Source organism: Amblyomma maculatum, chromosome 8 (genome assembly GCF_055883805.1).
Source record: "Amblyomma maculatum isolate TAMU_Amacu chromosome 8, ASM5588380v1, whole genome shotgun sequence".
Classification (NCBI taxonomy): Eukaryota; Metazoa; Arthropoda; class Arachnida; order Ixodida; family Ixodidae; genus Amblyomma; species Amblyomma maculatum.
Window position 1 is genome coordinate 129,404,969 of NC_139351.1, and position 71,915 is coordinate 129,476,883.

General features: G+C 46.4%; 1 protein-coding gene, 1 long non-coding RNA gene and 2 pseudogenes across 4 annotated transcripts; 1 reads left to right on the plus strand and 3 right to left on the minus strand.

Annotated features, from left to right (window-relative positions):
* Positions 1–9,943: 9,943 nt before the first annotated feature.
* LOC146182562 (uncharacterized) lies at positions 9,944–59,740 on the plus strand. Of its 3 annotated transcripts, none has more exons than XR_014700066.1 (5): positions 9,944–10,338; positions 10,987–11,099; positions 12,560–12,781; positions 43,391–43,479; positions 58,388–59,740. It is a non-coding gene; the product is annotated as an uncharacterized LOC146182562 (long non-coding RNA). The 3 variants fall into 3 exon arrangements; XR_014700068.1 differs by having other exon boundaries at positions 9,944–10,243; XR_014700067.1 differs by lacking the exons at positions 9,944–10,338; positions 10,987–11,099; positions 12,560–12,781 and adding an exon at positions 29,999–30,201.
* LOC146182563 (uncharacterized) lies at positions 35,377–36,084 on the minus strand (annotated as a pseudogene).
* On the minus strand, positions 36,106–36,944 carry LOC146182564 (uncharacterized). The gene has a single exon (XM_084576014.1). The coding sequence runs from the start codon at positions 36,942–36,944 to the stop codon at positions 36,234–36,236; it is 711 nt and encodes a 236-aa protein (XP_084432140.1). The 3' UTR covers positions 36,106–36,233.
* On the minus strand, positions 47,024–48,849 carry LOC146182565 (uncharacterized; annotated as a pseudogene).
* Positions 59,741–71,915: the final 12,175 nt, after the last annotated feature.

Below are 71,915 nucleotides of genomic sequence, written 5' to 3' on the forward strand. Positions count from 1 at the left end.
GGCAATCTGCGCGCTTGCCGACTTTATATACTACATATCGAGCTAAGCAGTATACAACACTGTCATCTACACAACCTCTGTAGTAGCTGTGTTCATCACTCATTTGTTCAGGAAGGAACAATGGAAATGAAGTAATTTCTAACAACCTAGCCTCAATTTCACTTTGCAGTTGCAAAGCCTGTTCGAGCGATATGCCTTTCCAGAGGTCTTCAATATTTCTTCCCCTTAGTTCCCCTTGAACCCTTTCACGCAGTGCTGTTTTTGCAGGTGTGTACAAGCTCAGCAGGCGAAATATCTGCGATAAATTCACGACAGTAGGATGGGATTCATCACCTCAAGTGAACGTGCCAGGCCAAAATGCTGCTGAAAATGAAAACAAGCATTACTATATAAACGTGCGCATATGTAACTTTAAAGGCAAACTGAAACAAAGCCATTCTGTTACCCCAACGGGCCCTGGTTAAGCTTGACGGTCAATATGTAAATTTCGCCCTTATCAAATAGGTAACTGATAATGTCTAGCGTCGATGACAATGTGACACGTATGGACTCCGTTCTCATTTGTGACGCAAACACTGCAGCTTCGTGCCCTTTTCGACTGCGTTTTTCTCAGTCGTGTTCGAAAGGTTTCGAAAGGTACTTCGGACAATTTGGGAAGAGGTTAGGTATGGCATCGTTTTTTATTGCCCATTTTTCACGTGGTATTGTCACCAAATTCCCACAAATGTTGTGCTTGAACACTTTCGAAATATCCTCATCGTGGAAATGGAGGTCGCAAATTGAACACGAGCTCGGAAGCTTTGTGTCCTGCCTTGGTACTGCGCGCTCCCATAGCTGCAGGTGTCCAGCGTTGCAGGGCGGCCTGAAAAAAAATTCTCCTCTCTCCAACAGATTGCACAGAACCGTAGCCGTTTTTACAACCCGGCACGAAACAGCGCGGCATGATTCACTGTCACACACTGCGCGACAACCGCGCATACAAAAGCAAACGTTCCCAGACGTGCACACTGCCGCAGGACAAGCCCAGCACCCACCACAACGTGCTGTTCGCTACGTTCGCTGCACCTAGTATCACGTTTGTGTCAAAAACAACGTTATGCTACTATTTGCCGGGCCACGGCCCATCTGGGCGTACGCACACGCGCTTTGAAAAGAGCGCGCGCCGCTGCGTTCAGTCCGGCCGTGTCCGGGCAAACTGCATCGTGCGAGCCCCCGCACGGAGCGCAACGAAGAAGCGTCGGGCGGCGCGCCGAGTTTGAGAACTGGAAAAGTATCTAGTAACGTTGATCGTAACATGCTGTACAGGAATGCCACTGTACTAAACATATTTAGAACTTTAGTAATAAATCCATAGATTTTCCAGAGTTTCACTGGAGGCTCTAGGGAAAAAGCGCTTATCTCCACTCTTAATCCATTATCTATGATTCCATGTCGTGTGCTGTCTCTGTAATACTTTGGCACTGTGATGCATTCTTTTTTTTTTTTTGTATATTTTTGTTTCTGATTGCACCTGCCACTTTCTGATAAGTCTCTCATCAGAAAGAAGTCACTTTGTCTCCTTACTTTTTGATCTGTAATGGTTGCCTGCTATTGAATGAATGCTTTATGTGGTGTGCATTTCTTTGCCATTGATATATAATGGTGGAGGTAGAGTGAAATGGAATATCCTCGCCCGTGCCGATGTCGCTTGACCATGTGCTTCTGCCGGCCTTAAAAATTTGAAGCATGCCCAGTTAGGCATGGTAAGATGTACCTTCTATTGCAGAAGTTTGCAGCCCAACGCGCCGGGCGGAGGAGCAGTATCGCTCCCGAGAGGCGGTGCTGCGCCCGCCGGCCCTGCCTGGTGACGCAGCTATAAAGAGTAAGGAGGCTTGTTCTCTTCCCCTCATCCTGCGGCTGAGAGCAAAGATGTGCGATATCAAGGCAGACATTCGTCTCGCTGATGGCGCTGTAAACTGCGGCCGAGTGGCGGCGGTTCGCACAGATGACAGCCGCTGCTGCAGCGAAGCTTTGTCGCTGCTGCCCTTTGGGGGTCGTCATAGCTGCATCATGCTTACACTGTCAGACGTCCTCTCGCGTGGCATTTGTAGGAATAGCCTAAATGGACCGTTTCTAAGAAAAGCCGAAGACGCAAAGATGGCTCATCGCAAACAACTCAAAGCTGTGCTACTTAATTGACAGCTCTAGATCGAAGGTTGTACGCACCATACGTGCTCATCTCTTTATTCGTTGCAACGACAAGCCACCTTCTTCGTCATGTTTTAGCAACACATCTTTAATGAACCAATACTAAGGACTCATTCACAAGAAAAGCCTTCCTATCATGAGACATCTCGACTAGTCCAGAGATTGATGGCATCACAAGGTCGTGACATGGCTAATTAATGTCTAATTAATTATCTAATTAACTTTGCCTAATTATTTTAGCACACATTACATCACCCTCTATCGATTGCCAGTGCTCATTACCTCTACCACTTCTCAATTACAAGTGCTGCGGACACAATTTTGCGGACGCGGTCTGCGGACAGAAATCTGTGAACTTCGCTTTCGCATTAAAAAGAGGACCGTCGGCGAAACGGTCGATCACAGCGTGACCGGTCGTTGTAACGAATAAAGGGATGAGCATGTATGTTGCGTGCGACCTTCGATCTAGAGCTGTCAGTTAGGTAGCGCAGTTTTGAGTTGTTTGCGGTGAGCCATCTTAGGAACGGTCCATTTAGGCTATTCCTACAAATGCCACGCGAGAGGACGTCTGACAGTGGATGCTGCTGTGACGGCCCCCAAAGGGCAGCGGTGACGAAGCTTCGCTGCAGCCGCGGCTGTCATCTGTGCGAACTGCCTCCACTCGGCTGCAGTTTACTGCGCCATCAGCGAGACGAACGTCTGACTTGATATCGCAAATCTTTGCTCTCAGCCGCGAGATGAGGGGAAGAGAACAAGCCTCCTCGCTCTCTGTAGCTTTGTCACCAGGCAGCGCCGGCGGGCGCAGCGCCGCCTCTCGGGAGTGAGACTGCTCCTTCGCCTGGCGTGTTGGGCTGCAAACTTCTGCAACAGACGGTACCTTGAAGTTTGGAATGGTGAAATTTTTGTAGTGAGAGCTACATTGGCCACAGTCTCGCCATTTCGCCTTGCCTGTCCGTGAGAAGAACAGAGAAAAAAAAAAAAAGAGGAAGAAAAAATCACATTCTCATGATTTTGCTGTGCCTGTTTGTGCCTAACCATTCCTGTCCGAAAAGCATGTGCCTGTCTGAAGAAGGAAAAGAACAAGGCAGATAACTTTTTTTAAATTTTTTTTTTCTGTCAAAATTAATATGATTGTTTTTTATGTTCATTGTTCCAATAGCTGCATTCTTATAATTCTTTACAATCTGGATTTGCGACAAGCTTGTGCTTGTAATGGAGCTTGTGAACAACACCACGCCTTGGCCAATCCCCCATGGTGGGTACGTGCCATTTTATAAGAGGCCAACAACTCTGTAGTTGGTAGCGGTGAACGACAATAGGACAGAAGGTGTGTTTGAGTGTAGTGACAGCGGTGTGGTCCAGGATTCGACGTTGAGACGATGTCATATCACTAGAAGTCTTCTACACCCGAACAAGAATGGATCGGTTTGATTTGGTAAGTTTAACGTCCCAAAGCAACTCAAGCTATGAGAGAGGCCGTAGTGGAGGACTCTGGAACCACTTGGTGTTTTTTAATATGCACTGACATTGCAGAGCACACGGGCACCTTGCTTTTTGCCTCCATCGAAAAGCTGTTGCCGAGGCCGGGACTTGATCCCGCATCCTTGGGAACAGTAGTCTAGCGCAGTAACCACTGTGCCACCCCGGCGGGCGAATGAGAATGGTCAAAGTTGCTGACTCTGTCAAGCTCTTAATTTGTGGCATTGTGCATTAAAGGTACTTGCACCTTTAATTATTACATTCCCTTTTCAGGCAATGGTTCATGGCTGGAGACGTTTTGCTGCATGAAATGTGGTAGCACTGATTTGAGTGTTTCTTTTTAAGCACCTGTCAGCAACACTGAAAGCTGTCGTGTATATTAGAAATATATCTTTAATGGAGCCAAGGAGAGCAATGCAGATTGAGTGATTTTTGAGTACAAATGTTTATATTCCTTGTGAAACTGTCTAAAAGAGTAGTTTTTCCAAGTTTTTGTAGATATTCATCCATAAAATACCTAGCTGCCACTAATTATTTAAGTCTGCATAAACTTGAGTCGCCATCAAAGAGCCAGTAATCATGCATATACACATGTCGAGGGTGTAGCTCTACTAAGCACTAACAGGTGCAGTAAGTTTTTGTTTATAATCATGACCTATCCTCAAGCCCAACCAACAAAACCTAGAGATTGAAATGTGATGCAGACCATTAAAATGTGAATGATTTTCTATTTGGCTCACATAATATATTGTGCAGTTCAAGTAATAGTTCTAGCAATATCTCGAAATTAAAGCAAGCTACTGGCAATGCAAGAGCCCTAAAAAGATAAATTTATTTAAAAGTTAGCCCTTTGCCCCCCCTTCCCCTTCTAAAGCAGGATGAAAATTATCTGGCCATAATGCAGCATCCACAGATAGAGTATGTAAACTTTTGATCTGTGTCTGCTGCATGTCACATCACTTACAAGAGCCAAAAAAACATGGACACAGAAAAATATAAATGGACATCTTAAATCTACATTCACTCATCAAGTGTGTGCACAGTTCTAAATTAGAGTATTTTGCTTCTGTCAGTTCTTTTAATAACCTATTGAATTTGAATTTTTTGCAGCAGAACTGATTTGTGGGTAATTGACTCGCATTTCTAGTAAACATTGGGCAGAAAAAAGTACAAGTCCAATAGAGTTCTGTGCCTGTACGCCTTGCAAGAATTTAAAAAAAAAAAAAAAAAAAGCAAAAAAATTTCACTTCAATCTAGCCGCCACAAGTGTTGAAATGAATTTTCACGTGCATTACCTTTTCTCCCCAACACCAAACGGAATGTTGCAGTGTTCTCTCCTCTTATAATTTGGGCATTTTGGGTTTTAAATGCAGATCCAGTTACCGCAGCCTACAAGTATAACCCGCTTCCCGATGACTCACCTGACCAAAGGCATCTGATGAGCCATTGCATGGATACTTCCTCTACCAGCTCTCGTCAGGAGAGACCCTCGGGCAACAAGCTGCACAAATGTAGCCAATGCAGCAAGAGCTTCAGCTGTAACTACTTTTTGGATGTGCACCTCCGTACCCACACGGGCGAGCGTCCATTCCATTGTGACTACTGCGATAGCAAGTTTATACGAAAGGGCGAACTGAAGACCCACATCAAGATTCACACGGGAGAGCGTCCGTTCCAATGTGACCACTGTAGCCGTAAATTTGCTGCAAAACAAACTCTACTTAACCACATCAAGACTCACACAGGTGAGCGTCCGTATTGTTGCACCTACTGTCAAAGGAGATTTGCTCACAAATGTAATCTGGTGGTGCACGTGCGCACCCATACAGGTGAAAAGCCGTATCAGTGCCAGCTGTGCCCAATGACCTTTGTGGAGAATACGGCTCTCCTTAAACATGAGAGATCCCACAAGGGTGAAAAACCATTTCATTGTGACTTGTGCCCAAAGGCATTCTCAAGAATGCCCAGTTTAAAAAAGCACAAAGGGAAAGAACATTAGGGGAAGAGCAGTCGTCTGTGCCGCTCTCAAATGGTTTGCTAGTTATCCTGTTCTTTGCAAACTAGCTACATACAAACTACTATACAAGTTCAGCAACAACCTACATCAAAGGTTTTCAATTTGTAGAATTTTTTTCATTTGCACTAACATATTTAAAAGGTATTTTGATGATATGAGACAACACGGCACAGACTGCCTTCTAAATGTTTTCTCAAAATGTAGGAGACTATTGAGCTCTCAAACTTCCATTTTAAATTACTATATCATGACATTCTTATTTGGAGTGTCCTATGATACACTACTCTTAACAATGACCTATTATTTATTGCTGATGCAACTTGTATTTCAGTGGATGCTTCCCTTGAGAGCTTAAAAGAAGCTAATGAGGTTGTAGTATTTTTTTTTTTTTTTTGCATTTTGGTTTCACATTTTAGATCCGGAAATCTGACAATGGCATGACAATGGAAGAGACCTGCTCCTTAGATGTTGTATGTGTTAACTGTAGTGAAAAAATCACGCTATGAAAATATTTGTTTAATTTTAACCCTTTGCAGGAAACCTGTTGATTTAAATGGAGTTAACAAAAAATCTTGAATGTTCTGTTCTCTATATTACCACTCCTCAAAGAATTGCCACTGTGTTTGATTTAAATTTAGTATTTTCTGTGGTATTATGATGTTTCAATGAACTCTGGTTAACCCATCTCATTCACACCAGTTGCTGTGTAGATAATGGATTGTTAGGCTTGCGGAGACTGCATAAATTATACTTGCATTGCAGTGGGTGATGAAACATTGCATTCTTTTAAGCTTCTTGGTGATGCATTCATTTCAATGCAGTTCCAAATATATTTTGTCCATTTTTATCCTTCATTCATTGTCTGTTTTCTATGTCATATTGCTTCATTCATTTTAGTTTATTTTGTGTATTTTGTAGTTTATTGCAACATGTTGGTTTTGTGATTCTCATTTTCATCACTTGTTCTGTGTGTAATACAAAACCAACTCTGTCTTCTCTAAGTAACTCCTGTAGAAGGCTAAGCTCCCTACCTCCCTCACAGCAAAACATTTTGCACATAAAAAAATGGCTGCCTCTGCCAATGAGAGATTTTCTACCATATGTTTTATCGTTTCTCGGTGCTGCATTCTACAATAAAGCTATTTTTTGCAGTGGAATTATCCTACTAATGGCACAACAGTTTGGAGGAAATTTTGTACATTTGTTTTTCAGTATCACCATATGTCTACTAAGGCATGCCATTTCATTTTTCAGTTTTTTGAAGAGGAGGAAAAATCCTAGTAAAGTAAGCAATATGATGCCGACTTTTATATTTTTGCATCATGCTGGCTTGTGCACAATTAGCCCTAATATAAGATGCACAGATATTTCCGCTGCACATGCTTGCACCTTTGTGGCCACGTTTTTGTTGGCGTCCTACCGAGGTGGTGCAGTGGTTACAATGCTTGATTCATATGCCCAAGGATGTGGTTTTGAATCCAGGTCGCATCATCCGCTTTTCCATGGGGCGCCCGTGCACTGTGCAGTGTCAGTTCACGTTAAAGAACTGCAGGTGGTCGAAATTTCCGCAGTCTTCCACTAGAGCATCTCTCATAGCCTAAGTCGCCTTTAGATGTTAAACCCCATAAACTAAACTTTTCCTCTGGCCACACTATTTCAAGTGGATGCTTTGCTTTGGCTGACCTCTTTGAAAAACGGGCACAGACCCATCTCACTTTATCTTGAGATGGAAGCCTGTTGAGCCGTTACAAAGGGTACATTTTTTCACAATTTCAAACTTCGTGGCCTCAGGTGAAATCTAGTTTTGAGCAGTCTGCTAATAAAAAGGCATTATAATCGTAGCAGATTGTTTATGTGACCTGCTGGCAACTTCATGTGGTGGCCAAGCATCTAGCTGCACTAGAAGGATGGTGCAGGGACATTGCAGTGGAACCACTTATCGGATTATGTGATATCACAACCAGCTGTGGCGTTTGTGGCAGTTTGGCTGGCAGAATGGAGATTACATAGTCACTCTTGTACATTAGGCATGGGCATCTGGAAGTCATCGCAACTTCAAAAGGTGCATTGTAGTGTTGCAGAACAACTGTGCGCAGTGTGTGACACTCTTTTGTGTGAGCTGGGCTGCAGGCATTGCAGCTCCTCATGCAATAATCAACAGTGGCAGGAACTATGCAACTCTTGACTAGACGGACAACTTGTAAGAAGCTGCCAAAATAGTAGACAGTTCAGTACAAGTTATCATCGGAATGGTTGTTTGTTTCTTTTTTCTTGACATACACTGATGGTGCCCTTAGTGATGATTCGTCTGGATGTAGGACATAAGCATTCTTCCGATGGGCCTACATTAGAGAAAGCAGCTTCTGCACACTTTGAAAAACTCATGGAAGAAATGTACTAAATCAGGTGCAATACATCAGTGGCTGTTTTTTAAACTTGTTATTGAGTTATGCTGAATTATTTAGGTGTTACATGCTTATAGCTATCCGAGTTTCTGCACGCCACCTTGACATTTGAGTATACACCAAAGGTGGAATAATGCTGATGTGAGCGGCCGCATAGGCGAGCGCGATCATACAACGGACCCCATTTCCGTAACACGTGCGGTAATATCGAGGGCAGTCACGCGCTGCGTGGCCTGCAGATCTCGAGACACGCTGCCTGACGCGGCGAAGAATTAAGCCGATCGTCGTAGAGTGCACACTTACGCGCATTTGATGACGTTCTTAGCAGGGCTAGCTTAAAAAGCGCTATGATCAAGCTGTCACAAACTAGGATTATATACGTGCGCCGATTGAATTTTGTACGTGACGCGAGAAGTCGAGCTACGTACGTATTGTTGTTCACTCGTACTTGTCCTTAGGTGATCCGTTCCTTGTGAAGGTTAGTAGAAGGCAGTTTATACCAGGAAAGCAATCGTACGACAAAAACTGACACTATATATGTTGACGGCACTTTCAATGCGTTCCGCGGAGATTGAAAATGCATCGATTCTCTGGCGTCGATCACTGGGTCACGAAGTGAATACATGAAACAATGTGCCACTGTGCTGCGGAACGGCTGCAGATTCGGTTTGCCGTTGGTGCTACGAGCGCTTTGCTAGTGGGTTTCCATAGCGCGAGCAAGGGGCGTCTGCTACTGGACCTGTTTGGCGCGTTTGCATAGGTTTGCCGCCAGGTGCCGCATGACTTGCTGGAATCGTGAATAGTAATATTTAAAACTAAACCCTACAACGTTTACATTGACTGTTATACGAATAATTTATATCATGAAAACATTTTGCAATTTACATCACATTTTTATGAAATTATTTTCATCTTCGGTGCGACATGGATGATTTCGCATCTAGCGCTGAAAGTCGGTTTTGCTGTTGCAGACGAGATGCTGTCATGTTAGCCTTGCAGAAGCTACAATGTGATCACTGCTCATTTAGTTTTTTTTTTAATTCCTATTCTTGTAGGTCTGGGAAAAAATCATACTAAAATGGACAAAAATGGCTACCATGCCACGATGTATGTCATACGCTTGTCGAACGTTTGCTGAGCGACAGTGTTTTTTATATATAGACTCCGTTCACATGTGTAGTACGCTGACGACATGCCGCTGCAGCATCTAACTTCTGTGTTCTTTCATTTCGGGGCTGCACTCACCACGGAATCCGCGAACGACAGTGCAAATCAGGCAAAACCCACCCGCCACCGCTGAAGCAGACGCGGCGCGATGATGATGATGCTTAGGGCCATACCCTTTGAAACGGGTCGGCACCAAAACTGGTGCGCAGGCCAAAAGTGAAAGAGAGAAAGAAGAAAGTAAAAAATTGAAAAGAAAAGGAAGAACAAACATACAAAAGACAGAGGACTGGGAGAAGAGGACTGGTATTCTGTACACACGCTCAGACACCCTCCGCCAAGGGTCAAATCCACGTTACCCTCACTTTCACCCGCAAATTGCACCACGGCCGACTTTTTGGCGCTGAACCTGAGACCAAGGCTGGTGATCTCATCGTAGCAAATGTCCAGCAAAGCCTGCAAGTCCCTCCGACACTCCGCCATCAGCACGAGATCATCTGCGAATGCTAGACTTCGGTACCTGCGAGATCATCGAACTCTTCTGCAACACCCCCCTCCCACCCTCCCTTTTTAGCTTTTAACAAGTCCATAAAATTTTATAAATTGCTATATTCGCTGGTAATATAACTAATCTTTTGAATTATTTTAAATATTGATCGCCAAGAGCTCTGCTGATCGCCATGTGGTTGGCGCGAAAAACTGACTACAGCCGAAGCCAACCGTCAGCCAGTCCCATGCTTTCAAATGTTGAAACGGTTGAAACCGTTGAAACGGTGTGTGCGTGCGGCGTGTGTAGCGCGTTTGGTCGTACATTCTATGAATACAGGACAATTTGTGTTTTCTGTGGCTTCATTACTATGTCGTGTACGTGATTTTAGTAACTTTGGCTGTAATGGATCGGCATTCGCGTGACTGCCACTGCGCAGTCTTCGCCGATTTCGCACGCTCTGCAGCAAGAGTCGTCGAGTTCGTTTGTTTCAGCACAGTCATTGTGAGTAAAAGTCCTGCATCCGTACTGCATTTTGTTGGAGAGTGGAGGCGAGTGTGGGTGCTGTTCCTAGCTCCTGCGGCACATTATTTCTAAGTGTGAGTAAAAGTGCTTCCATATTTTCAGTTTGACCTGCGTTCACTCTCATGTGAGGAACTTTGTAAGCTGCGCTTTTTCCTCAGTCGCTGCCGTTGTGTACGCAGCTGACAACACAAGTCTCGTTCGCAGTCGGCGCAAAAGCTTTAGTGGCCTACAACTCCCTTTTGATTAAGGCGAAACTACTCAGCGACAGAAAGAAAACAAAAGCCTATTTAATCGCTTCTACGCATTTTTTTTTTTTTTTTCACAAACATGTTTCGTCACTAGGCATGCAAGACTGAAGCTAGTATTGCTTTTGTCAGTCACTTGTTAAGTGAAGGTGAATAGTGGGCTTAACATACATGTGGAAGAGCACTGGAGAGTTGAGAAAGGCAGACTGAGCAATTCATGATAACTGCATGCAGTTTATATTTTGCATGATGAAAGCTGCTAGTCAAAGGGAGAGGTTAGAGCTGTTAAGCCATTCTGAATTTTGATTTTATTTTACGAGAGTATCTTGCTTGTCACATAAAGGAAAGGTCTATGCACCAACTAGCCCAGCAATCAGTTTTAATTCACTGTATCTTGCTTGGTTTCTCATGTATTTTTGTTGTCTGTCATAAGCAAATATCAAGGTATGTTACAGCTTTATATTGTGTCCTTTGTAGATGCTGTCTGGAAAAATGCCGACATGTATTCGGCATCAAACATGGACCTAAATTCTACAGTTATGGCTTGGCTTAAAAGCTGCCCCGACACGTTTGACCACCACCATAAATAGGTACTTTTTTCTGTGGGTCATAATTTATTTCTCACTTGTTTATTTTATAGTGATTTGTAAGCCCAGCCTTCATGTTCAGGGTAAGCCTGTTCACAGTGTTATAGTGTTTATCAAAGTCAGGAATGCCCCTATAAATAATTTATAATTTATTTAAGAATGCTGCACACAGGGTTTTTCAACATAGGTGCGAGAATATGAGAAGAAATAGAAGTACGCGAGATGAAATGTCAGGGCGGAAATCGGAAGTAAATGTAATAAACTCCTCTTTGGCAGTAAACAGAGGGAATAATAATTGAAAGAAACACAAACTAGGGCTATAACAGTCAGTCAGTGACAAATGTTGAACAAAATGAAAAGTACAACCCAATAATACAACAATGCAGTTCTTGACAAAAACTTCACTTCTTGTAAAGGAATCCTAATATTGCTGTAAGGTTTCATTGTTAAGTTTATTCCATTCTGTTACTAGTTCTTAGAAAATGACTGGTCAAACAAGAGTAATGAATAAAGCATAGCGTTTGTGCTTAATCATTGGCAAAATAGGCTTTTAGATTCTGATGAGCATTTAACTTTCTAAGTCATAAAAAGTGAGAAGGCAGTATACTACAGAGCTAATTGAAGTGCCATTTGGTAACTGCATAAGTATGATGAACTGAGTTAATGCTCCTCTCTAGAATTGAAGTGATTGCGAAAAATTTTGGAATAGTTATTAACTTCAGATCGCTCTGCTCCACTCCAGTTTTATGTGTTGTACTACGGCCGATGAATAGAACAAAAGTCAGGTTTGCTTCAGAAAATATTTCTTTTTTGTTGTATGGTGGGAGTTCATTAAAAAGGTGTTCTGGCTTTATTCACCTTAAGCATAGCAGACTTAAAAAGGATATGTAAAAAATTGCTGAATATAAAATTAAAATAAAATAAAGAATACTGCATCCAGTGGAGACGTGTCAGCCAGTTAAACAGGGTGTCAGCAAAGAAAGATGCTGGTGTCATATTCCAGTTATGAGCAGAAGGCAGTTGGTGTGTTTATGGCTAGTAATAGTTGATACCTGGCTACCTGCGAGGCCGAATGCTTTAATGCTTTCTATTATCTGCTTGTGGAATTGTCAATGAAACATCACTTTGTTGAAATGCATGCTAGTTGCTCAGTCTTTCACGGTCTGCAAAAGGGCTCGACAGCCTAGTTTGGTATTTATTAAGTGTCGTATTCATTTTGACTTTTTCACAGTTATTTTAATTTTAATTGGGGCTTCCAGCTTCCAAGAAGATGGATAGATGTCCGACAATGACATACTGCAAGGCAGCAGGGTCGCCGTGTGCGCAATTCGCACAATTCATGCTGAAACATATATATTGCACGATTGCAGCAGCAAGCCTTCATTTTTGTTTACAATAGCTAAGTAGGCTCATGCATTAATTAACTTTTCGTTATAACCTCATATTCTTTTTCATGTGTGCAGACATCTTCCTGGTTAGAGATGGAGCAGAGATGGGCAATTCATGCAGAAACCCTCGTCCAGTCAAGGAGCGGGTTTCCAGATGCGATGACACCGGCACTAAGCAGCGACGCCGTCGACGCTCGAGAGCACGGTCCCTGCCTCGCACTGTTTGGCGACGTTAGCGGTGCTCAAATTCGTATATGACACCTTGGCTGAAGCGGCGCTGCGTGTCGGAGAGTAAAGGTATGTTGCATTGACTGCGTTTCGTGCCAACGTTATTTGCATCGGGCTCCTGCCTACTCTTCGCTCTTCTGTGCAGTGCATTTTAACGGCAACACTGCTGCACGTGACATAAAGTTCAGCGTCTAGTTGAGCAGTTGGTCTGCGCTGCTTATGACTAAAGCGCAGGTGGCCGCCGCAGCGAAAGCGCGATTTGTTCAGGCACTGGTGTGTACACAGTGAAGACCACTCAGTGTAGGTGGCATTAAAACATTAAAACTTCCTGCTGGGCGAGTTGGTAGTTCATCTTGATGCAGGGGTTTTTTAGCGCAAACAAAGACAGACAAGAAAGGTGAGACGTACACATATGCGCTAACTATCAACTGAGTTTATTCGTGGAAGGCAGCATCATATATAGGCCGAAGGGTGGAAGATAATGAATCCAAAGCTAATATTAATGAAAAAGAAATTAATAAAAAATCACAAGGTAAAGGCCAGGAAATCAAGACGCATGCGCGGGTAGGCGTGTGTTACGCTTGAAAAGACACTTTTGCCAAAGTCAACAGGTAGTGGCGTTGAAAAGGTCAATCTCAGCCGTGAACAGAGATAATGAGGGTTCGCTGATGCATTCGTTCCCAAGTTTCTTAATGTGATAGGCTTCTAGGCTAATCCGTGCCGTCCTGTCTTTACTTTTGCCAAGAACCTTCGTCTCCTCAAGCCGGGCTACACATGCATGACATTTACTGACGTGAGCAACAAGATGCTTATAATTGTCGTCATTATTTTTAAATTTTCGGCCATGTTCCCCCAGGCGGTCATTGACACAACGTCCAGTTTGGCCAACGTAATACTTTCCACATGACATGGGTATTGAATAAACCACTCCAGTGGAACATTTAACAACAGCTTATCATGCTTCTTCAGGCACTCACGTTTGTTGGCATTACAAATGCATGGGCAAAGCTTTCCTAGCTTTTTGGGTGCCGAGAACAATACACATACACCCTGCCTAACAGCGACTTTTTTGAGGTTGTGCGACATTTTGTGAATGTATGGTATAACCTCAGGCCTGGGGGCCTTATGTTGAGCGCCAGCCGTTGTCTGTTCCGGTCCACGTTTGCACTTCTGAAGCATGGCCTCGGCGACGGCTGTCAGAATTGACCAGGGGAACCCTGCAGCCAGAAGTCGGCTTATCTGATGGTCAAAACTCTGAGACATCTGATGTGAGCACGACTTTCAGAGAGCAGATTCCAAGCACATTAACACTATTCCTCTCTTGATGGTCTTGGAGTGCGCCGAGTCAGATGGCAACAACTCCTTTTTTGCTCGTGGGTAATAGCCCCAGCAGATGTGCCCTTCATCGAAAGGAAATTTAAGATCTAAAAACAGTAAAACCAAAACTTTGGGCAGTTCATGGGTAAAATTCAATCAAAGGCCATGTGTTTTAAAAGTATTTAAAACTTCACCTACTGTAGAGGGGTAGGTGAAGGAGTCCTGCTTTCTTAAAAAAACTAAAAAATCATCTACATACCTAAAAACCTTTAAAGGAGTATAGACACATACATTTTCTGTTCCGGTATTTTTGCTTTAATCGATCCACAGTGGTCCAAAACAGAGGGACTGCGACTCAAAAAGCCCTAGCACAAACCAAGTAATTTGTTATCAGTGCATTTATCAGGGCCAGTTTCGGTTTCGATCTCTCCGGACACGAGCGCGCGATGACGTCAAAGATACGAGAACGCCACACGAGCGCCCCCTACTGGCAAGGTTGGTGATCGCGTAAACACAAAATCTGATGACGCATTCGGGTCGCGTTTTTCGTCTGCTTGCACGTGCACGAAAATATCATCGTCGAGCAGCGCTTCAGCGTAGCATAATTAGTACTGCGACGTTGTTTCGCCCAATAGCGAGGATGTTGCTAACATTGCCAGGCACTTTAATCCTGACGTGCTCGCCTGCGACTCAAGCGACGAAGCTGGAATCAGCAGCAGCCACGAAAGCTTGGTGGGTTGACGCGCAGGAAATGTCAACTGGTAGGAATGTTGAACAAAGGAACCGTAAATATGCTGCTTTATCAGTCCGGTTGGCCAACGCTGTGAGCCAAGCTGTTCTAAAAAAATGTTTTAGTAATGACGCGATCAGCCACCGTAACCCGTAAGCTCTTCCGATGGCTCCCGTGCTCACGCATGTTCACGCGCTGATTGGTCCCGACGCGGCAGGCCTGCGTGCCGCCGTCCAAGCATGTGGCGCCATCTGGCGCAGTCAAGGCACTCTGGATGCGTAAAGCCGTGGCCGCCGCGATCGGCTCCCAAGTCATAGCTGCCTCAGCACCCGCTATCGGTACTCTAGCTATCGCAAATCGCTGTTCATTCGCTTACATAACTATTTGTACAAAAGACTATCAGTCACGAATAAATTGCGAGGATTATTCGGCCAATACGGATGTCCTGGTAGAAATAATTACAGTGATACAAGCGAACTTTTTTTCCCCGACATCTGCTGCCCGATGCGACGCACCTGATGTCGACAGCTAGCTCCGCTGCTGAAGGCGTCGCTCAAAGCAAGAAATTATTTTACGAGATGGGCTTGCCAGTAAAGCGGCGCTAAACTCCGACGTTTATTACAGCGTTAGCCCGTTCCGAAGCGCCTTTCGCTGGCACTTCGATGTGAAACCAGCTAGGGCTAGCGACGTCTAGGGTAGGCGGGGAGCGGTGCAGTATATTCCCGGCGTGCCATCGAGAGACACCGTTGCCGTAAGCCCTGCACTTGCGCAGGCATGCTGTTGGGGCCTGAGTTTAGCAGGCAGTCTCGATACGTACACCGGTGAGGTAATTGTAACATGCACCAACGAAGAAGCCATCGAGTAAAGTGAGCAGAAGCGGAGTTCTTTCTCAGGGCACGGCCGGAAGCGGCGGCGGCGCTGTTCGAGTCCGGCCATGTGTCGTCACTGCTCTTCGCTTTGCCGACTCCACGTCAGAGTTGTTTGATGACGTCATGTTGTTTACCTATGTACACGTTTTCGTCACAGAGATGTCGATGCCAATGGGTCTTGAAAAACGGAGTACTTGCCTGGCTTGTTTTTAAAATCAAATTAAAATATCTTCGCGGAAACGTGCGAGGTTGGGATTGCTTGGGGAGCATCTCTGTATAACCAGGAAAGCAATCGTATTCCTTCCGACGCTTCAAAAAATGGTGTCTATACTCCTTTAAAACTGGCCTCCCCGCATTAAAACTCTGCTCCAAGCGCTTATCTACCTTTGCTAAAAAGATGTCTCAAAGAATGGGAGCCACACCTGATCCTATGCAGATTCCATTTCGCTGCAAAAAAGGCTGGTCGTTAAAAAGAATAAAACTTGAATTCAAATAAAACTGCAATAAAGCAAAAAAATTATCCGCGTAGCCGCGTAGCGGTGGCCATTGGAACCCGAGGCGGGTCTCATGCGACAAGCACGGCCGTGGTGCGCACGTGATCTGCCGCTTCTGCGTGTCTTGCGGGCATTTCCGCGTTGACAGTGTGCGCAAGGGGATCGTACTGTATAATAGTGGACATGTGTTGGTTATCACGGCCGTCTGGCACTACATCGGCTCCATATACATCAAGTGTTTGCTGCAGACGAGCGTCAACAAGGTTGCGTACGAAGTGGAGTTCATTCCTTGACCTATGAACCAATGTTCTTTCTTTGCTTAATGGTACACGCTTGCTTCGTTTACATGCAATATATTGCTACAGTAAACTAGGCAGCATTGTCGAAACTGCGAGCGGTTTCGTACCAGTGTGATCGCAGGAAAATCCAGCGAGCTTGCAAACCAGCATTCTGAGCATCAGAAAAATAGCGCATATTGGGCTCCTGTAGCAAGAGTTCAGATTTTTCATGCTTGCGCTTTACCACTGCCTGTACAGCATGGATTTCACGTATTCCGTCGTCAAAAAGGCAGAGCGGGTAGATAATTTCATGGAAGAGTGAGATATCAGCACAGGCGATATCTGAAAAGCTGCATTACAGGTTAGCAATATTAGATTTAAATTTTATATCCTATGTTGTTATTGTAGTATCATCTTCATTTCATTTGTATCACCATCGCGCCAAACTGCAGAACTACAGCGCGCTTTATAACCAGCTCTAGAGCCCTAGTCTGAATAGCAAGTGCAGCGACATGTTATGTTTTCGTAATCTTGCCAGACAACAGAAACACTGGCTCTGGTCTTCAAATTAATTGCATTGCAAATTTCAAAACGCATATTGGCAAATGTCTGCTCAATAACCCGCTGCAGTGGCTGAGGCTACTGAGGAGGATCGAGTTATCGGGACTGAAGTCGACCGCACCCCCCGCGTTTAGGTGGAGGTGAAACGCTAAATGCCACCGTGTGCTGTGCGATGTCAATGCATGCTAAATATCATCTGGCTAAGCGTTTCACAAATCTAATGCATATTGTATCTTCACCGCTAGCGGAGGCGACCAAGTTTAAACAAAAAGTGTTCACCGAAGGTGCAATGACAAGCGGAAAACACATAAAACATAGTTATCACTCAGCCCCGCCACACGGCACATTTAATGCCAATTCCATCAAATGACATTCGTTCAAAATCATATTTGTTTGCTGCTACACGAGAAAATATAATGACATTCGATGAAAACGAAGTTAGGAATCTATTTAGTTTGAGGTACTCTACCAAATGCGATCAACGAGGAAATGTGTTAGGCTACGCCGCACGTACAGCACAACGATAAGAAAGGATGACTCTCGCAAAAAGAAAAAAAAGAAAAAACGAAAAAAAAAACAGAGAGCTGTCGCTTCTTAACATCCGCAGGCGCCATAGCCACGTCCGCCGCCGCACGCAGAGGGTTCGCAACATACGCTGGAGAAAGCGTCCGACGTCTGTCTGAAAACGAGCTGAGCTGGCTTGGCGCATGCGTTGCGCGTGCTGAAGGAGAGAGATAGCTCGGCAAAAGAATGGGCACACCCACGCACATGGCTTGCAAACGTCTTGTGTTGGCGCGTGGGAAACGACAACTGCAGATGCGCGCGCCTTTGGGGAATGGGCGCGGCGCTGCCCATACCAGCCGTCGCCGAACTGTCCCCTCTCATTCCTTCCGCGCGTGGCTTGAAAACGTCACGCGGCAAAGGCCAAGGGTGATGCGATCGTCTTTCGGGAAGGCACACTTTCCAGTGCGTGGTGCGGAGTTCGATATATCGAACGACCGGTGAAATTGAGTTCGGTATATGACGCGGCTCTCCTATACTTTTACATGGGATTTTCAAGGGGATATTTCGTGAGTTCGATATAACCAAAATTCGATATATCCGGGTTCGATATAACTGGGTTCGACTGTAGTTAATTAAATACGAACTAGGCGCATAGCACCGCTTATCCCCGCTATACCTTTCATGCATACACTTCAGCGATTTACACTCTCTCCAAAATCTTCCCTCAGCTCACGCAAGAGGTGACCAGCAGTCACAAAGACAAACAGCACCGGCGGTTGTGCTTTCAAAACACACAACACACAAACCTAAGGCCCAAACATTCCGATCGCTGCCCTTGGTCGGTTGCACCCGGGCAGCGGTTTCAAAGGGACGTATGTCCAGGCATCTTCCCGAGAACCTCTCAGCGGCGTGTACCTTTCTGGCAGCAGCCTTCGCTTGCAGTCGAGCATCCCGTTGCCCTGGAGTTTCTACTGCACGTTTCTTCCTCTTCGCTTTAGCATCCATTTCACGCTGACGCTCAGTGTCTTGAGCCGTTTCGTGAGCACGCTTGGCATGTTTCCTCGTTCTTTGTGCTTCTAAATTATTGCACCGTTTAGCTGCAACACCAGATTCAGTAGACTCACGTTCCCGCTGCCTTCGTAATCGTTGTGCTTCAGCACGTCGAGCCCGGCGAACCTGCGCCGGGCTGCAAACTTAAGCCGATGCAATCCAATCCGATTTTCGTGCTTTGTTATGGTGGTTGACGGCATTGTCTTTTTACGTTGGTTCTGCACCCGACTTGTTGCGGCTGAAGCATCCGACTGCAAAGAAAATGCCTTGGAAATGGAAATTTCAAGGCGCATGGCTTCACAACAATGCTTACAAAGGCTGGATTGCACCAGATACGATGAGTGAACACCGCGCAGGATGCAAGCCTTGCAGCAAGACCTTCGATATCGCCGCCATTGGTGAGTCTGCGCTAAAGAGCCATATGAAGAGTGCCAAGCATGCTGGTGTCATGAAGAATGCAGCCAACAGCTCGGTGCGAAATTATTTAGTTCCAAGTGCGAGCCAACAGTCAGCAGTCCCGCCTCCTTCGCAATCGGGAAAGCTAGATGCTTGCAAGGTACACGAGTTGGTGACGAACGCAGAGATTCTGTGGACTTTGAAGGTTGTCACATCGCATTTCTCTTATCGGTCATCATCGGAAGCAGGCCAGCTATTCCAGCGTCTGTTCCCGGACAGTGACGTGGCCAAAGCGTGTTCTTGCGGAGAGAAAAAATGTGCCTACGTGACGTGCCATGGTCTGAGGCCCTTCTTTTTATCTGCTTTGCAGCGGGAGATAAAAGATTGTGATTACTACGTGGTGCTCTTCGACGAGTCCACAAACGACTATCTCCAGCGGAAACAAATGGATGTCCACATCCGGTTTTGGAATTCGTACTATACCTCGTTGTTTATGGGGCACTCGACATCCGAGGACATCCAAGGAAACCTGCTGAGTGCGCTCGAGCCTTTCCCTCCTGAGAAAATTCTTTAGATTTCAATGGATGGTCCCAATGTTAACCTTAAGTTACTCAAGAATTTCCAAGAGCACCTGCATCAAGCATACCAAGTTCAATGTCTGGACATTGGGACCTGTGGCCTCCACACCATTCACATCGCCTACAGGGCAGGTGTTACAGCAAGTAAGTGGGGAGTTGACTGTCTGCTCTCCAGTCTGAGCGCGCTTTTCTATGGTTCTTCTGCAAGGGGGGAAGACTTCTCAGCAGTTACCGGTCAGGAGACTTTCCCCTGAACTTTGTTGCACACCGGTTTCACTGGCTTGCTGTTGCACCGGTTTGATACTGGCTTCAGCAGATACGTATGCTGAAAAGGCAGATGCAGCTAATGATCTGAAGTAAATTGTCAGATCCAATAGCCTGAGGAAGGCTGCACGAGGCAAGACTGAGGAACAGTGTAGCCTCAACGAGAAGATTCAGGAAAAGCGGCAAGAGCTCCCCTGAAGTTGCCATTATCAGTTTTGCAGAATGGATTGCTCTTCGACATTGGTGCAATGCATTGCAGGGTGTTTTTCAAGACTGAACATTTTTTTATTATTTTGGCTTCGTGCAATACTGGTTTTATTATGTTGGCTTAGTGCAATACAAGCTGTTCCTTGAAATGTTTCTTTTTCGATTTTGTTCAGTAAAATCGGTACCTGATACTGAAAACTGCTGCATGTAGCATTGTGTTGAGTCCTTGAAAATACTCCAACTGGGCCTTGAAATTCCTTGAATATCCTTGAATTTGCCTGTTCTGAATCTGTACGAACCCTGTAGCATTTTTCTATTACCTGATTGATGGTATGGACATGGACATGACATTTTCGAAAACCTGCTTGATCTTTTGCTTGATTAAAGTCTAAGGTTGCCATAATTCTGTTAGCGATTTTGCGATTACGCTAGTAAACACCTTATATGTAACAGATAGTAAGCTGATTGGTCTAATTTTGAGGAGGAAGAGGTAAACTTTATTAAAGAAGAGGTCGTAGGCGCGGGGTGGGTTGACGTGCCCGTCCCCGCGGTGGGCTCCTCTTCTAGGCCGGACGCCGACCTAGGCCGCCAGGTGGCCGACCGACGATGTCGTTCGGCGACCTCTTCGGCCCGCTCCGTGACTCGGAGTTGAACCTCCTGGTCGGAGCTGAGCAGCGCGGTCTCCCACTGAAATTGGGTAGAGAGCTGCAGACTCTGTGATGGCTTGTCTTGATTACATGAGTATAGGATGTGTGGTGTGTCTGCCTTTTGATGTCCACAGAGAGAACACACAGGGCTGAACTGCTCTGGGAACCATATGGAGTACATGTACGGATTAAAAAAAGTGTCTGTTTGAAGCTGCCGCCAGGTGACTTGTTGTGTTTTACTTAGAGATCTATGTGGTTCTGGGAAGATTTGTCTTTCTTTCTTGAAGTGGGTAGTAATTCCCTTGTAGGTTGTCATCCGCTCCTTTTGCCGACCTGAGCTCAGGGCAGCGCACCTCCCGGTTAACTACGAATCCTCAGGCAAATTGGTGCGCTACCTCTTTCCCAGGATGGTCCGAATGGGCAGGGACCCAGATCAATGTGATAAGGCGTGTATGGGAGATTTTTTGTTAAGATTTTGATGGCTGCGGAGTGGGCCCTTCCTTTTGCAAAATTTCGAATTGCGGTATTAGAGTCGCTAAGGATGTATTTGGCAGTGGTGGAGGTAATGGCTAAAGCTATAGCAGCCTCTTCGGCCTCCTCCGGAAATTTTGTTTTATTGATTGTCGCCGATGCGAGGGGAGAACCTCGATGATCGACAACTGCCAGGGAAAAGGCATCTCTGTCCGCATGTTCTGCCACGTCCACATGCGCCGTGTCTTTCTGTACTGAAAATCTTTCGTGTAATTTTTGTGCCCTAGCCCTTCTTCTGTCCGTATCTTAATCTGGGTGCATGTTTTTAGGCAGAGGATGGACTATTAATTGCTCGGGCACGTGTCTTGGAATCGGCAAAGTGTGAGCACGGGTCCCTTCATATTGTATTCCTGCTTTTTTTAGGACGAAACGTCCCGTTTCAGTGCTTGATAGTCGTTCATATTGTGCGGTGAGGTGTGCTTCCATCATTTCCGCTAAGGTGTTATGAATTCCTAACTTTAGTAGTGTTTCATTTGGGGTATGACGAGGGAGGTTAAGCGCAATTTTATAGGACTGCCTAATTAGAGAATCCAGGTCATCTCTTTCTCTAACTGTGAGGGTGACGTATGGTGTAGAAATTCCTAACTTTAGTAGTGTTTCATTTGGGGTATGACGAGGGAGGTTAAGCGCAATTTTATAGGACTGCCTAATTAGAGAATCCAGGTCATCTCTTTCTCTAACTGTGAGGGTGACGTATGGTGTAGAGTAGATAACTCTGCAAAGACGAAGGCTTCTACTAGTTTCCTGGTCTCAGCTTCTTTCACGCCTATTCGCGATTCGTCTGAGGAGGAGGGAAATTTGGTTGACGGTGTTTTTCAGTTTTTTAATTAGTGTGTCGTTTTTTTTGTTTGACTGTATGAACATTCCCAAGATTCTTAGTGTTTCCACTTCTTGGATGCCTGCACCTTCCGCGTATATTTTGATCGCAGGCGCTTTATTCTTTCTTTGACGCTTTGAGTGTAGAATGAGTAATTCAAATTTCTGTGGGGAACACGCGAGTCCTGCGGCTTGCGCCTCCTCTACGACTACGTCTACCACTTGTTGTAGCGTATCTTGTATCGTGCCAATATTCCCCTTGGTGGTCCAAAGGGTGATATCGTCTGTGTACAAAGTGTTCTAGGTCTGGGATTCTTGTGAGTTCGTGCCAATTTGATTAGGGTTATATTGAATAAAAAGGGGGAGAGGACCGATCCTTGCGGAGTTCCTCCATCTCCTAAAGTGAAGGTGTCGGATTTGATAGTGCCAATTTGAATTTTAGCCGTCCTATCGGAGAGAAAGTCCTTGATGTAGTTAAACGTTCTTGCGCCTACATTCAGCAGTGAAAGAGATTCTAGGATGTCGGCTGTCAACCGTATTTACGTCTAAGTCATGTACTAGTTCCTTAGTGGCCTTTCCCACGTCCGATAGGAGGGTCTGTGTCCAGTGTTCTAAGTCTATGATTGGTTGGTTATTTTGGTCGCAGATAGTCCTAAGTTTGTCCCAGTCGGTGATTTTGTTTTTTCTGGGTTGGGGTTTGAGATTGGCAATGGTGATTTTAGACATTATGATATAATGGTCACTTCCCAGATTTTGTCTGGTGTTGCTCAAGCTTAAGTCTGGGAGATTTTTGCCTATCGTGAGGTCCGGGCACATGTCCCTGGTCACGCTGTTGCCTATCCTAGTAGGTTGCATAGGGTCCGTGTATTGGGTTAGCCCTCTTTGCTGGATAAAATCCATTAGGGCCGTTCCTTTCCTGGATATGGTTGCGTGTCCCCATTGCACGTGTTGAGCGTTGAAGTCGCCCACAATTAGGGTTGGGTTTTGGCCTGCGATTTGGAGGGTTTTGAGTATAGCGGCTTTTGCTGGTCCAGCCGGTGCCCTGGGGTGGCTGTATGCGTTTAGTAGGAACAGAGAAGAGGAGTTTCTTCTGCTAGGCAGAATTTCAATTAATATACAATCGAGCTCTACGTTTTCAATCTCGTGGTTAACCACGGTAAGATTTCTATGTACCAACGTAGTGGTTAAAAGCTGTTCTTTGATGTGACATGGCAGAACCGCCCGGTACCCTGGCAGTTTTAGTCGAGACATTCTGGGTTCTTGAATCGCTATAACGCCAGGTTTTTCGGATTGCGATTGAATGTGTAACTGCAGATTTGTTTTTTTGTTGCGCATAGACCTGCAGTTCCACTGCCAAATTGTTACGGTTTTAGGATTGGCCATTTTGCTTGGGATAGATCGATTGGCGCCCCTTGAGCTGAAGGGGGAAGCCGGTGTAAACTTTCCTGTAAAACGGCGTCAATTACTCCGAACTTGTGATTTACATCCTGTATGTGTTGTTCGAGTCTTTGTGTTAAATTATCAACTCTTTGGGTTAGACTATCGGGTTTCTGGCTGTGCTCCTCCACTTTTTGTTCGAGTTTTGGGACTCTATCCTCTACTGAGGTATTTCTTACGTCAGCTGCTACTGCTCGTTTTTTGCGAGGTGTTTCTTCCTTGCTAACTACGCTTACTGGGGTTTCGACTGAGGCGGTCACAGTAGTTTCCATTTCTGTGACTTCCGGCAATGGGAGTGGTTTCGGAGGTGGGTCCTCAGATATGGCGGGTGCTTTTAGTTGACTATTTTCCTCCTCCAAGTGTTTGATTCGATCCGTGAGAATTTGAATGTGGTGAAGTGCCTGATCTAGTTTAGACTGTAATGTCTGCAGTTCCATCCCCTTTCCATGAGAGGCCACTCCTGCCCAGCTCACCTGTTTCGGCCCGGGGCTCTGAGTCCGGCTGCTAGTGCTAGCGCCTCCTCCATTGCTGCTTCTTCCGTAGCGTCCGCCGCTGCTGTTCCGTCCGCTGTCCAAGGACGGGAAGGAGCTCGAGCGGTCCTTCCTTTCGGTAGATGTTGGGTCGTCACATGTCCGTGATTTGGGTCTTGATTGGTGCTCCGACATTTTCATTTGGTGTCGTTGAAATCGCTTCTTGCAGCTGTTAACGCTTGTGCGGTGCCCTCCTCCGCAGATAATGCAGACCGGGTCGCAGACTTCTTCTTTCAGGTGCTGGTTGCCGCAGTACGGGCACCGTTGTTGCGGTGACTCCGGACATATGTCTCTTCTGTGGCCGACTCTTCTGCAGTTTGTGCACGCCTCTACTTTAGGAATGAAGGGGTAAACTGGGTACAGGACTCCGAAGTAGACGATGCTATCTGGGAGTTCGTCCGCGTCGAAGTGAAGCAGGAGGGACTTTGATGTTCTTCCCACGATGCGTGCTTGAACTATGTCAGGGTTTCTTTTTCGGAATTCGGTCATCATTTTTTGGTGCGTTTCGCCATTGTAAGCCCTATAGATAATGCCCTGCAGGGCCCTGTCCGGAGGGGTGATGTACGACGTCATAACAATGTCTTTGCCTTCTATTTTGATTTGCTTGACTGCGACGTAGTGTAGTGCGTTTGCCTGCACCGGCGTCGATATGGCGATCACATTTTTTGCAGAGTTGGTTCTAGATTGGTCGTTTTCGGCCGCGGACGCGGTGACGCCGCTCGCTGTTGCGATCGCTTGTCTGATAGATTTCTCGGTGTAGCGCGTGATGTCTACGCCACCCGTTGGTCTGTAGATGATTTTATAGTCCTTCTCCGGGAGTCGGGGTAGCGGTTTCTTGGGATGTAGCGGAGGGAGAGGTTTCGCCTTCGGTTTCTCGGACTGCTCATTTTCTTCTGAGGTGTTAATGACTCAGCTTTGGGGTTCTTGGTACGGTAAGAAACAATTGTCTTCCAATCTGGTGTTTCGAATTCGGCTGGGGAAGCGTTCGTCTCAACTACGGCGTATTCCATGACTGCCGCCGTGGCGTTCGCGCCGCACTAGGCCTGGCGTTCGGGTAAGCAAGGGCGCCGGAGCGACGCTGGATTTAGACAGTCGGAGCTCGGTCTCCCGAGCTCCGATTTGCGTAAATAAGGTCTTGAAAGGTGCCTTGTACACTCACGGTTCTTGAACGTGTGTCGGAGTCGACGTATCCGGGTGTTGTCCCTTGTAGCAGGTGCTCGAAACGCGGAGCCCACACGAAGCACATGCGCCTCCGTTGACCCCCTAGCGGACATCCAGTCTAATTTTGAGGAGGAGGAGGAGGTAAACTTTATTAAAGAAGAGGTCGTAGGCGCGGGGTGGGTTGGCGTTCCCGTCCCCGCGGTGGGCTCCTCTTCTAGGCCGGACGCCAGGTGGCCGACCGACGATGTCGTTCGGCGACCTCTTCGGCTCGCTCCGTGACTCGGAGTTGAACCTCCGGGTCGGAGCTGAGCAGCGCGGCCCCCCACTGAGATTGGGTAGAGAGCTGCAGACTCTGTGATGGCTTGTCTTGATTACATGAGTATAGGATGTGTGGTGTGTCTGCCTTTTGATGTCCACAGAGAGAACAGACAGGGCTGAACTGCTCTGGGAACCATATGGAGTACATGTACGGATTAAAGAAAGTGTCTGTTTGAAGCTGGCGCCAGGTGACTTGTTGTGTTTTACTTAGAGATCGATGTGGTTCTGGGAAGATTTGTCTTTCTTTCTTGAAGTGGGTAGTAATTTCTTTGTAGGTTGTCATCCGCTCCCTAGCCGACCTGAGCTCAGGGCAGCGCACCTCCCGGTTAACTACGAATCCTCGGGCAAATTGGTGCGCTGCCTCGTTCCCAGGATGGTCCGAATGGGCAGGGACCCAGATCAATGTGATAAGGCGGGTATGGGAGATTTTTTGTAAGATTTTGATGGCTGCGGAGTGGGCCCTTCCTTTTGCAAAATTTCGAATTGCGGTTTTAGAGTCGCTAAGGATGTATTTGGCAGTGGTGGAGGTAATGGCTAAAGCTATGGCAGCCTCTTCGGCCTCCTCCGGAAATTTTGTTTTATTGATTGTCGCCGATGCGAGGGGAGAACCTCGATGATCGACAACTGCCAGGGAAAAGGCATCTCTGTCCGCATGTTCTGCCACGTCCACGTGCGCCGTGTCTTTCTGTACTGAAAATCTTTCGTGTAATTTTTGTGCTCTAGCCCTTCTGTCCGTATCATATTCTGGATGCATGTTTTTAGGCAGAGGACGGACTATTAATTGCTCGTGCACGTGTCTTGGAATCGGCAAAGTGTGGGCCCGGGTCCCTTCATATTGTATTCCTGCTTTTTTTAGGATGAAACGTCCCGTTTCAGTGCTTGACAGTCGTTCATACTGTGCGGTGAGGTGTGCTTCCACCATTTCCGCTAAGGTGTTATGAACTCCTAACTTTAGTAGTGTTTCATTTGGGGTATGACGAGGGAGGTTTAGCGCAATTTTATAGGACTGCCTAATTAGTGAATCCAGGTCGTCTCTTTCTCTAACTGTGAGGGTGACGTATGGTGTAGAGTAGATAACTCTGCTAAGAACGAAGGCTTCTACTAGTTTCCTGGTCTCAGCTTCTTTAACTCCTCCACGCCTATTCGCGATTCGTCTGAGGAGGAGGGAAATTTGGTTGACGGTGTTTTTCAGTTTCTTAATTAGTGTGTCGTTTTTTTGGTTTGACTGTATGAGCATTCCCAAGATTCTTAGTGTTTCCACTTCTTGGATGGCTGCACCTTCCGCGTAGATTTTTATCGCAGGCGCTTTATTCTTTCTTTGACGCTTTGGGTGTAGAATGAGTAACTCAGATTTCTGGGGGGAACACGCGAGTCCCGCGGCTTGTGCCTCCTCTACGACTACGTCTACCGCTTGTTGTAGCGTATCTTGTATCGTGCCAATACTCCCCTTGGTGGTCCAAAGGGTGATATCGTCCGCGTACAAAGAGTGTTCTAGGTCTCGGATTCTTGCGAGTTCGTGTGCCATTTTGATTAGGGTTATGTTGAATAAAAAGGGGGAGAGGACCGATCCTTGCGGAGTTCCTCTATCTCCTAAAGTGAAGGTGTCGGATTTGATAGTGCCAATTTGAATTTTAGCCGTCCTATCGGAGAGAAAGTCTTTGATGTAGTTAAACGTTCTTGCGCCTACATTCAGCAGTGAAAGAGATTCTAGGATTGCTTTGTGTTTAACGTTATCAAAGGCTTTGGTTAAATCTAGGGCTAGGATTGCCCTGGTACTCCTTTCTTGTTCATGAGATAGGACTTCGTTTGCTAGTCTTAGCATCGTATCCTGTGTTGATAAATGTGGTCTAAAGCCGACCATAGTGTTTGGATATAAATTTTCTTTTTGCATGTGGGACTGGAGTCTGTCTAGTATGACGTGCTCTATCAGTTTTCCTATGCAAGAAGTAAGCGAAATAGGTCTGAGGTTTTCGAGCGCGAGCTTTTTGCCAGGTTTTTGGATGAATTTAACGATGGCATGTTTCCAAGACGCTGGGAGTTTTCCCTCCCTCCAACACTCGTTCGCAAAGTCCGCGAGGGCTGTGATAGAAGCGTCGTCTAGATTTCTGAGTGTCTTATTGTTAATGCCGTCCTCTCCTGGGGCGGATGTTGTACGTACCTTAAAGAGGGCTGCTCTTATTTCTGCCATTGTTATGTCAGCATCCAGGATGGAGTTAGGCTCTCCTTTATAATTGGGCAGGGACTTCGTCTCACGGGTTGTGCAGAAGTATTTCTGCTGTAGCGTGTCTATAATATCTTGATCCGCGCCTGGGTCTATGTTTAAAATTTTGGTGATTTCCTTTTGAGTGGTAGCTTTGTTGGATTCCGGATCAAGGAGATGCCGCAGAAGATTCCACGTCTGCCTCGTGCCTAGATTGCCATTCACATTTTCACAAATATGGCTCCACTGCTGTCTCGCTAGTTCTGCGGTGTGGTGTTGAATTTCTTTCGTGAGCGTGACGATCCTGTTTCTAAGCTTTTTGTTATATTTTTGCTTAAGCCATCTTTTTTCTAGGCTCTGCCTTGCCTCCCACATGTGCGTAAGTCGGCTGTCAACCGTATTTACGCCTAAGTCATGTACTAGTTCCTTAGTGGCCTTTCCCACATCCGATAGGAGCGTCTGTGTCCAGTGTTCTAAGTCTATGATTGGTTCGTTGTTTTGGTCGCGGATAGTCCTAAGTTTGTCCCAGTCGGTGATTTTGTTTTTTCTGGGTTGGGGTTTGAGATTGGCAATGGTGATTTTAGACATTATGATATAATGGTCACTTCCCAGATTTTGTCTGGTGTTGCTCCAGCTTAAGTCTGGGAGATTTTTGCCTATCGTTAGGTCCGGGCACGTGTCCCTGGTCACGCTGTTTCCTATCCTAGTAGGTTGCATGGGGTCCGTGTATTGGGTGAGCCCTCTTTGCTGGATAAAATCCATTAGGGCCGTTCCTTTCCTGGACATGGTTGCGTGTCCCCATTGGACGTGTTGAGCGTTGAAGTCGCCCACAATTAGGGTTGGGTTTTGGCCTGCGATTTGGAGGGTTTTGAGTATAGCGGCTTTCGCTGGTCCAGCCGGTGCCCTGGGGTGGCTGTATGCGTTTAGTACGAACAGAGAAGAGGAGTTTCTCCTGCTAGGCAGAATTTCAATTAATATACAATCGAACTCTACGTTTTCAATCTCGTGGTTAACCACGGTAAGATTTCTATGTACCAACGTAGTGGTTAAAGGCTTTTCTTTGATGTGACATGGCAGAACCGCCCGGTACCCTGGCAGTTTTAGTCGAGACATTCTGGGTTCTTGAATCGCTATAACGTCAGGTTTTTCGGATTGCGATTGAATGTGTAACTGCAGATCTGTTTTTTTGTTGCGCATAGACCTGCAGTTCCACTGCCAAATTGTTACGGTTTTAGGATTGGCCATTTTGCTGGGATAGATCGATTGGCGCCCCTTGAGCTAAAGGGGGAAGCCGGTGTAAAATTTCCTGTAAAACGGTGTCAATTACTCCGAATTTGTGATTTACATCCTGTATGTGTTGTTCGAGTCTTTGTGTTAAATTATCAACTCTTTGGGTTAGACTATCGAGTTTCTGGCTGTGCTCCTCCACTTTTTGTTCGAGTTTTGGGACTCTATCCTCCACTGAGGTATTTCTTACGTCAGCTGCTACTGCTCGTTTTTTGCGAGGTGTTTCTTCCTTGCTCACTACGCTTACTGGGGTTTCGACTGAGGCGGTCACAGTAGTTTCCATTTCTGTGACTTCCGGCAATGGGAGTGGTTTCGGAGGTGGGTCCTTAGATATGGCGGGTGCTTTTAGTTTACTATTTTCCTCCTCCAAGTGGTTGATTCTATCCGTGAGAATTTGAATGTGATGGAGTGCCTGATCTAGTTTAGACTGTAATGTCTGCAGCTCCATCCCCTTCCCATGAGAGGCCACTCCTGCCCAGCTCACCTGTTTCGGCCCGGGGCTCTGAGTCCGGCTGCTAGTGCTGGCGCCTCCTCCATTGCTGCTGCTTCCGTTTCGTCCGCCGCTGCTGCTCCGTCCGCTACGGCTGCTGCTGCGTCCGCTGTCCAAGGACGGGAAGGAGCTCGAGCGGTCCTTCCTTTCGGTAGATGTTGGGTCGTCACATGTCCGTGATTTGGGTCTTGATTGGTGCTCCGACATTTTCTTTTGGTGTCGTTGAAATCGCTTCTTGCAGCTGTTATCGCCTGTGCGGTACCCTCCTCCGCAGATAATGCAGACCGGGTCGCAGACTTCTTCTTTCAGGTGTTGGTTTCCGCAGTACGGGCACCGTTGTTGCGGTGGCTCCGGACATACGTCTCTTCTGTGACCGAACGCCGGTACAATCCACAATTTCAAACTTCCCGCGGTTCGGCTGCGAATGGTCCTCCTGGTTCCCATTGGTTGAATGTAAAAGAAAACTTAAGCTCCATTTTTGGCTTTCAAAACCATTCAAAAACAGACTCACTTTTTGTTATATTATTGATAAAAGTTTCGGGAATTATTGGTGCATTTTTGTACATATATACACTACTACTCTACTACTCACAGGTAACTGGGTAACTGCTTCGCAGTTCACATGTGTGTGCATGGCCCATGGAGGAAGGCGTGGGAACTGTTTTGTGAGATTGTTCACACTTTGTGTTATCTGCCGTATTTTACTTCTGCCTGCGTGTCATGGTGGCATCAACTGCTCCCTGACTATAGCGCGCGTCGTTAGCGGTGGATCCGTCGTCGTCTCGGTATGCAGCCGAAGGCAGCGGGAAGTAGTACGTCGAGTGGTAAGCCTTTCTCCACTTCTGTATGTTCTCAAGCAGTGCTTAGGAGCAATAGGAGGGTAAGCAGAACAGTATATTGTTTTTCATTTCCGAAATTTTCATCGAGATACTGCTTGATTAAAGCGAGAAAAGAAATCATTTGAGCTCTTTCGACGCAAGTTGCTTTGTCTCTTAACGTCTCTTCACCGCTGTGCAAGGCGCCGTCGACGCTGTTACCACTCCTACCAGACGTTATTGTTCTTAAGTAGGGTCTCCATTTCAGGCAAGCATCAGAAATATTAGTAGTCGAACAGGTGTTCGTGAGATTCCCCCACCGCCCTCATGCGAAGGAGGCACCATCCGCGCTAACCGTCAGCCCGCCAGCGCGGGGCCCGGCGTAAAGATGGCTCCTGTTTCATTATTTCGAGCGTCGGCGCGTCGACCCACAATGCATCGCGCAGAGAAAGATGGCTGACGGCCGCATAAACCAGAGCTTTTGGTAGTATTGAGCAAGACCGACTGAAATACAGACCTGCACAGATAGCACTGCTCCAGCACGCACCTTCTAGTTCATAGCCTTTGCCGCTAGGAAACGAACGCTACGGGTAACCTGGCGCTCCTGTAAACCTGTTAATAAGAAGGGTCTATTAGTTCTGTCATTTTTCTTCGTCGTTATACTTTATTTATCTGTCCACGCTGTAATGCACAAGCACCTGTTCTGCGCATGTGCAGCGAGTAACTGCAGTACCGCCGCACAAAGCGGAATCGCGGTATGTCTTCTAGCGAGAGAAAAACAATATAAAGAGAAACACTCTCCACTAAAATACAAAAAGGCAAAATTTTAGAAGTATAACTTGGGCAAAGATCTTTTTTTTTTTAATTTGGGTACAGTTTGTTTATATTAAATTGTGATTTGATGATGGTGAAAATGATAGACGAACAGGTCAACTGAGCGCCCTCAACGACGAGAAAGGTAACGAAAGTTGGCGCACGAGGTCCCATAGGACCCTGTTTTTTGTGCAGGTCTGTATTTCAGTCGGTCTTGGTATTGAGGAGCTCTGGCATAAACAACGTGAGTGGCGCGAGTGGCACAAACAATGAACTCGCTTCGGACAGCTTGGTGGAGAGGTTTATCGAAGCCAGCGGCTGACTTATTGCGCCGAGAATTGCCGCCTGGGCGGAGGCTGTGTGAACCTTGAACCACATGTGAGCGTCCCGTGAGTGCTATGTAAACTGGCAACCCCCACCAGCAGCGTGCCTCTGATGAGTCGGTGCCGCGGTGGCTCGCCGTGCTGTCCGTCCGTGTTTACCTTGTTTTGGTTGCGTTTTCGTTTGGAATGGGCCTAGTGCGCAGCGAATACAGCGTCCATGTTTTGGTGCGAGAGAGTGCAATCACGGGGACGGGGTACCGAGGAGCAGTGCGTGGTGCGTTTGACAATGAGAGCGGGCGCGTGAAGAAATGTGCGAAGCAGTGAGCGGTGCGGTGCGCGTCAGCACGGAGAATGGACGTTTGAAAACTGTGCGAAGTGCGTGTGCGAAACTAAATGTATTTGTAATAGAGTGGTTAATTGTTAGGAAGCGCCTATTATGCCGGCAGCCGGCAGAATAGCCCGCCCGAAAAATTGCCGGCAGGTTAGCCCCATTGGTTGGCTACGACCACGTGACTATAGTGCCGGTATATTCTTTTGAAGTCTATTTTGGCGGCAGTATTGATAGTGGGGTTATAGTGCCTAGAATATACTGGCTAGTGTGCCGTGGCCGCCGCGGTGATGCCTTCCCGCCGCCGCTACCAATAGCTAAGGTGCTATCGCTCCGCATTCGCGGCCTTGGCAGCATAGGCGGCATATAGGTCCGGATAGCGCGCTGCGCTTTTCACTGCGAAACCTGTCTCTTGACTGTTTGAGCGCACTTTTTGTCTAATAGAAACAGTCTTGGTGGAAGACAATCGTACCGTCCTAGAACTGTGCGGAGAAAATCATACGCTGAAATAGCGCTCGAGGAAGCGTTTAACAAATACTGTCTGGTCCATCTCTGCTATATCTAACTGTTTTATTTATTCAGCTGAACCGGATAAGGTCTTAAGCAGAACACATATTGACTTCCTGATATCCAGCGAGAGAAGAAATTTGAAACAACCACCTAAAGTTGACACGTTGGTTACAATAGTTTGTTTTGATTAAACGATGGAGTCCCGGCTCGGATCAATATATTGCTATGAAATATTCCGATGACGATTTGATTTGATATGGAGCCACTCGATTGCGATCCACGCATCGCGATCGCGGATGTAGGGTATCGTATGAATCTTCCCTCTGAGTGAGCGCTCAGTCAGCTCATATCCCAGGTGGTTGTCCCGAATTATGGCAACTATATTTTCAATCGCGATCTAACCCGGAACGGATCGACGACGACTGTTATTGTCCATGTGACACAGGTATCAGAAAATACCCTTATATTTTGCACTGTTCAAAAATCCAACTTTGAATTTTATTTACTCTTCGGTCTTTTCTTATGGTCCATGGTATATTGCGATGCCGCAGTCAAGTGCTACGAACGTCAATACGGGCCTCATGCTTTCGGATAGGTTACGTTGACGTTTCTGCAATTCAGTCACGCTTATTGCTAAGGTGATATATATCAGATTAGTGACGTTTCATAGCGTCGCATATATGCTACAGAAAAGAAGGGCGATCTTGCTTTTTCGTACCATATGTACCGCGCGCATGTTTTCAAAATCACATGTGACAATAAGCACAAGCAGTCTGAATCTGACTTCAGTTTTTGTTCTTACTCTTCATTCATTTGTTTTATTAGGAAGTCACTTATTTGTTGCTTCATCATAAAGGATTATTATGCTGTGTGCTTTCTTTTGTAACTGAAGGAAAGGCAAGAAACAAAAGTGGTGATTGTATCATTGATTCTTTTTTTTTACAAAGTCTACAATACAGTAAAATTTGAGCAAAAAGGCGTAGCAACAATAAACAAGTAGAAATATAGAAATGCATCGCTAAAGGTTTTGGAGAAAGGCCGCACATATGACACCGCAATAATTTTAAAGCAGTATGATACCAATTTTTGGTGGTATTTTTTTTTTTTTTCACTTGCTAATGATGCGCTAGATATTCCTGTATAATTCTCCACATGGTTTTTCGCTTACCACCGCTAAGTAATTTATAATTAATTACACTTCACCAGTTTCGGCTTCGCGGTTTCAGCAGCCGAGCTTTTGTTGTACGGTCACAATTGTCTAGGTCACGCGCGGGATTAAAAAAAAAGCTTCAACCGCAGACTCACTTATTAGCGCCTCATTTTGCGCTTTCAATTGAGCCATTTGCTTCTGCGCTTCATGCTAGTTTTCTCTTAGCTCTTCTCAGAGCGCGAGAAATGTTGCAGCATTCCTTCTTTCTCCGCATCTTGTGTAAGCCTCCGCTGGTATTTGCATTAAGCTGCAGCTAACCACTTCAGAATTGACGGTCAAGTGACACTTTTTCTGCAAAATACATTCCCATGAATGATATGTGCTTCCTGAATCAGCTGGTTGCAGGCCACATCCGGAACAAAGACGTACCCTCCAGTGCACTCTGCCTATATAGCTCTTCAGCTTTAGATATTGTTGTATTGTACGTGCTTGTTTTTTTTTTCTTTTCCGAGAATATACACTTGGGGGGGGGGGGGGGCAGCGTCCACAGAACTGCGTTCAGGCTTCAAGCTTCCAAAAGTTATTATTTTTTCTATGTACAAAGTGGCAAAGTTCTTTTTTTTTTTTTTTTTTTTTTTCTGCTCGATAACGCGCGTAGGCTACAGAGCCAGCAGATGCTTCGTTAATTTGGTCCAAGTTGCAGGGATGTAAATTGAGTCAAACGGATCCTGAGGTTCAAAGCTGCACATCTGCTGCTGCGGGCATGAGTTCTTGCTCGGCTCTTCTGCTGCCGGCTCCTTGGAAGCATTGTCAAACATCCTTGACGGCCCGTGGCTGTCGTCTGCACCACTGGCATTACTGGCACTGCGCTTTTGTCGTTTAGCGGCCGGTTGGTCACAGAGGTTCCTCAACTTCCTTTTCGATGTCTTCTTAGGCAGATGATGGTTCGGATGGTCGAATAGCGTTGGCACGGTTTCGGGCTTAAAGCGGGGTCTATCTCTAGCGAGCTCGTTGACGATGCCGTTCACCGTCACTTTGAACGTTCTCTCGATGTAGCTCTCCTCAAAATATTTTTTGCAGACAACACATGTTGAAGTCAACTTGTGGTCCTGTCTTTTAATCAGCCGCTTCCACTACGCAAGCTGCACAGGGACTGATGACACACCGAACATAGAAACCTAGTCCTGATTCGAATGGTAGCCGCTCCGACAGAGCGACACGAAACATATGTCTTTTCCCTGCTCTTATGCTTTATTTTAAACATCATTAGTCGTTGAAAATTTAATTCTCTCACATGAATGCAAGGAACAGAACGACTAAAACAAAAGAACAGCGTAGACGTGTCCAAAGCGCTCGAACCACTGATGGCTCGGCCAGCGCGACTGCGACAAATCAAGGGCACGCCGGCGGCCGACGGCGTCGACGGCACCTTTACGATGAGCAGCGCCCCTGGCAGCCAAAGTTGGAAGGCATCGCCGGCGCGGCCACCTCCTCCCATTGAAAGACCCCTCCGCACAGCACACTAGCAAGTATATTTTGGGCACTAGTGGGGTAAAGATGCCGGCAACCGGTATCGCACTGAACGCCTTGAAAATGCCAGCAGAATTGCCATCGGGAAAGTACGCCGGCAGCTTCGCTGGGCATTCACTGCTAGGCTTACCAGTCGGGACAAGCCATGGAGGAAGGAAAGCTTCTTACGACAGTTAGCCCCCATTTGTTGCCAAATAAAATTCCTCGCATTTTGGAAGCGGACAGTGTTTTGAAGCCATCCTGTACAATTGTTTGTTTTCTCTGCTGCAGAGGTTCAGCTGATGCCCTATAAAAGAGCTCTTAAAAACAGTGAGGTTAAACCCTATAACCACAATCTTGTAGCTTTGTTGTGGCTGCATATGTTTGCAGAAATGAAATAGCTTTAAATGTGTCCAGAAGGCTGTGGTGAAGGGGAAAAAAAAAAACTTCCTAGTGTAAGGAAGTGCGACATCCTTCATTCTTGCTGTAGAGACAAGGCACAAATACATTTTTTTACTCTTTATTTTGCATGGGAAAAATACAAAATAGCGCTATTCACAACTGGAGCATTGCCAGACCTTTGCTTTTGGCTGCCTCTTAAGGCGCACGCAAGGCAAATGGTACCATAAGCACCAGTCACACGATGGAGTCTATCAAGATTGGTCTTGCATGCTTCACATTCCTATTGCGTCAGCCTTTGTTTACATTGTACCGTATCAGTCACGGCTAGCCAGGTATCATCTGAAAAATGAGCTCTAACAGCATTTATGTCGACAATTTCATCTAGAACACCACAGTGCACTAACTCTGGCCGGTGCTCAATGTCTGTTCTTTGCCTTGCATTGCAGCTTTTGCAGCACATTCGCCAACTAACCATGTCAGAATTATTTTTCTTTTTTCTCTTAGAGCTTAAAGGGCATGCGTTCACCAGCAACATGTTTCCGTTTCTTAATAATCCCAACTACGGTCAATGTGTGTCCCTTTGGCCGTCCACACTTCCGCATTGCTGGCGCAACTTTGATTTGAGTTAGCACATCACTTGGTACATCGATAGCCTCATTTGCTGTTGGAAGGCTTTCATTTCTCATGTTGAAAGCAGCTTCGTGTTCCATGTTGAAAGCAGCTTCGTGTTCCAGATTGTCATTGTGATTAAGGTCATGTGCAGTAGAATCTTCGGCAGTTGTGGAAATCACCTGATTTCCCACTGGTACAGTGTCAGAGGTGCTCGCATCAGAGTTTAGCAGGTCATCAGAGGGCATTTTCTGATCAGTTGTCCCTTTTACGGTAGATTGAACATTCTCTGCAGAACTATCATTATCTGCACAGATGTCTTTAAAGGCACTTCCTTTGTTCCTGCTGCTTCTGAACACTTGTCTTTTCTTTGCAAGTGCACCTCATGGTCATACATCTAATGGCAAAGCAGATCTTGCAGCAGTTCCATTCGCTCTGCAAATTTTGGCATCGAACCTTCAGCTACTATGCTAGCAAGCTTTCCTGTTATCACAGCTGCTTTTATAAATTTTTGGTGACTTGAAAGAACTCCTGCATCTTTCTGTTTTTCAACACGCAATGGGTCTGTTTCATTCTGCTCACAGTCCAGGAGCACTGTTACGGTTTGCGCATACAGTTTTGCCGACCACCTATCACTGCAAAGGCTTCCACCAAACTTATTCAGTCCAAAGTGATGCCTTACTGCAAGAATGTGGCAACATGGAAGCAACATTGCATTTATGAATGCACAGGAGCAGTCATTTGCAGAAGCAGAGTTTAGCACACCATTGATAACCACCTCTGCCATTTTTCCATCATATGAATTCACGCACACTCTAGATAAGAGGTGCAGTTGCCGCTCCACATGCCTGAATGCATATGGGGTCAGAAGCTCACAGTAAAGCATGTGAGCTTCATCAGTGCTTGAAGTCACATGTCTTTTTTGGAGCATCGTGGCTGCTTTGTGCATCACCTCTTTTCGTCTTGTGTGCACAAATGTGAAAAATCTGCACTCAAAATTTTCGAGCAAGCTATACCGGTCAACAGTGCTCTTAATCTTTGCATTAATCGTCTCTGCAAGATTATTTGTTGCATTCATAAAATTTCCGCATGACCACTTGATGCCCATGATTCGTTCCTCGTGAATGGGATGTCAATTTGAGTTGAAGTAGTCAGTTACAGGTGAGGGCGAAGACAATATAAGCGTCTGATACAAGCGGGCATATTCCTCTTCACTCTCAGCGTAGACCATGTGCTGAAGTAGATCGAGGGCTGTCTCCTGAACCGGCCTTGAAATTTTAAGTTTTTGTGTGCTTACCTTCCTTCTAAAGGTCTGAAGAGTATGTAAGGCACATATGTGGAGTGAAGATTGGGGAAATACTTTCATAACAACCTGCCGCTCTTTAAGGTCCTTATCTGACATAGTTACTGATAGATTCCCAGTTCTTGTTCAGCTCTTTAAATGCCTTGAAAAACCATTCAAGTGTGTCACCATCTTCTGTGGCAAAAAGGCCAACGGCCACAACCTCACTTTGACCATTTCCATCTTCAATAATCACTAGAAAGCAGGCCATCCTGGTCTCCAGTAATTTGTATGTGGCATCAATGAATATGATCTCGGGGTAGGTTTCAAAAGACTTCTTCATCCTGAAAATAAATTGCCCTCAGTTCATCTCTCTCATCAGTCAGGAGACGGACAGAGGCATGGTTCTCATTTTGCAACATTGTGACTGGCTTGGAGGTTGTTTCAGGGAGCTTGGTTGTTACATTTTGCAGCTAGGTTTGAAAGGTCCTTTAGTGTCACCACCTTGTTGCTCTCTTCTTCAAGACCTTCTCTCACAAGCTTCTTGTTCGCTTTAAGTTGGAGCATTTCCTTTGCCTTTTCTTCAAGCTCAGGTGCTAGCTTTCGCTGTTGGGGCAAATGTCTAAATAGTGCCTCTGACAAGGCATGGTTGTGCGCCAGGACGAGGCTCCTGATCTTTAAGTCCGCACTATCCTTGCTCGCAACCAAGTAGATGTGGAATGGGCAGTCTTTCTTGAAGGTCCTGCATGAAACAATTTTTTTTCCACCAAAACGCTGCAAAATAACATGCAAGAGGTTGACTCTGTTAAAATACTATCAGTAGAAAGCTGGACAAGTGTCGCAATTCTGTAATTAGTCATGTTATAGCAGGCAAGCTTTAGATTGCAACGCGACTGACGTCCATCGCGGATTCTGTTAGTGCGCATCTCTGTGTGATGGAAGTTGCATAAAAGCTACACGAATACACGCCATGACTTGATAGCAAGCGTTATAGGCTAGAAAAGTTGTATTTCAAGCGTATTCATGAAACCTATTATGCAACACCAAGCAGACTGAGCGCCATGCGCTGCCGGCATCCACGGCGGGTGGATAGTCATATTCGAGTCGAAAGCACCAACCACACCACCCCCCAGAGCTTGGCAGTCAGTGTTACCTCCTACAAGGGGTGTGTTCCAAGCCTAAGAAGCCATATCAAGAGACCACGTGGACCCATATTAACGTGGGTACGTGCCGCTGCCATTTCAACTAGAAAGCTCTGGCAATATTACCGGTTACTGATTATGCGACAGAAAACGGATTTGGTTCAATTCTTGTACTAGATGTTACAGGGTCGAGATATAATACATAAAAGCACATGTATTAAAGCCGTTGACCTGCGTCAATTAAACACAGCGAACCTGAACCATTCTAAGGAGCACACTGCTATGAAATACGTGCCTAAGGAAGAATTGAAGGAAGCGCACAAATCTTATTTCAATAATGTAATAGATCTGCACAGCATAATCATTCACTTACGAGGAGCTTCGTTCTGATGCCTTGGTTGCAAACTTCTTTCCACCGTGGATGCAACAAAACTTCACCGACTAGTATTTGAGCGCGTCAGGCATGCTTCCCGCAATCTTGCCGACTCGCTTTTTGGCCGCCTCGATGGTGCGTGCATCCCTTTTCCACAGCTGGATGTAATTCTGATTGCTGTACCGTGAAATCTTCTCCTCAAGCTCCAAAAAGCTTGCAAACGTGTCGCCAATGTTGAAACTGATGTGGTTGTCTCCCGCATCGGCGATACTGTCCAGCGCAGCCATTGACGGAGACTCTTTAACATTATCAGCCGCCATAGTTGGATGGTCAGCTGGCCATTGGAAAGAATGTTCAACGCGGCACAGCTCTAGTAATGTCCAAAATAAGCGCACATACGGATGAATACTGCCACCCGCGAGGACCACGGATTGGTTGGCATCACGTGACTGTAGCCTGCCAATGAGACTACACTGCCGGCTGTTTTGCCGGCTGCCAGCAATAGGCTTCCAAAGCACCGTCGAGCGGCGCTGCTGCTCCTGACCGGGAGCGCCATCTTTGACAGAAAAATCGAAACTGGGGATACAAGCGGCAGCACCACATAGGCATCCCGTGCAAGTTTTCTCCTTTCGCTCGCTCGCTCCCGCGCACGTGCAGACGTCTCGCGCTTCTTTGTCGCGCGGACAGAGAAGCACACACTGGACGCCGCCGGCTCATCTCGCTGCCTTCACGGCGTGCGCCGTGCGCTTTCTCTCGCAGGAGCACGCGCCTTGACGCGCCCCTGCAGGAGCACTGCGACATGCCACCTGCATTCCATTTTGATTGGGCAACCTGACGCGTATTTTCATGAAGGATACTTAATTATAGGCGGGAAACTTTTTATTCACGTCTGCATTGTAGAGCAGACGGGGTTGAATAAATATTGATTGTGAATGCTTCCCACGTTAGCAAAAACATAGGAAGTGCATCTCGAGGTAAGTCCGCTATGTAAATATATTGTCGTATATATGTTTAAAAACTGCTAAAGTATAATCAGTACTGTGAAATAAAATGGCCTGCTCGTTGACCATCGTTTTGGCCTGTAGCATGCGATCTATATACGGACTTGTTTTTTATTATTACGACGTTACCAAAGGAAATCTTGCAGTAGAAGAATAAGTATATAGTCCGGCCGAAGGAGGCAATCTCATAAGCACAAGCGTGCTCCGTGCGCTGCACGCGACATAACCGGCTCGCTGGCTCGGAAGGCAGGTGAAATCCAAGCTTGTACTACATAGTGTTTTATTTCGATTCTTATTAAATGGTTGTGCTTCATTTATGATATTTGGTTTGCACTCACGAACCCTGTGACGCGAGTGGGGTGCTTCGTGCGAGTAGTGTCAGTCGAGCCATCGCTAGGATCACTTTTGTACTGCACTTCCGACATACCTTCGTTAATAAATAATAATAATAATAGTAATTGGTTCACTTATTGGCCAATTTGCAAAAATTTGTGAAAGCGTTTCAGCAAGGCATGTTTTCCAACGCCGCCCTCACTGCCGAAAAAAAAAAAAAGAAAAAGGCCTCGTTCCTAGATATTTTCTTGGTCAATCTAAAAATGAAAAGGCAGCTGTGGACACTTAGGGCACATTCACACATCAGTCTCGATCGCGGATGTCGCATCTGTTGATTTGGTTGCTTTCAGATCACTCGCAAAGTAGAGAGAGAGCACAGAAAATCGGCAAAACTAGACACGCGATGGAGCGAAGAGCAAGATAATCTTCCATCCTCTTCACTTTTTATGCATGGTGTTAAACCACTGTACATTTTTGATGCCTCTCCAAGCCATCTTTGTCAACTGTCAACATTTCTCAGTTTACGAAGAAAGGGGACATTGGCTCTTTTCGTTTCCACAAAGAACGCGAGACTTCTCAGAACGCTGTCATGCGGTTGGAAAACAGGTCTTGCGGACACGCTTCCAAAGGAATCTGCAAAGTTTCACACGTGAGCCTCGTTTTTTGGTGCTTCGCCTACTATTTTGGTTTCCCTTGACACAATGCTACTTAGTAGTACATCCGTTTCGCATAAGCGGAAGCGTTTTTGTATCGCCAAATAACCGCCAGGCGCAACGCGATCGCCGCGCGTGCACAGGAAGCTAGCGGAGCGTCTGCTCCGGTGAAGCCCCATCGTTTCACATTTCGCCACCACGCCAGGAATGCGGCGCTGCCGTCGCGCGGCGAAACTTGAGCTTGGGCTCCCTATATATCCACTCCCTAATTGTTAATATAGCCATTGTTCTTTTTCATATTTTGCTTGTGTGTCCAGTCTTTTCTTTCAAATCTTTTTTTTTTCATTCTATTGCTAACCTTAGTGTGTACGACAAAAAGCGACTTGAAATCAGAGAGCAGCCGCGCAACGTGTGTGAACAGATAAGGCGGAGCTGCGGTCTCTTGACAGGTGAGCTGTTCACTGCTGCTGTGTTCGGTTTCATTTGTATGCTTGCCGTCCGAAGCGAGTTTCCCATTTGCTGCACGCACCGCACTGTAACTTTTGATTTTTTTTAGAGCGCAGCTCTTTGGCGCCCGTTCCTGGGTTTCGCGTCGGCGTCGTCGGCCTCGTAACTTGCTCCGCCCCCCCTTTCATCCCCCCAGTTTGCTATGGCAGCCGGAGCCTCGCAGGAAGGGGGGGGGGGGGGGGGTGCACTCGGCGGCGATCCCGGTGCATCCTGTTCTCACTCGCTTTACTCGCTAGTGGCGTCAGCGGCATCAGTCAGTTGCTGCTATCTGTTTGTCGCGTGTCGCGCAACGTTCCTATGGGCCCGCGCGTTGCTTCCCGCAACCGTCCGATAACTCAATTGACCTTCATTTCTCCGACCACAAAGCTTCTTTCATGACAGCCAAGAACTGTTAGTGGAGTGTTTCTTGATGAAATACGTGTGGAAAATTAAAAAAAAGTCTGTAATTGTACATACGTGTCTTGCTCGAAATATTTGCCTCAATCTATCGAAAAGGTGAAACAGCTTATGAGCTGCGCTCAAATTTCGCATTAGGAAGTAACGTAATCATGGACAATTTCTTTTTCTCTCGTTTCTATCTGTAGTTGAAGAATGCTATAAGTTGTGGAAGAAGCTTCGAGATAATTTACCCGCGAACGGTTGAGGCTGCGAATGGGATGCAGACGGCCCGCGGGTCGATGATCATTCTGCGCATGCTCCGAAGAGAGCCGCTGACGGCGCTCAGCGCCAAAGTATAGACCACCACCGATCTGTGACGTAAGTGCGATGCGGTGGTGCTTCTGTCACCAGGCTGGTCCGGTTGGGGATGAAAACTAGGCTTAGCGCCCATAGGAATACATGGACCCGAAAAATTTCAAAGCAATTTTCTAATTTCTTTTGCACCTATGATCTCGTTATTTGGTGCAGAGGAACAAAGAACATCCAGAACAGATCACGAAAGTATGAAATCTCATTAACGAGGTGAAGTATTTTTAAAATACTGTGAAACGTATGCGGGTGCGAGTTGGGAGGGCAACCCATAGAAACGCATGTAAACACATGTTTGTTTGGAGTTACTCTGCACTGAATAAGGTCATCAGAGGTGTCTCGTGAAATTAAAAAACTGCTTAGAAATATTTCGGTTCCATGTATTCCTATGGGCGCTAACCCTATTTTTCACCCCCAGTCGGCTGCCACGCTGCGAGCGCCCCCATTGTTTGTAAACACGGTGTTGGTCTATAGAGGGGATACATGTCGTCTGGAGTAGCGAAACCAACAGTTACTCTATGAAAAATTCAGAAACGAAAGACAATAAGCTGCTCTACCTAGCGCCTTGGCGTTTCTTTTTTTTACTGTAACCATTCCAGGCTGACACTAACATGTGTTCATGGTTCAACATGTACTTTTTTCTGCAAACTGTTTTTTCTTATTTCGATATACACTGATTTACTAGCTGTATTGGTATAAATGACATCTAGGGAAGCAATATGGCTGTTTCCCAATTCCCAAAAGCCAGTTGACAGTTGTAAAGAATTTACAATTTATGCACTTTTAGGATTTCTTCCACTTCTTAAATACTTTTGTTCACAACGTCATGCTGCTATTAGACTGAGAGCAAGAATTTGGAAATGGCATTAAGATGTTTGAGGAGAGATTTAGAAAAATTTGAATACTTTTATTGTTTATAGCATGTTTCTCGCTTTTTCTGAAACGTTTGAATTTTGCTCAACTCACAAAAACGTTTTGGAGCCATTTTAGTCTTTCAAACGCCTTGGGATGAGTCATAGGGAATTTTTTGGACAAATCAGGTGGTTGAGTGCAACCTCCGGGACGTTTGGTGCAGAACGACCCTTGTTAGTTTTATATATCGGAAGAGCTCAGTCAGCTTGCCTGTACTCAAACAAGAGGACCTTTTAAGAAGGACTCATTTTTGCCTGTATGCTTATTGGCAATCATATGTGGAAGGGAAACAGTTTTAAGACAAGACACGAGCTAATGCCATGTAGTTGCACATATTTACCCTTTACCGCTTATAGTTTTCGTGATTGCACATTGAACCTAATATGACAGAGTCTGAAATCATAACTTTGCCATTATGAACAGCTCAACAAACTTGAGCAATGTGTTGGATCAGTTTCACGAACTCTTTACATCATGCACTTGTGTTTGTTTTGGATATCATACCATATCAGTTTCCATCCACTTATATGGTTAAATGAGATTTTCTTGTTTGCTAGGCATTTAACAAAAGCTTCTCATGCCTCTTTTGTGTGTTGTTATGCAGAAGGTCTTGGGGAGCTGGTGGCTTCTTTTAAGATATCGTGGACCTCAGTGCCAAGGCTGATTCTGCGCAAGGTCACCAAGTCTGCTAAGGTAAGGATTTTTCATGACGCCATGACCAGCTGCGCTCAAAAGAGGTTACATAACAGTTTGGGTATTTATTAATTGCAGTTTTATTTGCGATGTGGGCCAATTGGACAGTCCATTTCTGAAAGCATTAGCCTGTGCATGCAACACTCACTGTCAGGACGAGGGACCAGTTTAAAGTGTTCTGCTAGATGAGGCCACCATGTGTGCAGTATTAGGTACATTGTGACCCTCTAAAGAGTTAATGTAAGTGCATGAGCAATATCACTTGGGTTTATTTTATTATGATAGTGTGATTAGCTGCCACCTCCTTGAGAATTATAAAGGTTCTTGCTGATTAACGGTTTTGCACTGTAGGGTCATTGCAACCTGGCTATTTTAGACATAACCGGTATGTGTACAGAGCAAGATTTATTGAAAGGAAGAATGATAGGTCGGCTGACTACAATAATGGTGGCAACAGAATGCTGGAGCTGATCAAATGAGGGATCATCTATTCAACTGCATGCTAATCTGTGAGTGATTTGTCTTCTTCCAAGGCCCCATAATGTCCAACCAAAAAATGGAAAAGGAATTGGAAGTGCCAGGCGAATCGCATTGAGATGGAGAACATCTTCAAGGCATTCAAATCTTTCAAAACTGCCGATGAAGTATGTTATGTTCATAATTTGTCACCTCCTTGATAGTCAGTGAAGGGTGGTATAGCAGCTTGTGGGGTGAGTTGGTGCATAATGCTCAGAACTGCGGCGCAGCATAGACAAACACATAGAAGCACGAAACAGGCACACACTACAAACTGTAACACAAAACTGAACCCGAACTTCCTCTTTCACACTAGGCTACAACTTCCTTCTCTACTCTCAAGTACAGCACACTCGCACACATCTTCTATCCCAAGCAGATATGTCTTGCCAACAATAAATGTCAGCAAGGCAGCATCCAAGCAACAAATACGAGACCAACACCGTCACTGAAATCTTCTAACAAGAGTTAAAACTCCCGCCACATAGGCACAAACTAAAAAAAAAAAAAAAAAAACACATCTGCAGCTGCCAAGAATCAGGTTCACATTCACTCGCAATGCATCTAAACGATTCCGGTTTGCAAGTTTCAACACAAAAAACATATCAAGGGAACCCTTATTTAAATCGCTGATCGCCTTGGCCTGTCTGGCCAGGTGCAGTTCATTACATAACACTAATGGCTTTTTGCTCTACTAGCTTTCTTATTCACAAGCATAAAATTCTTTTTAATTGCCTAAGGTCGCCTTAGGCAAGAGTCGGGATAGGATTGCCCGAGAAATTTTTGTGGCGTTTAGATACAAAAGACAGCACATGTGTCATTGATGCCTCTCTGTCCTTGTGCAGAAATGAAATTTCAGTTCTTGAAGACTTTATGAGCTGTTGCGAAGGATGTGTGGTGCATGAAAAGTGCTTTTTGGATGGGCTTGAAGGCTTACTGAGGATTTCTCGGGAGATGGGCCTGTTACAGATAGAAGATATTTACAAGTCCTGATGTTTTTAGAGGAATAACCTTTGTCTTCTTGAAACTGACAAACAACAGGCGTGAGCAATCGTTCTTCAGTTCATCTGTTAATGCGCTCTGCCACTTATGCATGTATGTGTGTGCTGTACCTCGCTACTCATATTTGTCCTTGTTCCACATAATACTGCAGCATTTTGAATTACACTGTCCTCTCGATGCAATATACGAAGGCATACGAAGGTGCCATGCAGGTTGCGAACTGTAAATCGCCGTTGTTGTGCAGCGGTGGCGTATTTTTTTTTTCTGGGACTGTCCTTCACAAGTATTGAATGCATGTTTTGCTTTTTTACTTTTTTGATTCTGGGAAGGAGAATGTAGAATTTTGGACCAGACTCTATAGTGAGAGATGTAACCAGATTGGCTAGCTTAGCTCTAAGGTTGCTTAGGCAAAGAGTGTTTTCGGCCACCAGTGGTTCGTCTTTGCCTTTCGTTTGCCATTCCTTAATGCGAGTGTAAGTCCAATTATAACAGACGCTTGGGCGAGTTGGGTAATCCATGAGTCCAGACAGCTAAAAAAAACCAAAGAAACTGGGACCTACGTTCCATTTTTTTTTTTTTTTTTCGTTTTTGCTTGCGCTGTGCGCACTCACTAACAGCGATCCAAAGTTTCATTTCCTCTGCGTGCAAAATGGTTGATCATAGTAGCTCTTTGTGGTTTCTGCCTTAGACTCAACAAAGATAATTTCATTACATGCTATGAGCTGGCCCAAACGGCTAAACGGATCCTTCACATACACTGAAAGCATCTAAATAGAGAATATTCGTATTCAGCCGCTGCTGTGGTACTATTTGTTCAAAACCTAAAAAAAATGGAGAAACGGTGTTGTGCCCTCCAGTAGTGGCTTTGTGGAATAGGGCTTTTGACTGCCGAGCCGGAAGACATGGGTTCGATCATGGAAGCTATGGCCGCTCTTCGATGAAGATGAAGGCGCTTGGGTAGTGTGCGATGCTAGTGCACGTTAAAGAACCCCAGGCATTCGTTAACTTTCCGGAGCACTTCACTACGGCGTACCTCATAGCTGATGCCACTTTTGGACGCTAAACTCCATATACCATATGAAAACAGTTATCATGCTCCAGCTAGCATTTCTTTGCTGCAGTTTCTTCCTTTGGCATGCACGACAATGTACGTGCAGGATTAAAAAGAAGTATCATGCTTGACATGAAGATGACCAGCCACCCCGCCAAACCACCGGAAGAAAAAAAAAAAAGAAAGCAAAGATTGCGAACGCATGGAATTGGCACTCACTCTACATCCCTGCGCAACACGCTTTTTGACTGAGCAGTGCCAGCAGCGCGCCTCCTTCGAGGGGAAAAAAAGAAAATCTCTCGGGATCTGCAAAAATATTCTTCTCCCTTTCCCTCCTGTCTGCACGGGTCTTGAAGGAAAAAGGCGCATCGACGTTACCCTGATGTACAGGACAAGGACACCCAGAAAAGAGGTCAGAATCAGGAAAAGGTACAGGAAGTGAAGTGTTCAGGCTAGCCAGGAATATGAGCACCAATGCTGAGCTGCTTTTCACAAAAGGCGTTGTCTAAAAATTTTGGAGACGTTATGAGTGGACAAGCCTTTCTGAATAATGGACAGGAAAGGCTCGTACGTGCGTTGTCCAAGCTGGAGTCGCCAAGGCTAGAAAAGAAATAGTGCCTTAAGGGGGGAGGCTACCTTTGAATACCAACTTTTTTGTTTCTTGAGATAATTGACGAAATTATCAGGGTAGACTTATGGCACAGCTATTTAAATAATTGCAAAGTTTCATGGAGCTGCGCACATTGATACTCAATTTACTGAAGTATATCACAATGGTTCACATGGGTTCTTTGTACCATGCCTGGAGAACTTGCAAAATGTGTTGGCACTATGAAATTTATTATGAAGGTTCCTGAATAGGTACCCCAGGGCAAGACAGCCCTTTTTTTTAATTTCCTTGCTTAAAAACTTTAGCAGAGCATTGAGTTTAGTGCCACTGATTAGACTTGCATTAGCCTAATTTTGATTGTTCATAATAAATTCCAGACTCAATATTTTGAAAAAACGAGCCTGTCTTGCCCTCAGAAATTTATTCAGGCACAGAATAAAATAAAACCTGGAGGGAATCCGATTAGCGGTTCCAGAGATACTGCTGGAATAAGCAGCCACACCAGGAAAAAAATTCATTCTGAGAAAATGGCCTTTGAAGTTTAAAACACCATTTTCGGGTTTAAAATGCTCCCGCAGAGTAGTTGGCAGTGTCTTTGGGGACTTTCTTCTTTTGCCGCCTCTCAGTCTTCGTTTTATCTCTCTTCTCAGCCTTTCCCATGCGCAGGGCATCTTTTTCAGCAGCTCGCTGTATGGCTAGGTGGCCCCACCGACAGAGAAATTTCTTTGGTTGCCAGCATTAAACCTTATCACTGCATCATGCAGTCCTGTCTCCACTGCAATTAGTGAGGCATGTTGTTCCTTAGGCATCAGTGACCACAGAACAGAATGAAAAGATTCTGCAGCATTTTGGGTCTTCGCCCCCTGGCACCGCTGAAGAAGAGAAGGCTCCGAGAGGCGCTGATAAACAGGAAGCAGAGCCTCGGCGACATAGCCTGGCAGGTTGTGCCTGTGTTTTGGTTGTGGCAAGCCACTTGCCTTAGCAGCGTTGTGACGGCACCACGAGTCGGCACCCTCTGGGCAGAGGTCATGGTGAGGCTCCGCATCGGTCGATGTGGTGTGGTGGTAGGAAGCCATCACTGCACGCTGCATTGCAGCCACATCATTGGAGTTATTTCTCAAAGCCCAGCCATAATAGTCAGTCAGCTTGTCAATGAGAGCTTTTGTCAGCCTGCCTTTCCCTCCCAACGACATTTCACTCCTTTGCACTAGGTTGCGCAGTGCAGTTCCCATTCTTTTTTGCACATGATTGAGGCATTCCTCCTTCACAACAGGGACTAGGCCATAAACGTTCTCTTTTACAAGGGCAGAGGTGGCACTGTCTCCATCGGACACCAGTGTAGTGTACCGAAAGTTGTGCTTCGCAAGTGAACGCGTGAAAAGGATCAAGGCTGCCTCGACCTCCATCCTCCCAGACTTGGCATCCGTGTTTTTTTGGCAGATGTGCTGCTTACGCCAGTTTGAGTACTCTGCGTCTTCAGGTTTGGGTCCTGTCTGACACCCAAGGCACTGATTCGACAGGACAACAGCATCCAAGATCAGGCCTATGTGGTACTCGATCACTGCCCCAACTCCAATGTGGGATATGTGTCCACGCTTATTCCAGGTGCCATCGTAGACTACAGTAACATCTCTACTAAATCCTGGGTCCATTTCCTTGTAGGTCTTCTTCACAGCAGCTGCCGATTCAGAATAGAAGTCCTCTATGCACTGAGTCTCGGGGTCCCTGAATGTTTTCTTCAGATGCCCTTGATAGGTTTTGTGATGAAGTCCTCTGTGGGACACATTCATTGCAGCCCAAAAGTTGTTGACAGCTGTCTGCCCTTTTCCAATTTGCTTCATAGCCATAATGGCCCGGATGTTGATGTCGAAAGCCTTTCCTTCATTCTGGCGCGGCGAACTCTACGAACTTGCAACAATCCCACAATGTGGGCGTATCAGTTCAAGCTTTGTAGCTAACCCAAGCTGGGTGCCTATTCGAACAGACAGTCCAGTTGCAAGGCAACGCTGGCACAAAGTGCTGGCAAGTAAATAGCCAAGCACACACATTTGCACAAGGCAAAATACCTCATCTTCTGCAGTAGCAGTGGCAGGTGCGGGATAGGGCGACATCGCTTGAAATTTTCTTAATGTTGCGGCCGTGGCGCCGAGTCTGTCTTTCACAGCAGCACGTTGTGCCTCCGCTGCCTCAACCTCTTCGGGACTCAAAAAGTGCGTTTTCACGTGTACGGTGGACGATGTGCTATCACTCACAGCGATAGACTCTATGCGAGACGCTGGGATCGCCGAGGTTGATGCGGTCGGGACAGCAGCCACACTTGAAACGCCGTCTCCTTGCGTTGATGCGGAAGATACGCCGCTGGAAGTGGCAACGCAGTCGTCTTGTAGTGGTGTACCAGAGGCAGCACTGCTAGAAGCGTCTCCGTGACCGTTGACAACACCCTTCGCCAACTTCGCCATGCGGACGGCATTCATAGCACGACGCCGTGTACCGAACGCATGCAGCGTCTTGAACTTCGTAGGGTGCATCGTAACTGACGGTGCGGCGATCCACGAGGTGAACAAAACAGTTCAAAACACGCCACGAGAATCCGTAACAAGGGATGATAGCGATCTCAAAAATGGCGAAACGTGAAGCGATTCAAGCGAACGCACAAAGAAGGCCAGCACAGCAGGCAATCGGAGCAGACGACGTGGCAGAGAGGGACCAACACGTCGGCGCGCGCAGCAGCCAATAGCAGGCGAACGATCCCCCCCGTTCTCAAGGAGCGCGCGCTTTGTCCAATCACGGCCCAGATCGGAGACTCGGGAAACTCAATAGCCCCTGCGAGACCCCCAATCACAAGCGAGCCACGCCTCTGCCACGCCGCGGACGCCGGAGGCGAAGGCAGCATGGCAAAGGGAAAGCATTCACAAGCAAAACAAGACCAAGATGGCGGCGCTCGGTTCAGCGGCATGGAAATGGCGTGCACACGAAGTTCGGGTACTTTTGCCGTTCGCTCGCTCGCGGCTCACGGGCTGCCGTGCCCAGTTGTATATTTAATTTGAAGTACTTCCAGAATGAATTAGGCGTTCATAATTACAGAAAAGGTAGTTTATAACACATATAGCTGAGATATGTACTTTTTGAAAAATCGAAATCGCGATTTTCCGACTTTTGAAGCCCGCGTCCCCCCTTAAAGTTGCAGTTTTAAGGAGCGGTAGTTCTTAATTTTTGCAGGGAGTTTTTATATTATGACAGCTAACTACCTTCTTTCCAAGGCTACAGTGTTTATAGGGTTGTTGCATATCTCATGTTGCATATCTCATTATGCCGTCACCGATCTGTGACGTAAGCACGATGCGGTGGCGCTTCTGTAGCCAGGTTGGGCCGGTTGGGGGTGAACTAGGCTTAGCACCCATAGGAATACATGGACCCGAAAAATTTCAAAGCTATTTTCTAATTTCAAGGAGCACCTATGATCTCGTTATTTGGTGCAGAGGAACCATGAACATCCAGAACAGATCACGAATGTATGAAATCTCATTAACGAGGCGAAGTATTTTTAAAATACCGCAAAATGTATGCGGGTGCGAGTTGGGAGGGCAACCCATAGAAACGCATGTAAACACAACCATAGCCTCCTTTATACACTCTGTGCCTGGCAACTCCGCGGCCGTCGCCGCCGCTCCTTATGCCTTCCCTCTGAATAAAAATGGCTTTGTTTTTAGCAAAACCTGTTTGCCTAATTTGGGGCTTTTTGAGGAAAGAACAACACTTTAAACTGCATTTGAGCTTGAAGTTTGTTTTTGCATGGCTGTGGTCATTATAGCCATTTGAGCAATTGGGTTCCAGAAATAAAACAAGCCTTCTTTATTTAAGCATCTTGTGGTTTGAAATTATGCTACAAAATGTTTTTTTTTACTACAAAAGCTCACATATTTTACAAAATGCCATTTTTCCTGCTACAAAATTTGAAAAGGGGGGTAGTGGAATCCAGTCTTCAGGCCACGAAACGCTTGTCTGTCCCGGGTAATTGTTTCAAGATTTTTTCTTCCTCCACTCTTGAATACACAGCTTTTCGATGCCATTTTGTTTTGCTTCAGCTTGGTTGCAGATTTCTTTGGCAGTGACTATAGACCAGTTTTATAGCTACTCCCGGGCGTGGCTATTCTTTGCCGATGGGCGCGCCGCCATGCAGGCACTCCCTTGGGGACTGCGGGACCGCGCCTCCCCGGTAGCCATGTTCACCAAGCATTCGGGAGCTAGACAATATTGCCAAAAATATTTTCATGGCACGATTGTGTTGGAGCAAGTTTATTTGCATTTTCGTAGAGTTAAAATCGATTAGTTATTAGAGAGATTTAGTTCATTCACATTAACTGTGTTTGGAGCTCAGCATGCAACTGCGCTATAATGCTGCCATTTTGGTGCCTTACTGATGACAAAATGTCTGAACAATTGCAAGCATTACTCTTGCGTACAACTCGCATATAATTCCACTTCCAGTGAGCTCATTCCTTCGTGCCAGCCATTTCGAACATCACCAATTAGGCTGTGCGGTCGTTTGCGTGGTGTGTGCCATTAACACAAACAAATTATCGCGGTGTGCGCATCTGAGTCGACCAGCCAACAACAGGCAAGTTTTGTTGCGCTTTATAAATACCGCCACATTAGGATCGTTTCATTTTATCCCTGGAAAATCTAGTGCCTATATAACCGTAACGCCTGCATTTCAAGCATGATACATTCTTTTTACTTTCACGTACATTGTCGTACATGCCAAAGGAAGAAACAGCAGCAAAGAAATGCTAGCTTGGAGCATGACAACTCAGTTATCAGTCCAAAAGTGGCATCGGCTGTATGGTACGTCGTAGTGAAGTGCTCTGGAAACTTAATAAATACCTGGGGGTTTTAACGCGTGCTGACATCGCACAATACACATGCGCCTTCATCTTCATCGAAGAGTGGCCATAGGTTCCGTGACCAAACCCATGCCTTCTGGCTCAGCAGTGAAGAGCCCTATCCACAGAACCACCGCTGGGGGACACAACACAGTTTCTCCATTTCTTTTACGTTTTGAACAGATATTAACACAGTAGCAGCTGAATACAAGTATATTCTATTTCAATGCTTTCAGTGTGTGAAAGAGCTGTTTAGCCATTTGGGCCAGGTCACAGTAATGTACCGTATATTGCCGATTATAAGTCGACTCCGATTATAAGTTGACCCCCCAACTCTCGACCCCCTTTGGGCAAAAAAAATGTTCTACTCCGAATTTAGGTTGACGCTGCTGCACCCTACGGTCCTAGCTCGCCAAAAAGTATTTCAGAAGGCTGAGTCATAAAGAAACATTTATTCATTCACGAGACATCTGTCGTCTCTTGTGAGGACACAGTCGCGATCATAATCTTATCAGCCACTGCTGCCGCTGGTCGTCGGAAGCGTTGCCGAGATGCCGCACAACGCCGCGGAGACCATGTCTGTTGGTAGCCATACCAGGCATCGTTGACCCATTGAGCCACTTCGGCCAAAGAAGCTTGTTTCAGCCGCCCTGTTGGTGTCTGGGTTTTCTTGCTGGAGCCACTCGTCTTAGAATGTACCGATGCGGTCTTTGAATGGCTTGTTCAGCACCACATCCAGTGGCTGAAGAATAGGTGTTAATCCGCCCGGAATGATATCAGGTCTCATCCCGCATCCGCTACCGCTTTAAGGGGGGACACTGCTCTTTGAGACTATGGTTGGTTGGTTCATAGGAAGGGAAAGGCGCAGTATCTGTCACACTTGCTCTGTGGACACCTGAACCGCGCCGTAAGGGAAGGGATGAAGGTGGGAGTGAAAGTGTATAGAGAGAAGGGGGGGCCGTAGTGGAGGACTACCGAGTAATTTCGACCACCTAGGGATCTTTAACGTGCGCTGACATCGCACAGCACACGGACGCCACTTCGTTTCGCCTCCATCGAAATGCAGCCGCCGAGGAAAAAATCGATTTTTTGAAACTGACATTTTCAGAATCTGTAGCTATTATTTCTTTAATTCGCAGGTTTTATATCTCGCGGTGCAGTATTTGGGGCCACAGAATCAATTTATAGCATCACTGCCAGCTAAAATCTGCAAAAAAAACGTTTTTTTTCAAGGCGCGTAGGTCTTTTTCTACATGCGCGATCGCTGCCATCTTGGTCTCGTTGGGAAGAGCGGCTTTTCTTTTCACGTTTCCCGTCACAAGTGCTTCCGCCGGCTTACTGGTGACGTTGAAATCCGAGCATAAAAAAAGTCCAAACGCGCGGTTCTATTCGTCGAGCTAGCACACATGATTGAAAAGCGTGCTGTGACTGGCCGTGCAAAGTTCCCATTGTCTGCTCCTCCGCAGGCGACACGTTTCTCCTTGTTCAGTCGTAGGGTTGTAATAAGTGCGGCACGATGTCGGAAGCAACGCCGAAGTTTGCCACGAGTCACAAGTTTGGCAAAAAGAAGAAACGATCGGCCTACAACTTGAAGCGCTCAGTTCCTTCGGCCGGCGTCGAGAATAGTCCGCCGCCAACAGCAAGTGATGCCGAAGCCGCGGACAGTACCTAAGTGGACTTAGGCCTAACCGGATCGCCGACGAGTGAATGCATTCTGGACAGCAGCCGCATTCGGCGCGACACCGAAATATTGCAGCGTACGGAGTTGGTTGCAGAGAGAAATGGAAGCCCAAGAAAAGCTACAAGTTCTTTCTTCAACACCGGCCACCAAGCGAAAGATGGATTTTCACTCGCGCTGACGATGTTGTGGCCACGCCATCGGACATCGAGACGGGCTTCGTTGGCGTCAGTTTGGACTCAATGAACGCTTTGATGTCGTTTTTGAAATGCAAGGTGTGTGGCGGTAGCGTCACGGTAGGAAAAGGTGAACGTGAATATGGCCTCGCCATAAAGATTATTATCGAGTATGCGTGCTGCGGTGACGTTGCGTCGGCGTGGAGCTCGCCCCATGTGAGCGGAAAAGAGAAGTGCAGCCCGTTCGTTGTGAATGTCCTTGCTGCACGTGCGATGCAAGCCACCACGAATCGACAAATGGCACTCAATGACGTTTTTGCGACCATGAACATTTCGCACCGTGGCCTCCACAAAAAAACTTGGCAAAGGTATGTGAAGAAGAAGCTGGCGCCCGCGGCAGCTCTTGCTGACGAGAAGCAAACGTCTCTGTGCGTGCAATCGGTCTGGGATCTATATGATAAATTGCAGGTTGCAAATCCCGGAAACATTGCTGTGTCATACGACGGTTCCTGGATGACGCACGGCCACTCTTCCCATATCGGCGTCGGCACGGTCATCGAGCTGTTTACAGGACTGGTTCTCAGTTACGTGGTTCTGAGTAATTTTTGCGTTGGTTGCGAGCGTGCCCCAAGTGAAGATGACCCGGCATACAAGGCTTGGAAGGAGACCCATGCATGCCAGAAAAACACCACCAAGAGGGCTGGTGAAATGGAAGTTGAGGCTGCTCTCACCCTCTTCCAGAGATCACTGCAACGGCACAACCTGAGATACACCACCCTACTCTCAGATGGTGACAGACCACCGCCGAGCAATGGCATCTGCAAACAAGTGCAAGATCACTGCGGACATGCAGCACGCTTTCAAAAAACGCCATTTGGGTGGCCATAGCCAGTCTGACTACATCCCTGGTGCCTTCTAGTCACTTACATTGCAAAATATTGCAATATTTTTTCTACATTTTTGATTAAAGGAGAGCCAATCTCTTTTTTCTCGTTTTCTCAAAACACTGATTCTTGACTTGCCTATTTGCAGAAGCGATATCTCTGCCTTCAATGCAGGTAGAACCATAATTTTTGTTGTGGCATGTAGCTTAAAAATTTTAAATTTTGCTCTAGGTCAGACAGTAGGGCACCCACATTTGAATGGTGGACTTTGAAATGCTATAACATAGCTAATATTTGTTTTATCAAAAAAGTGCCCCTAACATTGTATAGTACCTAGCAAAGTGTCAATATGAAATTTTTTAGTGTGGTTACTTTTTCATTGTTTCTGCAAATTGTGAACAATTAATTTCATCTATCTTTTGAACTAATTGGCCAATTGGAAAAATAGTTACATATTTGAAATCAGCGCAAGAAACTGAATTAGACTATCTAGTTTTATCAAGTTTGGTCCAAAATTAATAAAAATAAGAAGAAATTAAGAAGAGTCATTAAGTAGAATGGCGATAACTTGTGCCCATCTGCTGTACAGCATAACATGACCATGAAGCGTTTGTGCGTGTTGCTCGTTGTCAGCAGGCGGACCTGGCGCTCCCCTTTTGCGGACACGGTCCTATTGCTAGGCATACAAACCAGACAGGAGCCTGGTCACCGTTGCCAATTGACCAAGCAGGAATGAATGTGTTGCCCGCAGGTCACTCGCGTAGCGCAGAAAGGCGCTCCGTTTTTCTTCGTAGGTTTCGGGCAACCGTTGGCATACGGTCGTTCGTCGCCTTAGGCTTAGGCCGTTCCTCTTCATGAAATTCTTCACCCATTTTTTACACACTTTAAACTCTGTACGCAGGATGCACATCTCCTCCGCGACAGCGCCTGCCTTTGTTTCAATGTCATTGTAGCAAACACTCAGGCTCTTGCTTCTCTGGTTGTGAACCCAATCTTGAACCGCCTCCTCAACAGCAGGGTATTGTCCGGACTTCGGCCCTTGAAAGGAACGGCGTGTAGTAGCACACGCTAAAAGCTTACTTCTTTGTTTTCTCCAGCCTCTCACGCACTTTTCTGAGACGTCGAACTTCTGCTCTGCTTCGACGTTGTTTTCCGACTCGGCGTAGAGGATGACTTGCCGCTTGAAAGCAGCGCTGTACTGTTGCCGAGGTTGTGGCGGCATCTTGCAAGGCGTCCGTCGAGTGACACAAACCACATACACCGCTGTTAGCTGTCACGTCGGCTAGTGTCCAGGCAGTGTGACGAGAAGAAATGGTGAAATGCACACAACGTTGCACAACACCCGAGAATGCTTCTCGGCTCATGTGACTGGTCTCGTGCGGTTGTTTTCGATTGGATTGGATTTGTAGCTGTCCCATTTGTATCAAACATTGCCAGCCCGCCCGGCTTTGGCCGTTTTTCTGTGGAATGCCCACGGTTTGGTGCAAATCTCGATTAAAATTAGTTTTTTTTTTAAAGCAGATCCACTTTCGCATTGTGTCTGACAACTTTTATGGAATTACGAGTGCACGGGGCGTGATATTATCCGCGACTCGGTCGAAATTACTTTTAACCCCGCGTATAAGCAGACTAAGATTCCGCATATACGTCGACCCCCCCAACTTTTGGAAGGACATTTAAAAAAAAAAAGGTCGACTTATATGCGGCAATATATGGTAATGAAATTGTGTTGTGTCTCGGGCAGATGCTAACAGCAAAAAGCTATTACGCTCAACCGTTTTGCATGCAGCCTTCTCTCTGTAATTAGGAAATATAAAACTTGTTTTGCTTATACTTTGATTGCAGACAGGACGAAAAAAAAAAAGATGACTTATGTACGAGTCTTTTTTTTTTTTTGCACTGTCTACTCATGTATTACTAACTCGCCCATGCATCTGTTATAGTCGGACTTACACTCCTGTTAAGGGGATATGCGGGTCAAAAATGCGGGTTTTTTTTGAAAATGACTGCTTTTTTGTTTTTACTTGTTTTGTCAAGGATAGTGTCTCTACTTTCATGAAAACAAAAATCAAATATGAATTTAACCCGGAAATGGGTTGAAATTGTGTTTAAAGAGCGCACAGTGGCAGTTGAATTACCATCATCATCATCATCAGCCTGACTATACCCACTGCAGGGCGAAGGCGTATCCCATATTTCTTCACTTAAGCTGCATCCACTTGACCCCTGCGAACTTCTTAACCTCATCCGGCCACCTAACTTTCTGCCGCCCTCTGCTACGCTTTCCTTCCCTTGGAATCCAGTTTGTTACCCTAAGCGACCATCGGTTATCCTCTCTGCACTGCATGTCCTACCCATGCCTATTTCTTCTTAATTTCCACTAGAATGTCGGTAACTTGAGTTATTTCTCTGACTCACTCTGCACGCTTTCTATCTCTTAATGTTACCCTACCATTTTTCGTTCCATAGCCCTCTGGGTTGTCCTCAACTTAAGTAGAACTCTCTTGGTTAGCCTCCACGTTTTAGCCTTATAGGTGAGTACAGGTAAGATGCAACTGTTGTATACTTTACTCTTGAGCGATACCGGTAAGGTGCTAGTCATAATCTCCGAGTGCTTGACAAATGCGCTCTATCCCGATCTAATTCTTGTTATTTCCTTTTCCTGGTCCTGATCAGCCGTTACTACTTGTCCTAAGTAGACATATTCGCCTACTACTTCCAGTGCTTCGCTACCTAATTTAAACTGCTGTTCGTTACCGAGGCTGTTGAACATTACCTTAGTCTTCTGCATATTGATTTTCAAGCCTACCTTTCTACTTTTCCTGTCTAGGTCATCAATCATTATTTGCAGTTCATCCCCCGAGTTGCTTAGCAAGGCAATGTCATCAGCAAATCGCAGATAACAGGTATTCTCCATCTACCCTTATCCCTAACGGCTCCCATTCCAAAGTTGAATGACCGAAACCTCTATTTTCGAGCGTCCCGCGGCCGGCATGGCGCGGTTCCTCGCCGCTGCGGATCACGTGAGGAAATCAGCCAAGCCACATGGTGCTTGGCTGATCTTGGTTGGATCTTGGAGTCTTGGTTTGTTTGGTCCCTTCGCACAGAGGCGTCGCCAGGAAGTGAACGGCAGATGCACCCTTATCAGCCAGGAACAATAGCGGCACACTTTTGCGAACCACATTACGGCAGGCTCACCCAGCGATCTCTTGCCGTGGCACCAAGCATGGGTGCAAGGAGACGCCGTTAATGAAGCCTTTTGCATTGCCACAAGCGCTCACTAAATGTCCTGCAGAAGGCGAAAATAGGCGCGGCCCTTGGCCCTCCCAAGTAGCGAATCAGCCCAGCGGCCTCCCTCTGTGTCGCCAGACATCGGGTGCGAGCAACGGCGACTGTACACTGCTCTGGGACAGTGCCGCCCCCCCCCCCCCCCCCCCCCCCCCTTTTTCTCCAACGGGACGGCTGGGTGGCCTGGGTGGCCAGATCCCCTGCGGCGTTCCTTTCACAAAGGCGTTAGCTGCAAGGTCGCGTCGCAGACACGCTGGGGAGGGGAGGGAAAGACGGGCGCTGTGTGAGAGGGTGTGAGGACCGGCGAGTGAAGAGAGTGTGTGTTTTGAATGATGTATTTTTATTTGGCGTAATTAAGGACCTGGGTCCAAGATTATTCCCAACCCACTGGGGTTGTGGCATGTTTTTCAATAATTTGATTGGCTGTTTCTTTTTCGGGGCGGATCACTTAAGGTGACTGCCCTCGGGTATTTGTTGATGTCCTCAGACCATGTTCGGCAGTCAAGATTTAGGCTCCGTGCTTATCACGTATCTACAGGCCCTAGGCCTTTAACCGAAATGCTCGGTAGTAAAGTAAGGGCTTGTAGAGCGACTTCTCTATGTGAGAGTCTATTCTCCTTTAAGTTACAGTTGTTTCTGTGACTCTTGTTACTGTAATTTACAGTTTGCCAATGTATATTATTTTCCTTCCGTAAATATAATTCTCCTCTTGACCATCATCTGATCGTTTACTGCTTCTTCACTGCCAAATGACCACGTTTGGAGAGGCTTCAGCCCCTTCGAAGATTGGCAACGAACGAGCATAAAATTACTGGCGCAGCACAACAGGATTCGGCAACCTACGACACCAAGTGGACATCGCCCTCATCCACCAGTTTTCAGACATCACGAGACGTCCAGCTCGTAGCAGTTTCGGCAGGCCTGGAGGGAGCCGACCTCAGAGTACCAGCAAGGGAACAACGAACCCTGGCGCCCTGACCCTAAGGCGTTGTCCATCCCGCAGCCCCGGTCAAGGCGACAACGGAGAAGCAACGTCAGCCACTACCGACACCAGCACGGGTGAGCGGGATTCCTTATGTATCATTGAGGTGGTTATGGCTCAAGCGTAGAACGGGTGTATGGTGTTGACAAGAAGCATGATGGCGAGCTCAGCTGGCAGACAGGCAGAGGAGAATATGTCACAGGAGAATGGTTTAGAGGGCAATGGTCAGCAGGCTGGGGCATCACAACAGGATGCGACGGTTGGACCAGCGGACGAAGCGGCGATTACCGAGCCTGTGGCAGGCGTGCTACGAAAAGTAACTGCACTGACCGAGACCGAGGTTATGGGAATTCGCCACATGGAACTCGATTTTCAATTGGAAAAGCTCAAAATTTAGTCGCGAGAACGCCTCGAGTTGAAAAAGGTCGGATTGGGTGCGACGGGCAGGCAGACCCCCGTGATGTCGGAATCCGACGAGCAACGGCGATCGGGCTTTGACCCGGTCTCCCAGTGTGCCAAGGTCCTAAAGGGTCTCAAGCTACCGTGTGACGCGGACGTACCCTTGTGGTTCGATAAAGTAGAGAGGCTATTCACAACATACAATGTACCTGAATACAGCCGCGTACACTTGATCATGCCAGCGCTTACCGAGCGTGTTCAGTACCTGCTTTGCGGTCTTGGTGATGATGGGTGCAGCGACTACGAGTCTGAAAACTGCTGTGTTAAGCGAACTAAAGCTCACCCCCGCTCAGTACTTAGACCGGTTCGAACGCGCCATTAAACGCAGGGAGGAAACATGGGCACAGTTCGCCTCCCGCGTAAAGACCTACTTTTACTACTTTCTTCGTTCGAAGGAAGTAGACACTAAGGATGATGTGATAGCCCTTATCGTTGCTGATAGGATGAAAGCTAACCTAAGTGCAGAGGGCTTGGAATAAGTGCGAGGGAGAAAATTGGGTGAAACCGGATGAGATGTCACAGATACTGCAGACATTCGAGCAGGCAAAGGGAAAGGGACGCGCGGTGCGACAGGCGGCTGCTCACGGCGAGAAAGGAAAAACCGAACCCCTCCCGAAAGGTAGCGACAAGCGAAACGCTCAGTGTTGCGTGTGCCGCGCAGTGGGCCATCGAGCCAAGGACTGCCCCCGAGCTGTTCAGAATGCGCAGAAACCAGACAGGCGCATTCGAGCACAAAAAGTAGCAGTCGCCAACACGGGAACGGCCGAGACCTTAGCGCCAGCTCACCTAGACTGGACGTTGATTGCAGAAATGAGAGCGCTCCGATCGTCCGAAGAAGTGCATACTTCGAAACTACAGCAAGTAGATAAAGAATGCGCTGGAGTGCCGACAACGGCGATCATAGACACCGGTAGCAAAATTACGGTAGTCAGAGAAGTTCCTGGAGAGTTTCAGCAGCCTTGCGGCAAGATAAATCTTGTGTCAGCATTTGGAGAAACTAGAGGCTAAACTAGTAACCCTGGTGGTCGGTATGAGGAGGCGACCGTCAGTTATAGCACAGCCGGAGGCTATAAACCTCGTATGCGCACTTACTAGCAAGCTCGCGAGGGAGTAGACTCTGCTTTCACGTGAGGATTGGGAGCTGCTAGGGCAGTTGGGTGGCAATGATGGATTGTCAATGCACAGAACCATGCGGCTCAGCAAGCGTGCTCTGTATGGGCCTGGTGCGCTGCAGCTTTGGCCGAACATGTGGCGCCGTCTGGGATGCGCCGCTGTAAAAGGCGGCTGTCTGGATCCGCAACCGTGGGTAGCGCCGACGCTGTGTTCCGATTTCTTTTTGGTTCCCCGTAAGAATAAAAAAATAAATGCCGACTGAAACAAGGGCCTGTACTTACTTAGTCATTTCGAATCTCATATCGCACCCATTGCTTTTCGTTTCGGCTGCGCATTTCCCACTTGTTTTTTTTTTTTTTTTTGTACCGTACTTCACGCTAGGTTTCTTTCAAGCATGCACGAGCGATCGCTTGTTTGCATCGAGCGCGCAGCACGCGAAAAACACAGAAAAACGGGTCTTTTTGTTTTGTTTTTTTTTTACTTCTGGATCCAACTCGAGCTTTAAAAGTTGTAAGCAGCACTCGGCAGGTATTCAGACACTGCCTGTATTGTAGAGAGCGAGGAGCCTTCCTGCCCAGCGGGAGTTTTTTTTGTTTTTTTTTTTTTAACGACTTCCTAATGATAGTTTCCAGCTGTTCTCGGCGTTCGCTTTTGGGATGCCTAGCCTGACGTAGAAGCACGTCATGAAGAGCGAAGCACAATGCAGGAGTGCGCGCTTTCTGACTTGCCACACGTTCATGGCTCCCCGCAAAGAGAAAACGTCCTTTTTAACTAACAGCTCGATCTGCTTTTGTGTTTATGAGTGTCGTAATATACTGATAAAAGAAACCGTCGCGCAGCAATCGAAAATCAAGTTTTTTGTGCGGTTTACTTATTGGAAATCATACGAGAGCGATGTGTCGCATCGTTAACAGTGGCGCCCGGCCTTGAGATGCAACTGGCATCCGGGATATTGCGTGGGTTTGCCAACAGCTACATACAAAAAAAAAATGAATTACATATGTGGTGAGGAAACGCCGAAAGGGCCGAATAAAACTTACCTCCAAGCTGACGTCGTAGAAGGCGGTTTTCATTTCGGGAGCGCATTTTCTGAAGATATCCGAGGGCCCTTCTGTACCGTGAAGTTCCCCGCGCACTCCATACACGTGCTGGCTTCGTACAGTTTCTGACCGCGCACCAAGCAGTTATTCTTAAATTAAGCCTCAACATTCTTGATCGCCCGAAATCCCCCTAACAGCGCAAGCTGCGGAGCTTGCTCAGCTATGGCTGTTTTTCGGCGCACTGCACCGTCACAAGTCACCACTCATTTCGACGCATCGAGTAGAAAATAAAAACTACGGTAGAACTGCTGAGCGCCGAAAAGGCACGTGCACGCAAGGCCCGACGCCTTAGGGTACATCTCTAGATACAGCTTGCTCGTCCCGTCCTGGGGAAGACGGGATTTTTTTTTTTTCAAGAGCCTTTCTATTGACCAACGGAGCCCAGCTCTCGGCTCTCGCTTCTGGGGAGTCTAGGATGCCGTCTACACACTGCCACCGAGGGGAAAAGCCAGTGCTGCGCATTGCACACTGGCTTAGTTTTTGTTTTATTTATGTCTTTACTTTCAAAGTGCCATATTGTTCGGGGTCCGAATTCCTACTTTAAAGAAAAAAACCCGAAGAGCTGCAAGCAGAAGCGCTTGCGCGCCGACGATGCGCTGCGCCCAAAGCGCCGGCAGCCTTCTACCAGACGGCATGAATGGGTAGCGGCTTTCTTCGCTTTGCTTTTGGTTTATTCTTCAACACACACACATGGTACATGTGTCTGTTACGTACGCATGTGGCACGAGGCAGGAAATGACCGACGAAAGTTTTCTTCTAACAAGGTTTCTGCCGAGAAGCGTAGACTTCACGTTCATCCCGCCGCCTCTCTCCGACGAGCAGACATACCACATACGCGTGTGCCGGCGGGAGGTGGCGCTACTTGTTCCGGAGCAGTGGCGCCTCCATACCAGCGCACTAGGCCCATAGACCCTTTCAACACTGGGAACGCCATCTTCCAGTCAAAAGCCTCAAACCAGGCGGCAAGAGGCCAAGAGTAACTTGCTGGCGGCGAGAGTAACGCGCCGCTCAATGTCGCCCATTCCGTCTGGACTGCATGCGGAGCACATGTCGCTACTTATCACGGCTACGGTTGCATTCATCGGCATGTGCGTGTGATTGTTTTCCGCTGTGATTGCTTCTAGTTCCGATGTCGGACAGCTACCAAGCTTCCTCTGAGCAACACTGCGCTGTTTACGGCTGCACAAACAGCCAGAAAAAAAGAAATGCGGCGAGGAAAGCGCTTTGCCCAGCTCATTGCGTTGTGCAAGAAGACTGTGGGTGCAACATGTTTCAGCTACACAGTTTGTAATCCCATCAGGATCCTCGTACTCCTGATCTGTAAAATAAAAGTAGAAGGTTACTTTGGGGGATTTATAATTACAAAGTACACTTTTTGTATGCAGTGGCTGCAAAAAACAAAAAAAAGTTGAGAAAGGGAAAATGAGTACTCTGAAGAATTGATTGAAACCCAGGCACTTTGCTGCGAAACGGCAGCTGATTGCAAGGCACTAGCGATGATAAGACGCTTATGGAGTGCAGATTGCGGACAGTGGTCTCTAGCTCTGTGCATTTAATACCGCTGTTAGCTATCTTTTTTTTCTTTGTGGGTGTACGTGTGTCAAGCATGCTGTGAACGAATACTTTCTGGTCAACTTTTTAAATTTGCCCACATAGAAAATAAAGGGTTAGCAGTGGTATTTGTCGCAGAACTAGTGACAGCGTGGTCTGCGATCTGCGCTGCATAATCGCCTTATTGCGGCTAGCGGCCGGCACCTTGCAATCAGCTACCGCTTTGCGGCAACGCTAGCAAGGCGAGAGTTCTAACAGTTTATTTATTTTTTATTTATTTCAAGTACCCTCAGGGCCGTTGGCATTAGAGAGGGGAGTGGTTACAGGCATAAATAGAAATTAAATGAACAAAATGGACCATTTGTCGAAAGGTTACAGATGTGGTTAATCATACAATGTTAGCTAAGGCGTCCTTGAAAAGCTGATGATCTTTGATGGTTCCTGTTGGTGCCGGAAGGTGATTCCACTCTGCTGCAGTGCGAGGTAAAAAGGACTGAAAGAAAGCGTTAGTTGTGCAAAATGGTACACCGACTTTGTAGGTGTGATCTAGTCTTGATGATACGTGATGCGGGGGAGGGATAAGTTCAGTACGTAAGTGCGGATGATGAAACATTTTATGGAACAGACAGATACGAAACATTTTACGACGTGTAGCTAAGGGTGGCAGATTAAGGCTTGATTTCATTGACGATATGCTGGCGCTCCTGTTATAGTTTGAAACAATGAAACGGGCAGCGTTATGTTGGACCATTTCTAGCGAATGAATTAGATTTTTGTAATGAGGGTCCCAGATAGGTGCGGCGTATTCTATCTTTGGACGTACTAACATTTTGTACAGTAAAAGTTTGAGCGAGGAAGGCGCTCTAGCGAAATTGCGGCGGATGTAACCCAGCATACGATCAGCGTTAATTATGTGTGTGATATGTAAAGACCAACTAAAAGTGGAAGTGATGTGTACACCAAGGTACTTATGTGAGTGTACCGATTCTAACGGAAGATGGTTTAGAAAATAAGTGGGAGTACTGTCGCAAGTTCTGGATACGCGAAGGGATTTACATTTATTGATGTTGAGTTCCATTAGCCATGTTTTGCACCAAGAAGTTATAGCATTCAGGTCTGATTGAAGGGTGGTTACATCGTCACTGCATGTTATTGCTTGAAAAATGACACAGTCGTCAGCAAATAAGTGAATATGTGAGGAAACGGAAGAAGGCAAGTCGTTAATATAAATGAGAAAAAGAAGAGGGCCAAGTACGGAGCCTTGTGGAACGCCGGAATTAACAGGGTTGAAGTGAGAGTTATGATTATTGGCTGTCACGTACTGTGAACGGTTAGTAAGAAAATCAAGAATAAAATTTAGTTTATGTGTGAAGGAAGCGAGCTGAGTTTCGCAGGAGTAAGATTTTCGAAAGCTATGCTGCGAGCTGGAGAAGAATGAGTTAGATTCGAGAAAATTTGCAAGACATGAATGTAGAATGTGTTCTAATATTTTGCACGGGATACTGGTGAGTGAGATAGGTCGGTAATTGAGAGGAGACTGCTTGTTTCCCGATTTGTAGAGTGGAATCACCTTACCGACTTTCCAGTCAAGGGGCAGGCGTCCTGTATCAAGTGATTGTTGAAAAATTTTTGCTAGTACAATGGATGAATAAACAACAGTGCTGCGCAAAAATTTCACAGTAATCAGGTCACAACCAGGAGCAGAGGAAAGAAGCAATGAATTAATCACAGCTTCAACGCCACATGGGTCCATTGTGATTGGAAACATATCGTGGTAGCGGAACCGCGGCGCTCTTTCTACTTTGTTTCCGACAGCGGCAACAGCGTAATTTCCCCAAGTGGGTTTCGAGGGTCATGCGCTCGTGTGTTCCTGCTCATATTGCCCATGATAGTACGTGCGTGTACTCTGGAAGCACCTGCATTAACCCGCCGCGCCGCCGCATTGCCTCTTTTTGTTTGTGTGTAGTTCACTTTCCAAAGCGAAGACCGCTAGCAGCATCTCTCTCCGGCAGTCTGTTGTCTTCTTCATTTATCTCCAGTCTTTCTCGCTCATCGACCCAATCACACATCCACCTCACATTTTCAATGCGTGCCGCGGGTGACCATAGCGACGCCACTGAACCTAACCAAACATTTGTATCCCACCGCACCATTAACCTTCCCACGGCTTGACGGTAGCAAGAAAAATTGCTCAAAAGTGAGGCTTTCCTTGCTAGACAAATTGCGATACAGCCCACATTATGCATGTCATAGCTTTATTAACTTCCAACGTAGTGATTCGGTACACCCTTCTAATTACATTTGTTAGTTTGGGCTGTGTAAAATAAATTGCCCTGCCCGCACCATCTGAGACACAACGGGCTCCTACTAATTACAGTTGGAAGTGAAGACAAAATAATTACCGCTAGCTGATGCTCTCTGCTAAGCTTCAGAATGGCAAGAGCGTTATTTGCTTATTGGCAGCGACATGCATGTCGAATATTATACGCTGCAGGGAGCTCATCCACTCAGGTGCACTCGCTTACATTTTTCTAAACGATAACGCGTAGGCAACAATCATCTGAAGTACTCAGTGTCACGGGCTTAAGATCACAAATTCTCTTGCTCGGCTTCCGTAAAAGTAGGGGTTAAACACGCCATATTGGAAACACCACCGAAATGTGACCGCCGAAGCCGGGATCAAACCCGCATCTTTAGGGTGAGCAGCTGAGTATCCGCGAAATCTGTATCGGTCAAACGAGATGCAGAAAATGGTATAGAGTGAATAGCTATTGAAACGAAATAGTATAGGCAGTAATCTTGCCTCCGATATTAATAAGCTGGGTTGGCTGGGTCCCCGTTGAGCACGACGGATGAGTGTCACCTGAATGCATAGATGCCATGAAACAAAACAGCCCCTTTTTCATATATTTACACAAGCCATTCTCCTTCAAAGTCATGCGGAGCAAAAAATGCTCGTATAAGCATTGATGCGGATATTGTTTCTCCCAAAACACGGCGAAAAGCGGCAAACCACACGTAAGCAAGCGCAGAGAACAGCAACGTGACGAACTTCTTGCAGTCCAATATTGGGCGTCGCCCTCGTCCTTTCTTTTCCTACCGGGGATTTAAAAATGGCAACGCCCCTGGAGGCTTGTTGAAAAGGTCTATAGCACCTTTAAATTTTTAATCACACCCTGGTCCATGGGTTGAAGGACGCTCGTTGTGTTTGGTGGCAGGAATTCCAACTGAATGGATTCCAGGTCATCAATGTGGCCATGTGCACCGCAATTGTCCACAAAGAGTAACACCTTGTGATTTTGGCCGTTGAATTTCCGGTCCAGCTTGCGTACATAGGCAGCGAAAAGAGGCTGCGTAATCCAAGCTTTCGAGTTGGCTTCATACCACACGGGCAACGTTTTTACCCCCCTTGAAGCATCTCGCACTCTTTGATTTCCCAATCACAAGAATCGGGAGCTTTTCGTTTGCCGACATGTTGCTGCCAACCATCACTGTGACCGGGTCTTTGGTATGCCTTCCACCGTGGCAGGGGTCGCCAGACACGGACAGTGTCTTCTCAGGTAACATCTTATAAAAAAGGCATGTTTCATCACAATCCAAGCTCCTGCTTGGACCATGTTTGGTCCGCCAGTATGTGATAAATAAAATAAAATAATAAATCATCAGGCGAAAATCCATCCAGCAGCGACTCCAGTCTGTCGGAGCGGTAATTTGTTACAACAGTCTGGTCCACGGCACCATTCTCGCCGCACATCTTGAAAGTGAGGTCGTACCTCTTCTTAAAATTACGGAGCCAGCCATCGCTAAACTTGAAGCCTTCGATGTTCATTCGCAGTGCGAGGGCCTCCGCCTTTTATTTCAGAAGATCGCCCGACACTGGGATCCTCTGCAACTGTCGCACACAGCCACATGTGGAGCGCTTCGAGCTTCGGGTGGCTGCCCTCTGAAATTTTTTCTTTCCAGCACTGAAGAAGACTTCAATGATTCGTTCAAAATCTTCATTTTGTTTTTCATATAGTCCGACACAGTCTGCTTCGAGATGCCGAACTCCCAGGCAACTTTGCTCTGCAGGCGGCCATTCTGCACTTGATGGATCACGGCGATCTTCGCCGTTATCCATATTGTGTTGCATATTTGCCGCGCTTCTTAGCTGAATTCTCCGGCGCTGACTGCCCCGATGTTGCGCTTCGTTGGTCTCACTGCTAGGCGTACACAACACACGAGGAACACAAGTAGAATGAACACTGCACACTATAACTACACTGCATGCCGTCACAAAGAAGGAAGAAGACGACTGGGCCAGTGGCTACTGGATTTGACCTGGATTTGGATGGGCGAGACCGAAACTAGCCATTGTGCCGGAACACACAAAAGCGATGATGATGAGCAGACTTAGGGTGCCTTGATGCGCGCCCGCTCTACGCTTAGGGTGAGGACAACCGCGTCGTCTGCTAGCGCGACCACCATTTTCTTGCATCCGCTGGTCGCGAGGCGCGCGTTTGCTGCATGACGCTCCTAGATAGAGGAGGCCTCTCTACCAGTGGTGGCTTGATTTGAACTTTGCCTTTGATGATCGTTCCTTTTATAGTCTAAATGAAAAGTAAGAGTAAAAATTCGGTAATGTATTCGCTATTTCGAGACGATTAGCGAAAGTATAGTGGTTATCTTTGTTTTGCGATATGTGATCACGGCGGCCAACTGTTCGCCGTCGTCATACCAGCGTCGTCAGCTTTCTATCATAGCGCTTATGTGTGGATATAGCGGAAAATGAAGTACGCGAAATGAACAACTGCATATTCAAGCGCGAACGCATGGCATGCTTACGTTCACTTACACTATTTTGCAATGGTAGCAAACTGTGTCATGCATACACTATGAAGGGAAAATAAAGACTCAAGCGCACGTAAGAACAATTATTAATTATCTTGATGCACAAATAGGCTGCGTTCTGTCTCTAGGTGGCTTTCACTTCTTTGGAGCAACTGGAAGCAGAAAGATGTACAAACCAATGATCAAATTGAGCACTAAGCAAAGGGAAAACAAGAATCATGTAGTATGGAAAATCAAGGCAAAGAACAGAGCGAAAAGAAGGCATCACCAGTGTCTTGGCAATATTTTTTTTCCCGCAAAATAATCTAAGCGTAGAGGCCAAAGGTGCACATACTTGATTTGCTCCCCGCTCTCTTTATTAACTACAATGTCACCTTGGTTAATTTCATTTTTATTAATTAAAGAAGGCGACCGATTCTGCCTTTCAATTGGTAATGGGTTAAGTGGGTGTTTGAGATGAAGGTTGTTGTGTTAGCCGATCTACAGTAGAATTGAATAAGGGGAATGCTTCTGATAAGAGCGTGAGAAGCAGAATTGATACATGCACACGTACACATAACCTTTTAAAGGCAAGATAAGTGACCCATGCCGGGCCTGTGGCTCATATGCCACTGAAATGTTTCCGTGCGACCCCCACATTTTTGGTAACTAATGTAGGCAATTAGGCAGTGAATCAAATGGGAAATACCTTCCCCTGAATGGGAAATTCATTGGTACAGCATTTTGCTTCAGTTTCTTTCATCAGTCTGCCTTATTTTATTCAAAACAGGATTCATCAAAGTGAGCCTGTACTGAAAAATTTGTTTTGTATTATAAATGCATTATTCCCTGAAAAATAAGAATTAATTACGATAAATCAAGAAAATCACACAAACGCACACTGGCATGCATATGGGTTGACCTCCGCAAACAAGCACAAAATAAAGGTGTACTTCATATTAATTTATTTTTTCATTTCAATGCGCTACTTCCGTGACATAGGATAGGCGATAATAAATGTCTTGAATAGCATAGTTTTTGCGAAGAACAGAAGTATAAAATATCTCAATGCGACGCAACGCAGAGAAACAAAGCCTAGTGCATCGCGTGCTATTCTGCGCTCCGAGGATCATAATTTTCACGTTGCCACATGCGCCTTTCAAAATTAAGCGGGCTGCGAGATTTTTTGTGAAGTAGGCGCGATGAACTCCTCTTCAAGCTTCGTGGCTGAGAAAGATCGTAATAGTTTTACCAACCTGGGCCTTAATTTGTAATGCTAAGTGTATTAATGAAGGTGCAAATGCGTTGGAGGATCCATATCACTCTCGGGCTGTAAGAGATTACGTCCGTTTACAGCTATCAAATATCAGAAGGCTGCAAAAGCATGACATGGCGCCTCCGACAGGCACTCAAAATGGTATGTCTGGTAATCAGAAACAGTCGCATAGACAAGTTAACATAAGCCCGAAAATGAATTTAGCACTGCAGAGAAGTCGGGTACTTACGCTGCATATGCAAGAGTAGTTCGTCGGCTGCCAGTTGTCCCGCTTCACTTTCACAGTCCATAGAAGAGGTCGTTTTTGGACTCGGAAAAGAAAACATTTTCAGGTCATTTTTAGCAGTGTTAGTGCACTGGGGAACGCAGCACCCAGCAATTCTGCAGAGACTGTGTGAAGGACGGCGCTTTCGGTGTCTAGCGTGGGCGTCCGCGGGACGGCGGGAGCGGAATGCAAGAAAATGGCAATGGCGCCTCCCGATAACCAGTTTTGGCGGCGACGACCCCTTCTAAGAGTGGCGCCACCCTCAGTGGAGAGCGGGCGTGCATCAAGGCACCCTAAGCAGACTCCGCTCCTACCGCCACCTCTTGGGGCGGTAAGTAGGCTCATTCCGAAACAGAAATGGCGCTTCATGCTTCAGTCAGCATCGGTGTGGGTAGCTGCTGTCGATTGAGTTGGCTCGAGTAGGGTTCGAAAAATCAAATGAGAGGTTGCGAAGTGTCTGAAATTTCGGTATTTGTTATGCATTACGGCCTATGGGAAGGGTGACGGTGCCGCGAAGCAGTCCGAATAATCGAGTATGTCTGAATTTTTGGAGTCCGAAAAATCAGTTGACGACTGTATAGGGAAGTTCCCCATGACACGATGGGGGTGGCTCCTTTCAGACTTCTTTACGGCAGGAACCCCATGGGGCCACTGGCCATATTGCAGCGTGCCTGGACAGGTGAGCAGCCGCTCCCAGCCACTAAGAGAAGAGCCTGCAAAATATCTTAGGCAGCTACGTGAGCAGCTAGAGATAGCCGCGGCGGGACTGACGGCGAGCGCGCTAGGGGAGCTATGTTCAAGCATACGATAGACAGGCCCGCAACAAAGTTTTTAATGTTGGGGACAAGGTTCTCGTTTTTGACACCGACCGCGGCAGCAAACTGGTCCCGAAATGGCTCGTCCCCTGTGTGATAACAGCGCACGAAAGGCAGAATTCTTACCAAGGCGATACCGGTGCGCGAGCGGCGCCGCTCGTGCATGCCAACAGGCTTTGGCCTTATTACGCTCAGGTTAGTCACGTCTGGGTAGTCTTTGACGAAGACACAGATTTCACAGAGATCGAGTGCACGCCTCGCCCCTCGTCCGCGCACCCAGACTTTGTTTCGGTCGAACGTGAGAAATGCACATTTGGGCTCCCAGCAGCGCGCTGAAATCGCGAGACTATTCGGCGGTTATTCTGATCTATTCACCGAGACCCCTGGGGCCGCGGCAGTAGGACTGCACAAAATCGAGCATCATGACGGGTATCAGCCAAAATGCGCTTTCCCTTACCGAGTGGCTGAACTTCTTAGGGAAGAGGTGGGCCGGCAGGTAAACGAGTTAGACCTGGGCCTCATATCATCATCATCAGCCTGATTATACCCACTGCAGGGCGAAAGCCTCTCCCATATTTCTCCACTTAACCCAGTTCTGTGCTAGCTGCATCCACTTGACCCCTGCGAACTTCTTAATCTCATCCGCCCACCTAACTTTCTGTCGCCCCCTGCTATGCTTTCCTTCCCTTGGAATCCAGTTTGTTACCCTCAGCGACCATTGGTTATCCTCTCCGTACATGTCCTGCCCATGTCCATTTCTTCTTACTTTCCACTAAAATGTCGGTAACTTGAGTTATTTCTCTGACCCATTCTGCACGCTTTCTATCTCTTAATGTTACCCCTACCGTTTTTTGTTCCATAGCCCTCTGGGTTGTCCTCAACTTAAGTAGAACTTTCTTTGTTAGCCTCCACGTTTCAGCCCCATAGGTGAGTACGGGCAAGATGCAACTGTTGTATACTTTCCTCTTGAGCGATACCGGTAAGCTGCTAGTCATAATCTGCGAGTGCTTGCCAAATGCGCTCCATCCCAATCTTATTCTTGTTATTTCCTTTTCATGGTCCGGATCTGCGGTTACTACCTGTCCTAAGTAGACATATTCGCCTACTACTTCCAGTATTTCGCTGACTGCTGCTGCTTCCCGAGGCTGTTGAACATTACCTTAGTCTTCTGCATGTTGATTTTCAAGCCTGCCTTTCTACTTTTCCTGTCTAGGTCATCAATCATTATTTGCAGTTCATCCCCCGAGTTGCTTAGCAAGGCAGTGTCATCAGCAAATCGCAGATTACTGAGGTATTCTCCATCTACCCTTATCCCTAACTGCTCCCATTCCAAGTCTCTGAATACTTCCTCTAAACAAGCTGTGAATAGTACTGGGGAGATTGTGTCTCCTTGCCTAACACCTTTCTTTATGGGAATTTTGTTACTTTCTTTATGCAGAACTATGGTTGCTGTGCAGCCACTATATATATCTTCCATCACCTTCACATACGGCTCGTCTACCCCCTGATTTCGCAATGCCTGCATCACCGCCGAGGTTTCAACTGAGTCAAATGCTTTTTCGTAATCAATGAATGCTATGTACAAGGGCTGGTTATACAGTCGAACCCGGATATATCGAACCCAAAGGGGATCGCAAAATAGTTCGATATATCGATAATTCGATATATAGTAATCGGCTTGTGACGGCACTTACGATGCGAAAAAACGATACCGTATTTGTCGCGTAATCAACCCACTCGCATAATGAACCCACCCTCCACTTCTGCACCCGAGAATTTGAAAGAAAAAAAAAATGCGTTAAGGCCAGCTCGCTCACAGGCAAGCGACTGAGCGATCTCAGTGACGAGCGGCAGCGACAGAGCGAAAATTTTCAAACTTGTTGGAAGTGCGTCCCTCTCGCCGCTGGAGCCACCGCGGCAGCCCAAAATAAACTACAGAAGTGGCACATGCAATAAATACTACTGTGCTCCTTTAATT

What these genes read in the sequence shown, in the direction of transcription:
- LOC146182564 (XM_084576014.1), bottom strand. Translation starts at nt 36,944, where the DNA reads ATGGGCATCAAGTGGTCATGCGGAAATTTTATGAATGCAACAAATAAT.